Source organism: Nycticebus coucang, chromosome 3 (genome assembly GCF_027406575.1).
Source record: "Nycticebus coucang isolate mNycCou1 chromosome 3, mNycCou1.pri, whole genome shotgun sequence".
NCBI lineage: Eukaryota > Metazoa > Chordata > Mammalia > Primates > Lorisidae > Nycticebus > Nycticebus coucang.
The window spans coordinates 98,591,721-98,646,862 of NC_069782.1; the positions used below are offsets into that span (position 1 = coordinate 98,591,721).

A 55,142-nucleotide genomic window follows, 5' to 3' on the forward strand; every position below is an offset into this window, starting at 1 on the left:
AGCCAGAAGCATTTTTTTTTTTGTTGTTGTTGAGGATTCATTGAGGGTACAATAAGCCAGTTACACTGATTGCAATTGTTAGGTAAAGTCCCTCTTGCAATCATGTCTTGCCCCCATAAAGTGCGACACACACCAAGGCCCTACCCCCCTCCCTCCGTCCCTCTTTCTGCTTCCCCCCCATAACCATAATTGTCATTAATTGTCCTCATATCAAAATTGAGTACATAGGATTCATGCTTCTCCATTCTTGTGATGCTTTACTAAGAATAATGTCTTCCACTTCCATCCAGGTTAATACGAAGGATGTAAAGTCTCCATTTTTTTTATGGCTGAATAGTAGTCCATGGTATACATATACCACAGCTTGTTAATCCATTCCTGGGTTGGGGGGCATTTAGGCTGTTTCCACATTTTGGCGATTGTAAATTGAGCTGCAATAAACAGTCTAGTACAAGTGTCCTTATGATAAAAGGATTTTTTTCCTTCTGGGTAGATGCCCAGTAATGAGATTGCAGGATCGAATGGGAGGTCTAGGTTGAGTGCTTTGAGGTTTCTCCATACTTCCTTCCCATTTTTTTTTTTTTTTTATTAGCTCAGTATGCAGTCTCTGCCCGAGGAATTGGTTTTCAGGATGAAGAAAAGAGGATCAAAAGGTTTTCTGAAATAAAGCTGTGGTTTTGATAGGCTATCAACTCTGGCCTAAATTTTATCATGCTGCCAACACTTTCTAAGGATTTGGAACACATGTATTTCATGTAAGATTTTGCAAAATTAGCACAGAATAATGAACCAACTGTGTAGGTGACAACCCCCAATTACCTCTCAGCAACTCTAAAGTAACAGAGATGAAAGCAACAACAGTGAAACATATAGCTCTGGCAGAATGCAGGTAACATAGTATTAAAGACTCTAGTACTTGGGTGGTGCCTGTGGCTCAAGGAGTAGGGCGCCAGTCTCACATGCTGGAGGTGGTGGGTTTAAACCCAGCCCCGGCCAAAAACCAAAAAAAAAGACTCTAGTACTGGCAAGAAATCCAATATATTCTGTGGCAAAATAACAAATACATGACATTGCCATGACTCCAACCTCAACCAAAACCAATGTGTACTAAATAGTGGAGGAATCCAATTACTTTTTTGGATGTGAGACTTAGACCAGCCACTGTGGCCACATTAGTTTCCCAAACCAACCTTAAACATCATCTATTCTGCAATATACTCAACACAGAGTAGCTTAAGGTAACAATTCTCACTGCATGGCCCGGGGAACCTTGCGGCAGTGGTGGGGGAAGGGAAATCCCATGAAACTATTTTCATTGTAACAAGACATTACCTTTATCACTGTCATTCTCGTAAGTGGAGTTTCCCAATGGCTACATGACATGTTACATAACAAGAGCTGTGAGAATCAAGCTATTTCCTATGAAACCAGACATTCAAGGTATTTACAAAAATATAAAATACGTCGTTCTTCTATTTTTTTGTTCTGGAAAATAATTATGTTCATAAAAGGTAATAGGGGAGGCTCAGTGCCTGTGGCTGAAGCGGCTAAGGCGCCAGCCACATACAACTGAGCTGGTGGGTTTGAATCCAGCCCGGGCCTGCCAAACAACAATGACAACTACAACCAAAAAAGGTAATGGGGGACGATGCCCATAGCTCATTTAGCAGGGCGCTGGCCACGTACACCCAGGCTGAAGGGTTCAAACCCGACCAGGCCAGCTGAAATAATAATGACATCTGCAACAAAAAAATAGCCAGGCATTGTGGCAGGTGCCTGTAATACCAGTTACTTGGGAGGCTGAGGCAAGAGAATCGCTTAAGCCCAAGAGTTTGAGATTGCTGTGAGCTGTGATTCCACAGCACTCTACCCAGTGCGACAGCTTGAGACTCTGTCTAAAAAAAAAAAAAAAAAAAAAAATTATGGGTTTATTATTGCCATTTAACACAAACTGGTAGAAATGTCTCAATTTTAATGTCAAATTGGGTAAAGATATTAAGATATAACCCACATAAACAAAAACTCTTTGGTGTCCTCAAAAAAGTTTTTTTCGCAGTTTTTGGCCAGGGCTGGGTTTGAACCCACCACCTCCGGTCTATAGGGCCAGTGCCCTACTCCTTTGAGCCACAGGCGCTGCCCTGACCTCAAAAATTTTAAGTACAAAGGGTCCTTTAGGCCAAAAAGTTGAAGTGCACTGGACTAGAGAAGCAGTAGAGTTTTGGAAGGCAGCTGTCTTTGGGAAGCCATGCTCAGGAAAAGCAATGTTTGTGGACCGGGCTATGTGAACACAGTGCAGGACTGCGAAGCAGCCAGCAAGATTTTCTGTTGATAACTAAAGACAAAGTCTTAAAATGTAAGTCACAACAGACAGCAAAAACTAACAGCAGAGTATGTTGATAGCTATTGGGATAAAGACTGGTTTTAAGACTATGCCTGTTATACTTGAATTTTATCTTTGAACTCATGTTGAATAACACCATCATAAAGAAGAAAAGCTAAGATGTAAGAGACTGGTCTTAGAGATCATATTCTCAAAGTTTAGCATAGTGCCTAGCACAGAAAGAGCTTAGTAAAAATATCATGTAATGAAAGCTCAGGAAAGAAATTTGAAGGAATTTTCAAATGTTTGTTGCTAAGACAAAATTCACAATAGTAAGGAAAGATAACAAAATGGTTATAATGCATTACAAAATGACGATTTCCATTTTTTTCATATTTCCAAGTATATGAGGTCTGACAAGATCATGAACTCATTCTAGAGAAAGTGCTCTGAAGTGTGGCCTAGGTGCTGGCATTGGTGCATGGCTTCCCAAGGGGACTACTTTGAAGGTGATCGCAGTGATGTTCAGCAATGAGACATGAAGCACTTTTTCTAGGGTGAGTTCATGAACTTAACTGTCAGACCTATACTTTTTTTTTTTTTTTTTAAGACAGAGTCTCATTTTATCACCCTCGGTAGAGTGCCGTGGCATCATAGCTCATAGCAACCTCCAACTCTGGGGCTTAGGTAATTCTCTTGCCTCAGCTTCCCGAGCAGCTGGGACTAAGGCACCCACCATGATGCCTGGCTGGGATTTTTTTTTTTTTTTTTACAGTTTTTGGCCAGGGCTGGGTTTGAACCTGCCACCTCTGGCATATGGGGCTGTCGCCCTACTCCTTTGAGCCACAGGCGCTGCCCCCGGCTGTTTTTTTGTTGCAGTTTGGCTGGGGCCAGGTTCGAACCTGCCACCCTTGGTATATGGGGCCAGTGCCCTACTCACTGAGCCACAGGCATCGCCTGATCCCATACATTTTTAATTATTGAAATTATAGTGGATGTTAAATGTCTATAAATTAGTATGTTGCTATCCTTTTTTGATATTCATCCATATACTTCCAAGCTTTTACAGAAATGTTCCAATTATTTATGTTTGTATAATATATACAAATATATAATATTCCATTGTATTGATACAGCTATCTCCCATGTCTCAAATGTTACCATCCCCTCAGTGGTTTCTTATATTGTTACAAATAAAGATACACTGGATATCTTCATGAAAAACAAAGAGCTCAGTAAGTATTTGCTAAATGAATAAATATTTACTTATTTATTTATTTTTTATTAAAGCATAGCTGTGTACATTAATGCAATCATGGGGTACAATGTGCTTGTTTTATATACAATTTCAAATATTTTCATCAAACTGGTTAACATAGCCTTCATGGCATTTTCTTAGTTATTGTGTTAAGACATTTATATTCTACACTTAGTAAATTTAACATGTATCCTTGTAAGATGCACCGTAGGTGTGGTCCTACCATTTACCCTCCCTCCACCCATCCTCCCCCCTCCTCTCCTCTCCCCTCCCTCTCTCCTTCTTCTTGGGCTATAATTGGGTCATAGCTTTCATATGAAAGCTATAAATTGGTTTCATAGTAGAGCTGAGTACACTGGATACTTTTTCTTCCATTCTTGAGCTACTTTGCTAAGAATATGTTCCAGCTCCATCCATGTAAACATGAAAGTGGTAAAGTCTCCATCTTTCTTTAAGGCTTCATAATATTCCATGGTGTACATGTACCACAATTTTTTTTTTTTTTTTTTTTGAGACTGAGCCTCAAGCTGTTGCCCTGGGTAGAGTGCTGTAGCATCACATCTCACAGCAACCTCCAACTCCTGGGCTTAAGCGATTCTCTTGCCTCAGCCTCCCAAGTAGCTGGGACTATAGGCGCCCGCCACAACGCCCGGCTACTTTTTGGTTGTAGTTGTCATTGTTGTTTGGCAGGCCTGGGCTGGATTCAAACCTGCCAACTCTGGTGTATGTGGCTGGTGCCTTAGCCGCTTGAGCTATAGGCACTGAGCCCATATACCACAATTTATTAATCCATTCATGGGTCGATGGGCACTTGGGCTTCTTCCATGACTTAGCAATTATGAATTGGGCTACAATAAACATTCTGGTACAAATATCTTTGTTATAATGTGATTTTTGGTCTTCTGGATATATACCTAGTAGAAGATCAAATGACAGCTCTATTTTTAGATCTCTAAGTGTTCTCCAAACACCTTTCCAAAAGGAAAGTATTAGTTTGCATTCCCACCAGCAGTGTAGAAGTGTTCCCTTTTCTCCACATCCACACCAACATCTCTGGTTTTGGGATTTTGTGGTGTGGGCTAATCTTACTGGAGTTTGATGATATCTCAAAGTGGTTTTGATTTGCATTTCTCTGATGATTAAGGATGATGAGCATTTTTTCATAAGTCTGTAGGCCATGCACCTGTCTTCTTCAGAGAAGTTTCTCTTCAAGTCCCCTGCCCAGCCTGAGATGGGATCACTTGTTCATTTCTTGCTAATACATTTGAATTCTCTGTGGATTCTGGTTATTAAGCCTTTGTTGGAGACATAACCTGCAAATATCTTCTCCCACTCTGAGGGCTGTCTGCTTGCTTTATTTACTGTGTTCTTGGCTGTGCAGAAGCTTTTTGGTTTGATCAGGTCCAAGTAATGTACTTTTGGTGTTGCTTCAATTGCCTGGGTGGGGAGTCCTCCTCATAAAATATTCGCCCAGGCTGATTTTTCAAGTGTTTTCCCTGCACTTTCTTCTAGTATTTTTTTTTTTTTTTTTTTTTTTTGAGACAGAACCTCAAGCTGTCACCCTGGGTAGAGTGCTGTGGCATTACAGCTTACAGCAACCTCCAACTCCTGGGCCTAAGCGATTCTCTTGCCTCCACCTCCCAAGTAGCTGGGATTACAGGTGCCTGCAACAATGCCCGGCTATTTTTTAGTTGCAGCCATCGTTGTTTGGTGGGCCCAGGCTGCACTCGAACCCGCCAGCTAGGTGTATGTGGCTGGCACCTTAGCCGCTTGAGCCACAGGCACCGAACCTCTTATAGTATTTTTTATAGTTTCATGTCTTAAGTTTAAATCTTTAATCCAGTGTGAGTTTATCTTAGTTAAAGGTGAAAGGTGTGGTCCAGTTTCAGTCTTCTATAGGTCGCCAGCCAGTTCACCCAGCACCATTTGTTAAATAGGGAATCTTTTCTCCACTGAATGTTTTTAATTGGCTTGTCAAAGATCAAATAACGGTAAATAGTTGGGTTCATCTCTTGGTTCTCTATTCTGTTCCATACATCTACCTCTCTGTTTTTGTGCCAGTACCATGCTGTTTTTATCACTATTGATTTATAGTATAGTCTGAGATCTGGTAGCATGATTCCTCCTGCTTTGTCTTTATTTCTGAATTTCTGAGTAATGTCTTGGCTATTCGAGGTTTTTTCTGATTCCACATAAAACAAAGTATTATTTTTTCGAGATCTTTAAAGTATGACAGTGGAGCTTTAATAGGGATTGCATTAAAATTGTACATTGCTTTGGATAATATGGACATTTTAACAATGTTGATTCTTCTCAGCCATGAGCATAGTGTTTTTCCATTTGTTAACATTTTCGGCTATTTCTTTTCTTAGAGTTTCATAGTTCTCTTTTTTTTTTTTTTTTGTAGAGACAGAGTCTCACTTTACCGCCCTTGGTAGAGTGCCATGATGTCACAGGACTCCCAGCAACCTCTAACTCTTGGGCTTAGGCGATTCTCTTGCCTCAGCCTCCCGAGCAGCTGAGATTACAGGCGCCTGCCACAGTGCCCGGCTATTTTTTGGTTGCAGTTTGGCCGGGGCTGGGTTTGAACCCGTCACCCTCGGTATATGGGGCCGGCACCCTTCTCACTGAGCCACAGGCGCCGCCCCATAGTTCTCTTTTTAATTTGGATTTTGGCCAGGGCTAGGTTTGAACCCGCCACTTCTGGCATATGGGACTGGCGCCCTATTCCTTGAGCCACAGGTGCCGCCTCATAGTTCTCTTTATAGAGATCTTTCACGTCCTTTGTTAGGTAAACTCCCAAATATTTCATCTTCTTTGGCACTACTGTGGATGGAATGGAGTCCTTCACTGTTTCTTCAGCTTGACTATTGTTGGTATATATAAAGGCTACCGATTTATGAGAGTTGATTTTGTAACCTGAGATGCTGCTGTATTCCTTGATCACTTCTAAGAGTTTTGTAATAGAATCCCTGGTGTTTTCCAGATATACAATCATATCATCTGCGAAGAGTGAAAGTTTTATCTCTTCTGATCCTATACAGATACCCTTGATCGCCTTTTCTTGCCTAATTGTGATGGCTAAGACTTCCATTACAATGTTAAAAAGCAGTGGAGACAATAGGCAACCTTGCCTGGTTCCTGATCTGAGTGGAAATGATTTCAATTTAACTCCATTGGCTGTGGGTTTACTGTAGATGGCCTCTATCAGTTTAAGAAATGACCCTTCTGGCTCGGCGCCTATAGGTCAATTGGCTAAAGCACCAGCCACATACACCAGAGCTGGTGGGTTTGAATCCAGCTCAGGCCTGCCAAACAACAACTACAACCAAAAAACAGCTGGGCCTTGTGGTGGGCGCCTATAGTCCCAGCTACTTGGGAGGCTGAGGCAAGAGAATCACTTAAGCCCAGGAGTTGGAGGTTGCTGTGAGCTGAAATGCCATGGCATCATGGCATTCTACCCAGGGTGACAGCTTGAAGCTCTGTCTCAAAAAAAAAAAAGACCCTTGTATACCAATTTTCTTAAGTGTTCTGATCATGAAAGGATGCTGGATATTATCAAAAGAATTTTCTGTATCAATTGAGAGAATCATATAGTCTTTGTTTTTTGTTTATGTGATGAATTATATTTATAGATTTACATATATTGAACTAGCCTTGAGACCTTGGATAAAACCCACTTGGTCATGGTGTATAATTTGTTTGCTGTGTTGCTGGATTCTGTTTGTTAGGATCTTGTTGAATATTTTTGCATCAATATTAATTAGTAATATTGGTGTATAATTTTCTTTTCTTGTTGGGTCTTTTCCTGGTTTGGGGATCAAGGTGGTGTTTGCTTTATAGAATGTGTTGGGTAGTATTCCTTCTTTTTCTATATTTTGGAGAAGGTTGAGTAATATAGGTACTAGTTTCTCTTTTTTTTTTTTGTAGAGACAGTCTCACTTTATGGCCCTCAGTGGAGTGCCATGGCATCACACAGCTCACAGCAACCTCCAACTCCTGGGCTTAAGCGATTCTCTTGCCTCAGCCTCCCAAGTAGCTGAGACTACAGGTGCCTGCCACAACGCCCAGCTATTTTTTGGTTGCAGTTCAACCGGGGCAGGGTTTGAACCCGCCACCCTTGGTATATGGGGCCGGCGCCTTACCAACTGAGCCACAGGTGCCACCCGGTACTAGTTCCTCTTTAAAGGTTTGGCAGAGTTCTGATGTGAAGCCATCTGGTCCCGGGCTTTTCTTTTTAGGGAAATTTTGTATAATTGATGCTATTTCAGAACTTGATATAGGCCTGTTCAACATTTCCACTTCATTCTGGCTAAGTCTAGGAAGGTGGCATGCTTCCAAGTATTGGTCTATTTCCTTCAAATTTTTCATATTTCTGCAAATAGAGTTTCTTGCAATATTCATTAAGGATTTTTTGAATTTCTGAGGAGTCTGTTGTTATTTCATCTTTACCATTTCTGATTGATGAAATTAGAGATTTTACTCTTTTTTTTCCTGGTTAGGTTAGCCAAAGGTTTATCCATTTTATTGACCTTTTAAAAAACCAAATTTGAATTATTGCTCTGTTGTATATTCCTGTCGTTTTCAATTTCATTTAATTCTGCTCTAATTTTTATTATTTCTTTTTGTCTGCTGGGTTTGGGACTGGAATGTTCTTCTTTTTCCAGTTGCTTGAGATGTCCCATTAAGTTGTTAACTTCCTCTTTCCATTTTCTTTAGGAAGGTTTGCAGAACTATACATTTCCCTCTTACGACTCCCTTTGCAGTATCCCAGAGGTTCTGATAATTTGTGTCTTATCGTTTTGTTCCAAAAATTTGGTAATTTCCTTCCTAATCTCATCTATGACCCAGATTTCATTCAGCATAAGGTTATTTAGTTCCCATGTTTTTGTATGAGTATGCAGATTCCTGTTGTTATTGAGTTCAACTTTTATTCCATGATGGTCTGAGAAGATGCAAGGAATAATTTCTATTCTTTTAAAATTGCTGAGGTTAGACTTGTGACCTAAGATGTGATCGATTTTGGAGTATGTTCCATGGGCTGATGAGAAGAATGTGTATTCATAGCCGGGCGTTGTGGCGGGCGCCTGTAGTCCCAGCTACTCGGGAGGCTGAGGCAAGAGAATTGCTTAAGCCCAGGAGTTGGAGGTTGCTGTGAGCTGTGTGAGGCCATGGCACTCTACCGAGGGCCATAAAGTGAGATTCTGTCTCTACAAAAAAAAAAAAAAAAGAATGTGTATTCAGTTTTGTTAGTATGAATTGTTCTGTAGATGTCTATTAAATCTAATTGTTGAATGGTTAAGTTTAAGTCTAAAATTCCCTTATTAGCTTCTTATTGGAGGATCTATCCAACACTGCCAAAGGAATGTTGAAATCTCCAACTGTTATGGTACTGGAGAAAATTAACTTGTCTGTTAGTCTTTCTTATAAATTGAGGCACATTCTGGTTGGGTGCATAAATGTTAATAATTGAAATCTCACAATGTTGGGTGTTACCCTTACCAAATATGAAGTGACCATCCTTATCTTTCCTTATTCATGTTGGTTTAAAGCGTATTGTATCTGCAAATAAAATTGCAACACCTGCTTTTTTCTGATTTCCATTTGCTTGAAATATAGATGACCATCCCTTCACCCCGAGTCTATATTTATCTTTTAAGGTAAGATAAGATTCTTGTATACAACAGATATCTGGCCTGAGTTTTTGTATCCAGTCAGCCAACCTGTGCCTTTTTAGAGGACAATTTAAGCCATTCACATTAACTATGAATGAATATTTAAATGATGTTACAAAGTTGAATAAGGTTGGTAGGAAAACGGCTATATCAAGAGAGGCTTGTAAGGGGGATTCGCCCTAGAATCAGTTCTCAAGAGAGTTAAGAGTGACACACACACACACAAAAAAAGGGCGGCGCCTGTGGCTCAGTGAGCAGGGCGCCAGCCCTATATACTAAGGGTGGCAGGTTCAAACCCAGCCCTGGCCAAACTGCAACAAAAAAAAAGCCGGGCGTTGTGGTGGGCGCCTGTAGTCCCAGCTACTCCGGAGGCTGAGGCAGGAGAATCGCCTAAGCCCAGGAGTTGGAGGTTGCTGTGAGCTGTGTGACGCCATAGCACTCTACAGAGGACAATAAAGTGAAACTCTGTCTCTACAAACAAACAAACAAACAAAAAAAGTTAAGAGTGCCATATGGCTATCCTCAAAAAAATCTCCCTTCCCTTTACCTCCTCTTCCTCATTTTCCTTCTAAAAGTCTGATGAACAGATACTTTTAAAAAGCAGTCATTTCATCTCAAGCTTAATATCCAAAACTCAACATGACCTAAATATAACTAATTCTATCACCCCATCTCCCCAATGAAAACATGCTTTGCATACTTCTTTTCCCCTCATGCCTATGTTTAACTTTTTAGCCTGACCCATGCAAAGTTCAACCTCCAAAACATATTCAGAATTTATCCACTTCTCTCCATCCCTACTCCATTGCCCTTGCCCAAACCACTTTTGTCTCTCACATGAATTACTCTTAACACAACCTACCTAGTTCCCCCTATCATCTCTGCCTTCAATCTATCCTTATCCTAGAAACCAAAGTAGTTTTCTTAAAACTTCTAATCAGTTTATGCCAGTCTTCTTAACATTCCACAAAGTTTCCCACTGTGCCTAGAGTAAAAACCAAACTCCTTACCCTGATCTATAAAACCCTATTCATCTGGACTCACCCCTGCCCTATCTCGTCCCACTCCTTACCCTCACTTGCTCCAGCACGTTGGCCTTTCTTTTTTTTTCTTTTTGCAGTTTTTGGCCAGGACTGGGTTTGAACCCGCCACCTCCAGCATATGGGGGAGCCAGCGCCCTACTCCTTTGAGCCACAGGCACTGCCCGGCCATTCTTATCTTCTAAGATGCTGAACTCCTTCCTAAGTTTGTTCCAGCCTGGCGTTCCCTTGAATATTCTTCCAAAGATGACTTGGTTGCTTTTTTTCTCCCATTTAATTCTCAAAGTCACCTCCCAACTGCTCAAAGACTTTTCCAAATCTCCATAGTTAAGACAGCACCCCTTCCCACTAAAAGTTTACCATATCACTTTGTTTTCCTTTCTCAATAGTACTCATGACCTAAAATTACCTGTTTCATTACTCCATGAGAATGGGATCTTATTTATCTTGTTTATCACTGTATCTTCTATACTTAGAAAAATGAAGGCAGGGCCTGATACATAGTAAACTTTAATAAATATTAAATATTGAGAAAATTACACATTGCTGTTATACTGAAAGATCTTCTTTTCCTGGCAATTTGATTTCAAAGGAAAAGTAAGATAATTTTATATATAGAGAGAGGGTGCCAAAAAATGTACACACATTCTAAGAAAGGAACACACTATTAAAATTATAATACTCAAGGCTTGGTACCTGTGGCTCAAGCAGCTAAGGTGCCAGCCACATACACCTGAGCTAGTGGGTTCGAATCCAGCCCAGGGGCCCACCAAACAATGATGGCTGCAACCAAAAAATAGCTGGGTGTTGTGGCAGGTGCCTGTAGTCCCAGCTACTTGGGAGGCAGAGGCAGGAGAATCGCTTGAGCCCAGGAGTTGGAGGCTGCTGTGAGCTATATGCCACGGCACTCTACTCAAGGCGACAGCTTGAGGCTCTGTCTCAAAAAAAAAAAAATTATAATACTCAAGTCACATTTGACTTCTACAATTACAAGAGGTGCTCAAATGTGACTTGTATTTATCTTTCATTATTGGTATATACTGAGTATTACAATTTTTTTGAGACAGTCTCACTGTCACCCTTGGTAGAGTGCTGTGGCATCATACCTCACAGCAATCTCAAACTCCTGAGCTCAAGCGATTCTCTTGCCTCAGCCTCTCAAGTAGCTGGGACTGTAGCTGTGCCCACCACAACACCCGGCTATTTTTAGAGACGAGGTCTCACTCTGGCTCAGGCTGTTCTTGAACCTATAAGCTCACACAATCCACCTGCCTTGGCCTCCCAAGTGTTAGGATTACAGGTGTGAGCCACCGTGCCCTGTCCTTGAGTATTACAATTTTAATACAGTTTCTTCCTTTCTTAAAATGTGTATATATGTATATGTTTTTGGCACTGTGTGTGTATAAAACAGAATCTTAGAGTTGTGTTCCTAAGCTTTCAGAAGCAAATTAATAGGCAAGCCAACACACAATTTATTCTCGATATTAAGTTTTAGAACTGATCTTGATTATATTGATTACACACTGGATAAGGATTCTATTTTAATTCTGCATTTCTTTTTTTGACTAACACATTTAACAATATTTAATCCTGATGTACATATCCTTTTTCAGCAGGGCTTAAATGTTTATAAATATACCAGGATTCTCTGATGAGAAAATGCAGACAATAAGATTTTCTGGCATTTAATCATAGCTCAATAAATACTTTTATTAAGTGAATTATTTTAACGTTTTCTAACTGTGCAATATTATTGAAGAAATATTCTTCTCTGACTTTAAGTACCTAATACTTTTGGAACATCAAAAATAAAACCAATTCTTGGCTCAGCGCCTGTGGCTCAAGCAGCTAAGGCACCAGACACATACACCTGAGCTGGCGGGTTCAAATCCAGCCCGGGCCCACCAAACAATGATGGCTGCAACAACAACAACAACAACAACAATAAATAGCCTGGCGTTGTGGTGGGTGCCTGTAATCCCAACTACTTGGGAGGCAAAGGCAGGAGAATCTCTTGAGCCCAGGAGTTGGAAGTTGCTGTGAGCTGTGATGCCACAGCACTCCACCCAGGGCGACAGCTTGAGGTTGTCTCAAAAAAAAAAAAAAAAACAAAAAACAAACCAATTCTTGTAAGACAAAAAGGGGAAATGGAAGTTTTTATTAGTGAGACGAGTCAATTTATTGTACTTCCAGCAAGGCCTTTTCCCCCCATTTATAACACAATACAACAAAATAACTTAGTTTTTACTATTCTCAAAAGGGAAAGATTTCTTTAGGAATTTAGGAAAGCAAATATTTAGAAAGAATAACTATATGAAGTTATTTTTTCAATTTTAATATAGTAACAGTCTTGTCTACAAGGTACATTACCCAGCATTTTTCTTTGTTAGGAATCTATCAAGTACTAGCCAACAAAGAATCTACATTTAGAAACTGAGGCAAGAAAAGCTGAAATAGGAAACAAGCAATCCAAACTACAAATCATGTTTCACATTTACAAGGCAATTTACATAATTAGGTATCAATTATTAACATTATGTTGATTAAAATCCTAGGAAAGACTCAGTTTATCTGACTGTGTCTCAAGCTCAAACTGCAATCCTCTAGCTATACAGGTAAATATTACAGTGGAACAGGACCTGTTTGACTAAGAAAAAAAAATCATTTCCATATTGTACATTTTCATTCTTTCAAAACAAAGATTAAGTCAGGGCCATCTTGGTTCTGAATCTCTCCATTTTTGTTGGGAGAAGACTAACCATCTCTTTACTAAGTTCTAGTTCAACTTCTATTTCCTGGGCAGCTTCAGGGTGCTTTTCACAGTAATCGACAATAAATTTGTAATGTTCCAATGAGGTTGCCAAATTTTCTAATTCTTTCTTGGGATCTGCAGTAATTATTTTGCCATAGAGACGGGCAACTCGAAACTTAGCTAACATGGCAGGACGGAGAACATCCTCCCCTATATGCTCAGGAAACACTTTATTTGGATCTCTCAGGGAGTCTAAGAAAAGCTGGTAGTATTTCAATGCTGACTTATTAAGATTATTTATTTTTTTAATGATGTGTGAATCGGGATCCCTTAGCTTGTCAGCAATGGCAACCTTCAAATCCATCATATCATAGTATGCGTGTGCAATTTCAAACTGAATCTGTCTATTGACCAACAGGTAATACTGCGGATTCAGGTCTACAATTAGGGGCTCTAGCATGGCTATTCTGCGTTTATGCATCTTGCACCGTCTCTCCATGTCAGTTTCAAAGAATGCAAGCACCTTAAATAGAGCACTGTGGTCTTGGACAACTTCAATATGGTCAGTGACATAACCATCAATCTGAAAGAACTCTTTTGCCTCAAAGACATAATGCTGACCCAACAAGAAAAGTTCTCTGGCTTCTTCAAAATCTAAAGGTCTCAAATAGCTCACTTTCTCTTCTATTGCAGAGATGGCATCACACAGTTCACCAGTTCCAAACTGCACAGCTTTTTTCCTAATGTTTTCTTCCTCATCTAGTTCTTTTTTCCTTAAAGCTCTAAGTTCAGACTGTTTATCAAGATCAAGCTCTCCTATGTTGTCCTGAAAGAAAAAAAGTAAGTTATGGTTAAGCAGACATTCATCTCTTCCTGTCAAATACTATTAAAACAAACTTAACAGTAAATAAAACTCTTATTTCCCAGCCTGCTTTAGGGAGGTATTATAATCTTAAACATCTCTTGAAATTTCTTTCTTCTAATTATGTTCCACTTATATTAAAAACTCAAGAAACAGGAAAACAGTATTTTAAAAAATAAAGATATATTGCTTATTCTCTCTGAGGAATTCAAACTCATCTATAGTTAACTCTTTCAAATGAGATAAATGCTACCTATGAAAGTACCTTGAGAACTATAAAACATACACATGTACATAGTGTATTATCAGTAGTATTTAATTTTTAACTAGTACTTAAATTTTAGTAGTTTTTATAATTTTATAGTAAGACTGTAATCTACATCCTAAAACTATTTCACTAGGATATCATTGAGATTAGTAATATGGGTGGTGCCTGTGGCTCAAAGGAGTAGGGCGCCAGCCCCATATGCCAGAGGTGGCGAGTTCAAATCCAGCCCCAGCCAAAAACGCAAAAAAAAAAAAGAAAAGATTAGTGATATGATATTTATGCTCTAAGTTATTTAGTGAAATATATGTATAGAAATGCTCTACATCTCTTAAAGACATTGAACAATGACAGTTAAGCCTGAGCAAGATTCAGATCCATTTCTACTAAAACTAGAAAAATTAGCCAGGCATTGTGGTGGGCACCTGTAGTCCTTAGCTACTGGGGGGGCTGAGGCAACAGATTACTTGAGCCCAAGAGCTTGAGGTTGCTGTGAACTAAGCTGACACCACAACACTCTACCCAGGGTGACAGAGTGAGACTCAGTCTCAAAATAATTAATTAATTAAAAAAATTAAGGGAAGACAGAATTAAATCTACCTCCACAGTTAAAGTTATCTTCCTTATCTCCAATGGGTAAAAGAAATTAAAAAATCTAAGATGGTTAAGAAAAATAGATTAAGCTCTTTCTGACCAATAAAATTAAACATCAGCTTCTTTAATGCTTAGCCCCAAGGCCTTTTATTCTTTTCACTTGACATCATCTCTCCAGTAATCTTTCTAAAAACAGTTCAAGGCTCCAACCACTCAGTAGCTCCCACCTGTAAAGCAGGGCCAGGGTTTATAAAGAACAGTATGTTTCCAGAGTCCATGCTCTTCACTGCCATCAGTTCTGCTTCCATACTCTTTCTTTCTTTTTTTTTTTTTTTTTTTTTTTAAGAAGCAGGATTTCACTTTGTCACCCAGGCTGAAGTGCAGTGCAGTACAGCTCATTGTAGCCTTGAACTACTGGGCTCAAGCAATCCTCCTTCTTCAGCCTCCTGAATAGCTGGGTCTACAGGCATGTACAACACCTGGCAGATTTTTTTTTTTTTTTTGAGAAAGAGGATCTTACTATGTTACTCAGGATGGTTTTAAACTCTTGGCCTCAAGTGCTCCCCTCATTTTGGTCTCCCAAAGTGCTAGGATTACAGGTGTAAGCCACTGCACCTGGCCACCGTGAGCTATTTCTTAAAAGTCTACCCTTTTAGATTTTATCAAGTCCGTGCTATGCATAAGATAACACAAAAGTATATTAAGATTAGTAAAAACTATTTTCTACCCTCAAGTTTCTTACAATTTAAAAGGATATAAAGAATGGGCGGCACATGTGGCTCAGTGAGTAGGATGCCAGCCCCATATGCCGAGGGTGGCGGGTTCAAACCCAGCCCCGGCCAAACTACAACAAAAAAATAGCCAGGCGCTGTGGCGGGCGCCTGTAGTCCCAGATGCTCGGGAGGCTGAGGCAGGAGAATCGCATAAGCCCAAGAGTTAGAGGTTGCTGTGAGCCGTGTGACGCCACGGCACTCTGCCCCAGGGCGGTACAGTGAGACTCTGTCTCTACAAAAAAAATAAATAAATAAAAGGATATAAAGAAATAAATTACAAGTAAGAATAATAAGAAGAAATAAAAATAGGGATAATACAAAACAGAATTTAAGTGCCTTAGGAAGGGGCAAGAAAAGTTATTGAGTTTAAAGGAGGGAGATGGTTATCACAAAAAATTTAGAAGCAACAGAGGAAACGACTAACATGTTTGGCTATGTAAAATTTCTGTATAGGGCAGTGCCTGTGGCTCAGTGAGTAGGGCGCCGGCCCCATATGCCTAGGGTGGCGGGTTCAAACCCAGCCCCGGCCAAACTGCAACAAAAAAATAGCCGGGTGCCCAGCTACTCGGGAGGCTAAGGCAGGAGAATCGCCTAAGCCAAGGAGTTGGAGGTTGCTGTGAGCTGTGTGAGGCCACGGCACTCTACCGAGGGCCATAAAGTGAGACTCTGTCTCTACAAAAAAAAAAAAAAAAAAATAGCCGGGTGTTGTGGCGGGCACCTGTAGTCCCAGGTGCTTGGGAGGCTGAGGCAAGAGAATCGAGTAAGCCCAAGAGTTAGAGGTTGCTGTGAACCGTGTGACGCCACGGCACTCTAACAGAGGGCGGTACAGTGAGACTCTGCCTCTACAAAAAAAAAAAAAAAAAAATTTCTGTATAGAGAAAAAAATCTTTTATTGTTTATTTTCTGTTTTTGGACGGGACTGGGTTTGAACCCACCACCTTCAGCATATGGGGCCAGTGCCCTATCCCTTTGAGCCACAGGCGCCGCCGAGAAAAAAAACCTTTAGATAATTTTTTTTTAAAACTCATAAGATTAGACATGGTGGCTCACACCTGTAATCCTAGCACTTTGAGAAGCCAAAGCAGAAAGATTACTTGAGCATAGGAGTTGGAGACCAGCCTGGGAAACATAACAAGACCCGAACTCTACAAAAAATTTAAAAAATTATCTGGGTGGGGAGGCGCCTGTGGCTCAGTCCATAGGGCGCCAGCCCCATATACCGAGGGTGGCGGGTTCAAACCCGGCCCCGGCCAAACTGCAACCAAAAAAAAAAAATAGCCGGGCGTTGTGGCGGGCGCCTGTAGTCCCAGCTACTCGGGAGGCTGAGGCAAGAGAATCGCTTAAGCCCAGGAGTTGGAGGTTGCTGTGAGCTGTGTGAGGCCACGGCACTCTACCGAGGGCCATAAAGTGAGACTCTGTCTCTACAAAAAAAAAAAAAAAAAATTATCTGGGTGTAGGGCACACCAATAGTCCCAGCTATTCAGGGGGCTGAGACAGGAGAATTACTTGAACCCAGGGGTTTGAAGTTGCAGTGGGCTATGATGACATCACTGTACTTCTGCCAAGAGTGAGACCCTGTCTCAAAAAAGAAAATAAAAAAGAAAGAAAAAGATAGGGCGCTGGCCCCATAAAAGGCTGGTAGGTTTGAACCCGGTCCCAAACTACAGCCAAACTACAACGAAAAAATAGTCGGGCGTTGTGGCGGGTTTGAACCCGGTCCCAAACTACAGCCAAACTACAACGAAAAAATAGTCGGGCGTTGTGGCGGGTGCCTGTAGTCCCAGCTACTCAGCAGGCTGAGGCAAGAGAATTGCCTAAGCCCAGGAGTTGGAGGTTGCTATGAGCTGTGACACTACAGCACTCTACCAAGGGCAATAAAGTGAGACTCTGTCTCTAAAGGAAAAAAAAAAAAAGATGAAAGAGTAAGATGCACATCCTACCTCTCAAGGAGCTTATATTCTAGCTAAAGGAAAATCTTCAAGGAAGAGGTAGAATTTAAGATAAGCTTTGAATAACAAGATTTTAAAAGGTTGAGAGGAGGAAGGCAAAAAATGCATACTTGAGAGTATTTTACATGCCTTTCATAACAAACATACAGTGAGCTCAAATCCCCATTGTAAGCTTCAACTTACATCTTGTTTATTTAAGGAAGAAAAAGGCAACTATTGCCTGGATTACCTGCATAGCGAGTTGGGCATTCTGCATAAGAGTCAAACAGTATTTGATCCAACATCTTGCTATTTCCCCTTTCCTTTGATGATAAAGTTCTGGTATATCTCCTTCAGCTTCAGGAGCTAAAAGGACACATGTGATTTGTCTAAGTTAATGTTCACAACTGTAATTTTCATTGTGCACTATATTTTTTTATATTGCTTTTTCCTGATTATAAAAGTAACAGGTCCTCACTAATGCATGCGGTGGGGCAGGGGAGTGGGGAGCACACACTCCAAATCCTACTATCTGGAGGTATTCATTATTATTTTTGCATTGTTTTTTCTTATCTGTAAGTAAAAATTAAATTCAAATGTATATACAATATTGAATGTAGCTTTTTTCTTCATGTATTATACCACTAACATTTTACCCATATCATTATCAACTCTTTAGCTTCATTTTTAAGTACAGCAGTATACACAGATAGATATTCCATACTTTAACAATTTTTCTGATATTGGGAATTTGTTTTCAATTCTTTACTATTAAAATCACTAGGGGTCGTGCAATCCATGTTCATGGGGAGTCTAGTGCTAAACCATTCATAGATGACCTGCTCCTGGGCAGGGTTTCATACTAGCAAAGCAGCTCCCTAGCTGCAATCTGGTGAAAGTCAGCCCCTCAATGTAATGGTTTATAAAAAAAAAAAAAAAAAGGGGGCGACGCCTGTGGCTCAAAGGAGTAGGGCGCCAGCCCCATATGCCGGAGGTGGCGGGTTCAAACCCAGCCCCAGCCAAAAACTGCAAAAATAAATAAAATTAAAAAAATTAAAAAAGAAAACAGCCAAGTGCCGTGGCACATGCCTGTAGTCCTAGCCATTTGGGAAGCTGAGGTGGGAGGATAACTTGAACCCAGGAGTTCAAGGCTTACAGCAAGCTATAATCACACCTTTGAACAGACACTGCACTCCAGCCTAGGCAGCAAAGCAAGCACGACACTCACTCTAAAAAATAAAAAAATAAAAAAAAAGTTTAAAAGAAAACAAACTCAGCTTTGCGTCTATAGCTCAAGCGGCTAAGGCACCAGCCACATACACCAGAGCTGGTGGGTTCAAATCCAGCCTGGGCCCAACAAACGACGACAACTACAACCAAAAAATACCCATTGTGGCAGACACTTGTAGTCCCAGCTACTCGGGAGGCTGAGGCAAGAGAATCCCTTAAGCCCAACAGTTTGAGGTTGCTGTGACCTGTGACACCACGGCACTCTATTGAGTGCGACACAGTGAGACTGCCTCCAAAAGAAATAAACTCTAAACATGAAGATATCTGTGCATAAATCTGTTTGGATTTTGGATCACTTCCTTGGAACAGATTCCTAGTAGTGGAATTTACTGGGTAAAATAGTTTACATAATTTTAAATGTTCTTACAACATACTGCCAAACCAACATACTCCAACAATACATGGAGAGGCTCAATGAAAGCACTTTGAAAATATTGAACATTGTCATTTTTTTCAGCTTTCTATATCACTGCAATTTAATTTTCATTATTATTTTTTTTTTTAGACAGAGTTTCACTCTGTTGGCCTGGATACAGTGCTGTGATGTCATAGCTCACAGCAAACTCAAACTCTTGGGCTCAAGTGATCCTCTTCCACCCGAGACAAGTACTTTTTAGACATCAAGGAATCTATAATTAATTCAACACAGAAAATAAAGTGAAAATCCAACTATTTAATGTGATAATGTACACTCTTTTAACTCTTCAGAGTGTTTGCATTCTTATGATCCACAATTAGAATGTTCATTTGTAGAGAACATGACGTTCCAAAATCTAAAATGTCTTAGGTTAGACTACTCAGCAGTGAGTTAGAGAATCAGAGAATAAAGGAAATGAACCTCAGTCCCTGAGTAGCCACTGAATGAATGTGATTCTTTTCTTCTCAGCAATTGCTTTATGATCGGCTTCCCTTCTTGTTTCACTCTCTTCCCTCTATCTCAGAAGAAAGTTGGGAAACTTGTGGATACCTAGAAAAACCTTTAGTCTTACACCTCAACCACCTTTTCAGAACCGTCTGAGTTTTGTTTTTTTGAGAGTCTTACTTTGTCACTCTTGGTAGAGTGCTGTGGTGTCACAGCTCATAGCAACCTCCAACTCTTCGGCTTAAGTAATTCTCTTGCCTCAGCCTCCCGAGTAGCTGAGACTACAGGCACCTGCCACAAGGCCTATTTTTTGTTGCAGTTGCCACTGCTGTTTTAGCTGGCCAGGGCTGGGTTCGAACCCACCACCCTACCCACTGAGCCACAGGTGCTGCCCACCGTCTGAGTTTTAATAAGTGAAGTGAAAGTAACTACTCTTTGAGATACAAGTATAAATAGTTTTATGCAACAAGCTCTGCTTATTTTAAGTCCTTCTTGGTTGACGTCATCTAAGGCTGTATTGGTAGGATGAAAAAAGATAAGCAGAGGTGGTTTTGAAAGCAGCATTAGTATTCCTCAAAAGTTAGAACAATGACTTGTTGATAATAAGACACTCAAGTCAAAGTTTTAAGTTGGGCCGGGCACAGTGGCTCACACCTGTAATCCAGCAGTCTGGGAGGCCAAGGAAGGTGGACTGCCTGAGCTTACAGGTCAGAGACCAGCCTGAGCAAGAGCAAGACCTCGTCTCTAAAAATAGACGGGTGTTGTGGTGGGTACTTGTAGTCCCAGCTACTCAGGAGGCTGAGGCAAGAGAATTGCATGAGCCCAAGAGTTTGAGGTTGCTGTGAGCTATGATGCTATGGCACTCTACCAAGGGTAACTAAGTGAGACTATGTCTCAAAAAAAAAAAATTTTTTTTTTAAAGTTGATCTCAGGTGATTGGCTATTACTCTGCCAAGTATTTCTAATTTTCTTGAGTAGAACCTTTAATTATTCCTATAGTTTTAAAGAATTACCAGCTATAGCATTTACTTGGAATATACTAGGCAATAGGAAAAATACTTAAAACTAAATTGGTATTAAACTTAAGGTTTCAAGTGGATGTCCATTAAAAATAGAAAAGTATTGGGCGGCGCCTGTGGCTCAGTCGGTAAGGCACCGGCCCCATATACCGAGGGTGGCGGGTTCAAACCCGGCCCCGGCCAAACTGCAACCAAAAAATAGCTGGGCATTGTGGCGGGCGCCTGTAGTCCCAGCTACTCGGGAGGCTGAGGCAGGAGAATTGCTTAAGCCCAGGAGTTGGAGGTTGCTGTGAGCTGTGTGAGGCCCCGGCACTCTACCGAGGGCCATAAAGTGAGACTCTGTCTCTACAATAAAAAAAAAAAAAAATAGAAAAGTATTTGGGTAAGTGTGTGTTTTCTTTTATGGTTTCTAATAAAATACAAGTAGTAGATTACTACATCTCCCTTTTTGTCATGGAGGCTCCATGTTCAGGGAAATTGCTTTTTAATGCTATCTAAAAGCTTTTCCTTTGTTTCAAATATTTGTAAATTTTTAAAAAGTTAGTGTCAGCAAGTTAATGAAATTATGCTTCCATACTGGGACATATTTAAATTAATGATTATAGTACTGTTGCTACTGCTTTTTTAGTTTAAAATGTATGAAGTGGTGTTTTAAAGTAAAAAATTAAGAGCTATATATGGAGAAACTAAAAAAAGTTGCACAACTGAGCGGCGCCAGTGAGTAGGGTGCCGGCCCCATATACCAAGGGTGGCGGGTTCGAACCCAGCCCTGGCCAAACTCCAACCAAAAATAGCCATGCGTTGTGGCGGGCGCCTGTAGTCCCAGCTACTTGGGAGGCTGAGGCAAGAGAATCGCCTGAGCCCAAAAGCTGGAGGTTGCTGTGAGCTGTGATGCCACAGCACCATGTGGGTGACAAAGTAAGACTCTGTCTCTAAAAAAAAAAAAAAAAAAACTGGGCGGCGCCTGTGGCTCAGTCGGTAAGGCGCCGGCCCCATATACCGAGGGTGGCGGGTTCAAACCCGGCCCCGGCCAAACTGCAACAAAGAAATAGCCAGGCGTTGTGGCGGGCGCCTGTAGTCCCAGCTACTCGGGAGGCTGAGGCAAGAGAATCGCTTAAGCCCAGGAGTTGGAGGTTGCTGTGAGCTGTGTGAGGCCACGGCACTCTACCGAGGGCCATAAAGTGAGACCCTGTCTCTACAAAAAAAAAAAAAAAAAAACAAAACAAAACTGCACAACCAACTGAAATAACACACTTAGAGCAGCACCTGTGGCTCAAAGGAGTAGGGCGCCGGCCCCATATGCCAGAGGTGGTGGGTTCAAACCCAGCCCCGGCCAAAAACTGCAAAAAAAAACCAAACAAAAAACACACACACACATACACAAACTCAAGTTTAGTAGCAGGGGGTTTGGAATCTCCAAAAGACTAATACTTTTCTTCTGATTTCAAAAATTGAAATGGCCTGTTCTAGTCCCTAAGAATTCTCATTGCTTACATACAATGCCAGATTATAAAATATTTTCCTTAATAGTCAAGTTTTTTGTTTTAATTAAGGTCTTGGATATCTTTTATTGGCTCTGCAACTTACATATTTAAAGAAACGTTATTAGAAAACCATGACAATTTATAAACGTAAGGTGCCATTACTGAGTAAATAGATTCCTCAGTGAGTGGAGGCATCCCTTCTCTCACCAGCTAATGAAGTAGCAATATGCATTAGTTTACTTTTTATTTTATTTATAGGAAGAAAGGAGGGAGAGAGGGAGAATGGGAAAGGGAGGTAGGGAGAGAGAGGTAGGGAGGAAGGATCATTAGTTTACTTTTATTAGTAGATGATACACTGCTGCAAATGCTAATCCTCTCTGTTCCCTGGTGTTTATTTTGTGTATATATGTGAGTCAGATGAAATGTATGAACAATCTCTTATAATCAACAAGATGAGCTGGGCTTGGGCTTTCAGTAAAGATTGATGGTGTCTGTTTGAATCAAGTCATCTGACCTATCTCCCTAAGCAAGAACTCTCCCAACTGCTTCCTTAAAGGATGTTGCAACATTTGTAGCATCTTTTGCACTTGTTTCAAAGTAAAGATAGTGACCATCATCCCTGCTGCAGGTCTGGGCTGTTCACTTATGTTAATCCTGTTACCCACAATCACAAAAGGAAAGTTTTCAGGCTCTTTCACATCCCCATAATGTATGAATTCTTTCTTCCTGGTTACAAGTTTTGTGAATCATCAACACTAAAAGTAAGTAGGCCAACAGGCAGAACCTCTGTAATATGATATGCTCAGGCTTCAAAATTGCTCTTCACCGGCTGTGTCCCAAATTTGCTTGGTAACCAAATGTCCATCTACCTCCAAATTTTTTTTTTTTTTTTTGTAGAGACAGTCTCACTTTATCACCCTTGGTAGAATGCCATGGCGTCACAGCTCACAGCAACCTCCAACTCCTGGGCTTAGACGATTCTCTTGCCTCAGCCTCCCGAGTAGCTGGGACCAGAGGCACCCGCCACAATGTCCGGCTATTTTTTGTTGCAGTTTGGCCAGGGCCGGGTTCGAACCGCCACCCTCAGTATATGGGGCCAGCGCCCTACCTCCTTTAAAAATTTCACACCTATCATAAGGAAGAGCTGGGTGTCAAACTTCTTAGCTGCATATCTGTCCATAAGAGAACTTTTCCCAATTCCACCATCTCCAAGGAGAATTACTTTAAAAGCTGATGATTTTCCTGCCATTATTAATCTTAAGAGCTTTGAGATTAATCGTTCAATTCAAGCATCACTATCTCCTGCGGTTGTTGAGAAGATTCACTTAGATGCTGAAGGAAAGTGTTTCATGACAATGCCAGGCTCCTTATAGGACAGTGGTTCTCAACCTTTCTAATGCTGCAACCCTTTAATATATAGTTCCTCATGTTGTGGTGACCCCCAACCATAAAATTATTTTCATTGCTACTTTATAACTGTAATTTTGCTACTGTTATGAATCATAATGTAAATATCTGATATGCAGGATGGTCTTAGGCAACCCCTGTGAAAGGGTTGTTCAACCCCCAAAGGGGCTGTGACCCACAGGTTGAGAACCACTGTTATAGGAGAACAGGAAGTTTCTTCAGGCCCCCAGAGTGCTGTAGTCTTCTGGCCACATGTGGAGGATGCCCTTGGACCTCTAGGATGACTTGTTTAGGTGCAATGATGACAGAAAGAGGGCCATGGACCTGGCAGGCAGGAGGCAGCAGGGTGGCAGTGCCCAGTTCCAGCTGCACTGCTCCTGTCCAGTGCAAAGGGAACAACACGGGGGCAGGCCAGGTTGCTGTCTTTAATACTGAAATATAGGTGAGAAGGCACTCCAATGGAACACAGAACATGTAGCCAATGATGAAAGGGGCTTTTTTTTTTCTTCTTACAGAAAAAGACATATCCCTTGATTCTGATCTGTTTAGACTGAGTCAATTCATTCGAGGTGTTTGGAAATATCTCTCGGTTGGTCAGGATTTGGATCACAGGTCTTAGGAGCTGTAGATATGGTTAAGAGTTAAACTCAAGAACAGTGATAGCTGTAGCCCCTCAATCATGGCACAATGGAAAAGACATTGATCTAGCATGCTAGGATCTTCTTCACCAGGGACATCATACAACTTTACAAATTCATCTATTTCATGGGGACTGGGAGCCCAAGGAATTAGAATCCCCCAGAGCTATCTGTTGGATAGCAAAAGGCTGAGAGTCCCCTGATGAATCCCACACAGAAGCACCAGCCACTACAGGCTTCTCAATACCAGAAAGCTCATGTGGATCATGGTTAGATGCATCATTCAGGAATCACTGAATGAGTGTTTTTAGCATTTAAGGGTAAGGGGGTCTCCTCCTTCACCATAGTAGTCTGGTCTGATGCTCCTGGTATCATACTTGGCTGAGGCTGTTCCTGCTCCCACTGCTCCTTCCTCCATCTGACAGGCTGGTTCTTGAACCAAGACATTATTTATTTTATTTTTTTTTTTATTTTACTTTGTCACGCTCAGTAGAGTACCATAGCATCACAGTTCACAGCAACCTCAAACTCTTGGGCTCAAGCAATTGTCTTGCCTCAGCCTTCTGAGTACCTGGGACTACAGGTGCCTGCCATAATGCCTGGCTCTCCTGAAACCTTTTTTTTTTGGTAGAGACAGAGTCTCACTTTACTGCCCTTGGTAGAGTGCCGTGGCGTCACACAGCTCATAGCAACTTCCAGCTCTTGGGCTTATGTGATTCTCTTGCCTCAGCCTCCCGAGCAGCTGGGACTACAGGCGCCCACCACAACACCCGGCTATTTTTTTGTTGCAGTTTGGCCGGGGCTGGGTTTGAACCCACCACCCTCGGTATATGGGGCTGGCGCCCTACTCACTGAGCCACAGGCGCCGCCCTCTCCTGATACCTTTTAAGACTTATTTAGCTTTGTGGGTAATATTTTCATTCAAATAAGGGTAGGTTTTATACTCGCTAAAACCTTTGTTCCTACTTTAATGTTCTTTGTATGACAGTATGTATACAATATGTTAATAAGTTCCTTAAGAATCTCTCTTTAGGCTCGGTGCCTTTAGCTCAAGCAACTAAGAAGCCAGCCACATACACCAGAGCTGGTGGGTTCGAATCCAGCCTGAGCCTGCCAAACAATGATAGCTGCAACCAAAAAATAGCCAGGCATTGTGGTGGGCACCTATAGTCCCAGCTACTTGGGAGACTGGACCAATAGAATAGCTTAAGCCTAGGTGTTGGAGGTTGCTGTGAGCTGTGTGAGGCTACGGCACTCTAAGATTCTCTCTTTAGCTGGGTACAGTGGCTCAAGCCTATAATCCTAACACTGTAGGAGGCCAAGAAGGGTGGATTGCTTGAGCTAAAGAGTTCAAGATCAGCCTAAGCAAGAGGGAGGCCCTGTCTCTACTAAAAATAGAAAAATTAGCCAGGCAGGGGTGGTGCCTATGGCTCAAAGGAATAGGGCGCTGGGCCCCATATGCTGAGGTAGCAGGTTCAAACCCAGCCCCAGCCAAAAACTGCAACAACAACAACAAAAAAAATTAGCCAGGCATAATGGTGATTGCCTATAGTGCCAGCTACTCAGGCAGCTGAGGCCAAAAGATCTCTTGCGTCCAGGAGTTTGAGGTTGCTATGAGCTATGACTCCAGGCCACTCTAGCCTATGACAACAGAGAAAGACTCTGTCTCAAAAAAAAAAAAAAAAAAAAAAAAAGAGCCAGGTGCAGCGGTTCCCGCCTATAATCCCAGCACTCTGGGAAGCTGAGGAGTAAGAATTGCTTGAGTTCAGGAGTTGGAGACTTGCCTGAACAAGAGTGAGACCCCGACTCATACAATTAAAAAAAAAAAAAAAAAAAAAAAAACCAGCCAGATGCTACAGCGAGTGCCTGTAATCCCAGAGGCTTCCAGAGCCTGAGATAGTGGGATACCCACAGCCCAAAACTGAGGTTGCAGTGAGCTATGACACCACTGTACTCTGCTCAGGGTGTAGGGTAGGATTCTGTCTCAACAAAAAAAGAAAAAAGAATCTCTCCTTAAAAACTTTAAAGTTGGGTGATGCCTGTGGCTCAGTAGGTAAGGCACCGGCCCCATATACCGAGGGTGGCAGCTTCAAACCCGGCCCCGGCTGAACTGCAAACCAAAAAATAGCTGGGTGTTGTGGCGGGCGCCTGTAGTCCCAGCTACTCGGGAGGCTGAGGCAAGAGAATCGCTTCAGCCCAGGAGTTGGAGGTTGCGGTGAGCTGTGTGATGCCATGGCACTCTACTGAGGGCGATAAAGTGAGACTCTGTCTCTACAAAAAAAAAAAAAACAAAAACAAAACTTTAAAGTTAAAACTTTCATTCAACTGCACTTTGAATAAAGCCATGATAATGTTAAAAAAAATTATAACATAGCCAGGTGTTGTGGCAGGCGCCTATAGTCCCAGCTGCTCGGGAGGCTGAGGCAAGAAAATCACATAAGCCCAAGAGCTGGAGGTTGCTGTGAGCCGTGTGACACCACGGCACTCTACCGAGGGCAGTAAAGTAAGACTCTGTCTCTACCAAAAAAAAAAAAATTATGAACTTACTACAAAATCTGTTAAATGACTCAAATATACATGTTAACTGTGATTTTTTTTAAAAGGTTAAATAAACATTATAATTAAAAAATAAATATTTTGATGCGTCACTTATGCATATTGTATTCCAATCAAAAATATTTGATATAGGCAATACCTGTAACACAGTGGTCATGGCACCAGCCACATACACCGAGGGTGGCGGGTTCAAACCCAGCCCGGGCCTACTAAAACAACAATGGCAACTGCCACAAAAAAATAGCCGGGTGTTGAGTGCCTATAGTCCCAGCTACTTGGGAGGCTGAGGCAAGAGAATTTCTTAAGCCCAAGAGTTTGAGGTTGCTGTGAGCTATGACACCATGGCACTCTACTCAGGGCAACAGCTAGAGACCGTCTCAAAAAAAAAAAAAAAAAAAAAAAAAAAAAAAAGCTGGGCATTGCAGCAGGTGCCTATAGTCCCAACTACTTGGGAGGCTAAGGTAAGAGAATTGCTTGAGCCCAGGAGTCTGAGGTTGCTGGGAGCTATGATACTACGGAACTCTACCCAGGGCGACAAAGTAAGACTCTGTCTCAAAAAAATAAATAAAAGGTAAAGGAACCTAATATATATAACCTTCTGTCAAATGGTTTGAAGAAAAAGTAAAATTTGATTGGAAATGAGGAAAATATTAAAAGCTGGTGAATTTAGGAAAAGGGCATATAGTACTTCTTTGTTTTGTTCGTACAACTTTTCTAAAGTTTAAAATAATTTCTTTGTTTTTAGAGACAGAGTCTCACTTTGTCACCCTTGGTAGAGTGCCGTGGCGTCACAGCTCACAGCAACCTCCAGATCTTGGGCTTAGGTGATTCTCCTGCCTCAGCTTCCCAAGTAGCTGGGACCACAGGCACCCGCCACAATGCCCAGCTATTTTTCTGTTGCAGTTTGGCCGAGACCAGGTTCAAACCCGCCACCCTCAGTATATGAGGCTGGTTCCCTATTCACTGAGCCACAGGCGCCGCCCATGTTTAAAATAATTTTAAAAAATTTTTTTGAAAATCTATTTAATAAAACATGCTCAGATAAACTTACTGTCTTCTGTAGCTGACACCTTTCCTGTTTGACCAAAAATGACATTAGCAGCTGATAAACAGTGCCTGGCCTCCATAAAGCATAGCTGTCGGGAAAATAAACAAAAAGAACATAAATTTATTTGCAACTAATACTTTATGAAGTTTTTCAATATCAGAAAAGCTATAAAATCAGGTAAAATACTCTAAGGAGGCCCTTATACAATGGTAGGACATTAACAAGGTATGAAAGACTTATTATCATATTATCCGATTAAAAAGCTACCACAAAGATTAAAATATCAATGCCTCCAAACTCTTAATCTAAACCACCTGACATACAACTACTAATTCAAAATGAGTTTCATGTAACCAATAAATACAAAGGTCAAATATGTTTCATAACCAATAAATTCTAGACTCAAGCTGCCTCTAAGAGTCCCTTAGGTTTAGTAAATTGCCAAAATTGTATGCACAACAAATTTTTATTTTATTCTTTTTTTTTTTTTTTTTTTTGTAGAGACAGAGTTTCACTGTACCGCCCTCGGTAGAGTGCCGTGGCGTCACACAGCTCACAGCAACCTCCAGCTCTTGGGCTTACGCGATTCTCCTGCCTCAGCCTCCCTAGCAGCTGGGACTACAGGCGCCCGCCACAACGCCCGGCTATTTTTTTGTTGCAGTTTGGCTGGGGCTGGGCTTGAACCCACCACCCTCGGTATATGGGGCCGGCGCCCTACTCACTGAGCCACAGGCGCCACCCATTTTATTCTTTTTTTATGCAGTTTTTGGCCCAGGCCAGGTTTGAACGCGCCACCTCCGGTATATGGGGCCAGCGCCCTACTCCTTTGAGCCACAGGTGCTGTAAATTTTTAGACCCATTACATTTTGTCAGAGGATTGAAGATTTAATTTTTATTAGGTTTAGTGATCCTGTTTACATACTACTGTTCAAAGCATACATTCTGGCAAGAACAGAGTCTTTTGTTATAAAATCTTTGAAATTTACATACAATAAGGTTTCCCACCAAGTTTTAAGTTAACAGATTTCTACAGACGAACTTAAAAATGTTTTACCAACATATTTGAAGACTTCATATTTCAAATCTGGGCATAATGAACATTTCAAATGCTTAGAGATGATCTCATTAATATAATCATTTTGTATTTGTCATGTTAAGTCACATGACTACCCAGCAGAAGTACAAAGTTAAAGTCCAACTTTAAGGTGGAAGCCACCCTCATTTAAATAGAGTATTTCATGAGTAATATCTGAAAGGCTTTTAATGGTTAGCTATGACTTTAAAACCTCAGAATTAAATGTCTCTCTCCATTATGGCAAATTCAGAAGCCATCTTGAGAATATCTGGGCACCATTTGCAACATTAGCCCAGCAACATTTATAGACCAAAATGTTGTTGTTAAATCTTGTAAGTCAAAAGAAGTTACAGTTTACATAAAGAAAATTCAATTATGCCTTTACAATCCTTCAACCATTATTATCACTTCAGCTTTGTCCAGATTGTCTCCCTGTGAGCAACCACTGCCAGAACAGTGAGTACCTTTTGCCCTGTAGGTGGCTGGTAAATGTGAGACTTTAGCACCTGCCAGGTAGGATCTTACCAAGAAACAAAACCTCATCACTGGAAATCAGATGAAGATGATAATGATATAAATGACAGTTGCATTTTTAAAAACACGATTCAAATTCTTCTTTATAAAATATAACTTAGCTGGTTGTAATAAAAACTCAGATTTTGGTAAAAAACAGAAGTACAGGGTGGGAAAGGTACTTATAAAAATTGCTGCATGCTCCACATATGTAATGCTTAACAACTTTAAATTTTTAATCACATTTTAAATTAATATCTAGATATCTTAGTACTACCAATGTCCATGGAGTTTTAAGTATCAATTAAAATTTTAGTGAATGTGTAATTTTAAAGTTGCTAAGCAGAATGAACAAGGGGCCTTCAATAGCTATAAAAAAGGTGCCACAAGCAGAGGCACTGGATAACACTTTTTGATGATGACCACAATGAAATGAACTCATGAGAATTAGAGTGAACTGAATGCTCTGTTATATGCAATAGCGTTACTTACGCGCTTGATCTTAGAGAAAAGTCTTAGAAGCGATGCTGCAGTCACCACAGCACTTTCTTGCCTGCTAATAGCTTTTCTGAATGAAATTCTGTGGGACAATACTTTAATCATAGGGCACATTGACAGAACCAACACTAACAAAAAGCTTAGAGAAGATAAAGGCCTAAGGATAAGGCAGCAAATAACCAAAGAGATGGAAGAACGAACTCTGGTAAGCAGAGAATTACCAAAATTTCAAAGAGACTTGTGAAATACAAATACAAAATACAAATAAAAGTAATTTCTATTGCCAAGATGTTTTATTAAGGATTAATAGAAAGTGTGGTTGGGAAAGGTGGCTTAAAATTGTTTCTGTACTTAGAAACTCTTAAGGACTAAACAAATAAATGGGTCAATTAAGAAGTACATCAACATGATCTGAGCAATCCTGATAAACAACTAAGATCAAAAACACTGTCTTTGTATAATAGTTCAAAAGAAGTATGTCATAAAGATTTGGAACTCTGGAACTCAGCAGAGATATTTCCAACACTGAAAAATTATTATAGAGAAGTTAATTCTGAAAAGTAACTGAAATGCATCACGTGCTTTTATCAAAGCCCACATTTAACAGTCAACTTCCTCAGACAAATTCTCAGAGTTACCAGATTACCGTTACATAAAGATAAAGTTATATCTAACAAGATAAAATCTGCAACTTAAGGTAATATCTCACTGAAATGAATTGAATTAGCATGCCTATGTCAAAAAAGTTACAAAAAAAAAAAAAAAAATCTAATTTTAGGGGCTAGCAACATGTATTTTAAGACTTTATAGCCGGGTGTTGTGGCGGGCGCCTGTAGTCCCAGCTGCTCGGGAGGCTGAGGCAAGAGAATCGCGTAAGCCCAAGAGTTAGAGGTTGCTGTGAGCCGTGTGACGCCACGGCACTCTACCCGAGGTGGTACAGTGAGACTCTGTCTCTACAAAAAAAATTTACGTAATGGGGCGGCACCTGTGGCTCAAGGAGTAGGGCGCCAGTCCCATATGCTGGAGGTGGCGGGTTCAAACCCAGCCCCGGCCAAAAAAAAACACACACACACACAAAAAGAATTTACGTAATGAAAAGCTACAAGATTTTAGTACAGTGGCAAACTGGGCTGTGTTTTCCTGTCCAGTTGTACATTATAAAATACAAATTCCTTGTTTTTTTGTTTTTTTTTAATTTTTTTTGTAGAGACAGAGTCTCACTGTACCGCCCTTGGGTAGAGTGCCATGGTGTCACACGGCTCACAGCAACCTCTAACTCTTGGGCTTACGCGATTCTCTTGCCTCAGCCTCCAGAGCAGCTGGGACTACAGGCGCCCGCCACAACACCCAGCTATTTTTTGGTTGCAGTTTGGCCGGGGCCGGGTTTGAACCCACCACCCTCGGCATATGGGGCCAGCACCCTACTCACTGAGCCACAGGCGCCACCCAAACTCCCTGTTTTTAAAAGATGATATTTTGAAAGTATTATTGGTTTTATTTTTATACTCACATAGATACTGTTAGATAACTACTTCAAGAAGCTTACCTTATTGATGTAAAATTGTGATAAGGTGGCAGCATTAATAGCCCACTCTAAAGGATGGTAGGCACTGTGCTCAAGCTGGCGTTTTAGTGTACTGTGGCAATAATGGGCAGCCTTTTCAAACATTTCCATATGCTGGTAGACTTGAGCCAGATAATATAGGTTATGAGTGTAAACCTTCTCAAATCTGCCAAGAAAAAAAACAAATCAATATTTGTATAATTGTTTATAACATAAAAGTGTATTTCATACATATTTATCTTGATCCTCTCACTAACCCTGAGTTGGATTTGGTTATTTTATCTATTTGACAGATAAAAGAACTGAGTCTCAGATTTTAACAAGGTCACGTAATCAGTAAGTGGCAAACTGAAGTTTTATTCATGTCAAAAATCCACATTCTGTAACCTTTATGTAAGTGTTTCAAGGCAGAAAACACTGCTTTTTTGAATAATCCCCTTATCTACACTATGTGGAAATACCTTCGAGGACTGATTTCTATGCCTACTCACCTTTTTGATCTCTCTTGCTCAGTAAGTTTTTCTTCTTCAGGAAGAAAATGCTCTGTAGGATCAAGAGGAGGACTTCCAATCTACAATTAAGAAAAAAGAAAAATGCCATAGAAATTTATTTATTTATTTATTTTTTGTAGAGGCAGAGTCTCACTGTACCGCCCTCAGGTAGAGTGCCGTGGCATCACACGGCTCACAGCAACCTCTAACTCTTGGGCTTACGCGATTCTCTTGCCTCAGCCTCCCGAGCAGCAGAGACTACAGGCGCCCGCCACAACGCCCGGCTATTTTTTTGTTGCAGTTTGGCCGAGGCTGGGTTTGAACCTGCCACCCTCGGCATATGGGGCCGGCGCCCTACTAACTGAGCCACAGGCGCTGCCCAATGCCATAGAAATTTAAATTTTTTTTTTTTTTGTAGAGACAGAGTCTCACTTTATGGCCCTCGGTAGAGTGCCATGACTTCACATAGCTCACAGCAACCTCCAGCTCCTGGGCTTAAGCGATTCTCTTGCCTCAGCCTCCCCAGTAGCTGGGACTACAGGCGCCCGCCACAACGCCCAGCTATTTTTTTTTTTGGTTGCAGTTTGGCCGGGGCCGGGTTTGAACCCACCACCCTCGGTATATGGGGCCGGCGCCCTACCGACTGAGCCACAGGTGCCGCCCAATGCCATAGAAATTTAAACCATAAACACCAAGCACCCTCTACTGAAGGAAGTGCAAAAATCACTTCTACAAGCCAAACACTATTTTTTCTAGTTCACTTCATGTGACGCCCTGAAGTGAGAGTTTTCAATCTAGTCTCCCCTAGAAGGCTTATAGCACCTCTTTGGTACTACCATAGAGGAAAGGAACAAAGAATCCGTAGTGAACTGGGTCTTCTGACTTACTTGACCAGAGAAGCCCCATCAATTTCCATATGTTGCATTTCAGAAGGGTTTCAAAGACCAGGCACCTGGCTCACACCCGTAATCCTAGCACTCTGGGAGGCTGAGGCGGGTGCATCACTTGAGCTAATGAGTTCAAGACCTACCCAAGCAGGAGTGAGACCTTGTCTCCACTAAAAGTGAAAAAAACTGAGGCAACAGAATTTGAGGTTGCTGTGAGCTATGACACTATAGCACTCTACCAAGAACAAAGCGAGACTCTGTCTCAAAAAAAAAAAAAAAAAGGGTTTCAAAGCTAAAAAAAAAATCATTGAAAAACCATTGCCCTGAAACAGTGGTTAACCAAGTACAGTATAGCATTTAGACCAGCAGCATGAGCATTACCCAGGACCTTGTTAAAAATGTAAATTCCTAGGCCCCACCCTAAAGACTACTAAATCAGAGTCTAGAAGTCTAGCCTGCTATGCTTTAATAAGCTCTCTAGGTGATTCTGATGCATACTAAAGTTTGAGAACCATTGCCCCCAAAGATTTCAGATATTTTGCTCAACTAGTTCATTTGCTTTCCTTTAAGCCAACAGTTCTCAACCTATGGGTCGCATTGCAGCATTAGGAAGGTTGAGAACCACTGCTTTAAGCAATGTTTCTTCATTGGAAACCAAAACAGACTTTTAGATTATAAACACAAAAAATACATTAATAATATTTAAGGGTAATATTACAATAATAATTCCCATATTTTTCTTTTATTTCTCTTGTTTTTAATCTGTCACCCAGCCTGGAAGTACAGTGGTCCTATCATAGAAGTCACTGCAACCTCAAACACCTAGGCACAAGGGATCCTCATGCCTCAATCTCCCAAGTAGGTGTGATTATAAGCACATGGGAGCCATCATGCCCAGCTAATATTTCTTTTATAATTGTATTTAGACTAATGTTGCCATTATACCTTTAAAAATAATTTTAAAATTTTAAAATCCATGAAATTTTGTAATTTTAAAATTATTTTTAAAACCCCAAAGTCTTTAATATACAATAATTTCAGCTATTAGGCCACTTCTCAGATAGCTCTATAGAGAAGTTCCTGGGAACACTGAAGAGTCACACCAAAATTATGACTGAGAAATTCTTGAGCAGTTTCAATCAAAACTTAAAATTTAATCCTAGCACTCTGGGAGGCTGAGGTGGGTAGATTGCTGGAACTCAGAAGCTCAAGACCAGCCTGAGCCAAAACAAGACCCTGTCTCTACTCAAAACAGAAAAACTAGGGCAGCGCCCTAGTGGCATCTCTAATGGATGGAGTTTAAACTAGGGTAGCTCAGTGAGTAGGGCACCAGCCCCATATACCAAGGGTGGCAGGTTCAAACCTGGCCCCAGCCAAACTGCAATTAACAACAAAAAAAAATAGCCAGGCATTGTGGCGGCCGCCTGTGGTCCCAGCTACTTGGGAGGTTGAGGCAAGAGAATCGTCTAAGCCCAAGAGCTGGAAGTTGCTGTGAGATGTGACGCCACAGCACTCTACCGAGGATGACAAAGTGAGCCTCTGTCTCTAAAAAAGACAGAAAAACCAGCTGGGTGTCATAGCGAACACCTGTAGTTGCCACCTACTGGGAAGGCTGAAACAAGAGAACTGCTTGAGCCCAGGAATTTGAGGTTGCTGTGAGCTATGACACCACAGCACTCTAGGTGGCAACAGAGTAAGACATCTGAAAAACAAAACAAAACTTAAAATGTATCTGACATGTAACATACCTCTTTCATATACCTATTATATAGTGCTTCTGATGATTCTAAGTAAGCTTGTGCAGTTTCAATTTCTTCTCTTTCAGACCACAAGATACCTAGATTATTCTGGAAAATAAAGAAAAAAGAAATTATGATTATATAAGACTTCCAATTAAATTGCATAGTCTTAAAGTCAATTTTTTTGTATTTTTTTTTAAGTCAATATTTATTGATTGAATAGTACTGGAGGATTTTTTTTCTGATGTGGATGGGATTCGATGGAGTTTAATTACCAATGAATTAGTAATTCATAATATCATGACCTTATGTAGTATGATAAGTAGCTGCTAAGATGGACCCCCAAAGATCCTTACTTTCTAGTATTTACACCCTTATGTAATCTCCTCCTCTTCAGCAGGCACTGGATTTAATGACTCGCTTCTAATAACTAGAATATGGCAGAAGTGATGTAAAATCACTTCCAAGATTAGGTTACAAAACACTGTGGTTTCATTGTGAATATTCTTTTGCTTTCTCTCTTGTGAGCCACTCTATGAAGAATAAAGGAAATGAGAGAGGTCAACAGTCTCAGGCCCTCAGATATAGTCTATGAGGAACTGAATCCTGCCAAAAACCATGTGAATGAGTCCTGTCCCAATCCAGAGAGCTACAATCTCTCTCTTTCAAGTGAGATTGAAGCTCTAGCAGGTCAATAATATCGATCAGGGACTTTGTGCCAGTGGCAATCATCTAAACCATGCTGAGATTCCTGAGATAACAGACAAAGATAGACCAGAAACACATAATGCTTTCAAAATACTACAATCTCCCCCAGAGAGAGACCTTTTTTTAAAAATAAGAAATATTGTTAATAGTCTGATTCAAGCCTGAAAAACAAAGGATAAACTCAGATTCCAAAAAAAATAGGCCAATAAATTTGGGAGGCTAAGCCAAGAGAATCACTTAAGCCCAAGAGTTTGAGGTTGCTGTGAACTGTGATGCCATCGCACTCTACCTAGGGCAATATAGTGAGACTGTCTCAAAAAAAAAAAAAAAAATAGTCCAATTCAAATTATATGGTATGGAAATTCTGAAAATGCCTTATGCCTTTTCTCATTAGTTAAGTTGTATCCCTAATACTTACCATTTCAAACAGTAAAATATTTGTAATTTTCTTTTTTCTTTTTTATAGAGACAGAGTCTCACTTTATGGCCCTCGGTAGAGTGCCGTGGCATCACACAGCTCACAGCAACCTCCAACTCCTGGGCTTAAGCGATTCTTTTGCCTCAGCCTCCCGAGTAGCTGGGACTACAATATTTGTAATTTTCAAAGAGTTCTTAAAATTACAGTTTTATATAAAATTACAAATCAATAAAATTACTCTATGGGGAGTAAAGGAAGTGGGAGAGGTCAATATTCTCAGGCCCTCAGATAGCCAATCTAAAAGTCTTTTTGGGGTTCGGCACCTGTAGCTCAGCGGCTAGGGTGCCAGCCACATACACCAGAGCTGGCAGGTTCAAATCCAGTTCGGGCCTGCCAAACGACGACAACTATAACTAAAAAATAGCCAGGTGTTGTGGCGGGTGCCTGTAGTCCCAGCTACTTGGGAGGCTGAGGCAAGAGCATCACTTAAGTCCAAGAGTTTGAGGTTGCTGTAAGGTGTGACGCCACGGCACTCTACCCAGGGCGACATAGTGAGACTCTGCCTCAAAATAAATAAATAAATAAAAGTCTTATTGGGCTTGGCACCTGTAGCACAGTGGTTATGGCGTCAGCCACATACACTGAGGCTGGCGAGTTCAAACCTGGCTCAGACCAGCTAAACAACGACAACTGCAACAAAAAATAGCTGGGCATTGTGATGGGCGCCTATAGTCCCAGCTACTTGGGAGGCTGAGGCAAGAGAATCGCTTAAGCCCAAGAATTGGAGGTTGCTGTGAGCTGTGACACCATGAAACTCTACCAAGGGAGAAATAGTGAGACGCTGTCTCAAAAATAAATAGTCTTCTTGATTTTTCTTTCTCAGCGTCTTTTGTATTGATCTCTTCCTTTTGATTGCTATTGCACCAACTTCCTTCTGCTACCATGAAAGCTAAAGTGAAATTGACTGGATTATAAACAGGATTATATAACAAATAACTTTAAAACCAGGTCAGTTTGTCCCTTGCTACATGTTTCTGCTATCAGGCACTGCAGGGCAAATTAGGCCTGTTGAGATGGTCAGAATTGAAAGACTGGAGTCTAGCTTCCCTTTAGACATAGGGTTAGTCTGCCTTCCATTTGTTGGGATAGTATTTCAGGCACAAGGATACTTCTGAAGCTGGGGTTCTACCATATTTTCTTCACTTCTTTAGGGAAAGTAACAGGCTAAGGAAACAAGAGTCTTCAACACCGATTCTTAACCTTGAGTCTATGGATCCCCACAGAATCCATGAAGAGAATTCAGAGTCCATGAATTTGGATAGGAAAAAAAAAACACACACACACAAATTTTCAGTGATCTCCTACTACAATTTAGCATTTCTTTTGATTATAAATATAGTAAACAAACTGCAGCAATGTTACAGTGCCTGGGACTTTGTGACCAAGAGAAATGAACAAAATTTCTTACGCTAGTTTGCAGATATCTCAGTATCATTTATACTCATTACTTCAGAATTATCAAAGCTAATAGTTACCTTTTGATACTGTTATTAAAGCATAACTATATCACAAATTTTGTTTTAAAAATAATTGTACTTCTATATTGTTATATACCCTTCACACATTTAAAATTATTATTCTGGGGCAGCGTCTGTGGCTCAGTGAGTAGGGTGCCGGCCCCCTATGCCGAGGGTGGCGGGTTCAAACCCAGCCCCGGCCAAACCGCAACAAAAAAATAGCCGGGCGTTGTGGCGGGTGCCTGTAGTCCCAGCTGCTCGGGAGGCTGAGGCAAGAGAATCGCGTAAGCCCAAGGGTTAGAGGTTGCTGTGAGCCGTGTGACGCCACAGCACTCTACCCGAGGGCGATACAGTGAAACTCTGTCTCTACAAAAAAAAAATAAAATAAAATAAAATCATTATTCTGGGCTTGGTGCCCCGTAGCACAGTGGTTACGGCACCAGCCACAGCTGTAGTAGAACCCAGCCTGGGCCAGCTAAACAATAACAACTGCAACAAAAAATAGCCAGGCATTGTGGTGGGCACCTGTATAGTCCCAGCTACTTGGGAGGCTGAGGCAAGAGAATTGCTTAAGCCCTAGAGTTTGAGGTTGCTGTGAGCTGTGACACCATGGCTACTCTCCTGGGGGTGACATAGTAAGACTGTCTCAAAAATAAGATAAAATAGGGCAGCACCTGTGGTCAAGTCGGTAGGGCGCCAGCCCCATATTCCAGAGGTGGCAGGTTCAAACCCAGCCCTGGCCAAAAAAAAAATAATAAGATAAAATAAAATAAAATCATTGTTTCATGAAATGTCAGCTTCACTATGGGCATGTGAAACAAAAAAGGTTTAGAAACCCTACAGTTTAAAGGTGACTTGACCATTCCACTGGCACAGAGCTCTTTGGTCTTCTGGTCTCACATAATATACCCATTCTGTAATTTTTTTTTTTTTTTTTGGAGACAGAGTCTCATTCAGTCACACTGGGATTGAGTGCCACGGTATCACAGCTCACAGCAACCTCAATCTCTTGTGCTCAAGCGATTCTCTTACCTCAGCCTCCCAAGTAGCTGGAACTACAGGTACCTGCCACAATGCCTGGCTAGTTTTTCAATTTTTAGAGATGGGGTCTTGCTTTTGCTCAGGCTGGTCTCCAACATCCCAGAGTGCTAGGATTACAGGCGTGAGCCACTGCGACCAGCCTTGTAATTTTTTTTTAAGTGACTTGACCAGTCCTCAGTATCCAGGACTGTAAGTCATAATATACTGAGATCGGTAGTCCTCTCCTCTAGGTCACATATGAGGTGTTTTCCAGGACCCTCATAAGTATTTCAGGCTTGAAGGGCTCTGCTTTCCTACTAACTTACTGATTGTCATTTTCTGATCTTAGAAATAGACACACAAGTCACCTTTTCCTTATTCTTTAGTTCAACTTATTTTTCTTTTGATATGTCCTTGATACTCCATTTGGCCATGACACCAGTAAGCCCTACCACAGCGCACTATACCTACCCTAGACAGTCTAGAGCAGGCGTCCTCAAACTTTTTAAACAGGGGGCCAATTCACTGTCCCTCAGACCATTGGAGGGCCGGACTATAGTTTAAAAAAATAAACTATGAACAAATTTCTATGCACACTGCACATATCTTATTTTGAAGTAAAAAACAAAACGGGAACAAATACAATTCACACCGCTTTATGTGGCCCGCGGACTGCAGTCTGAGGACACCTGGTCTAAGGATTCGTCTAGCACCAGGAACTAGTTACATTATTTTGGGACTGGAATGTGTTTAATGTTTGCCCTGCTATATATCCAAGTTAGGCTATGCCATAGAAGACAACAACCTTGGTGTGTGATAAATATTAAACTGAATAGAGAACCTAAAGTATGTCCAGAAACAAGTAAGAATCTACTTCTGGACCATAACCTATTAAGGTCCTGAAGGTTAGGACCATGTAAGGAATCTAGAGTGGCTTTTTTTTTCTTGAGACTATAACCTCAAACTCAGGGCTCAAGCAATCCTTCTGGCTCAGCCTCCTGAGTAGCTGGAATACAGATGCGCACTACCACACTCAGATAATTTTATTTTGCAGAGATGAGGGCCCACTATTTTTTCTTTTGCAGCCTTTGGCCAGGGCTGGGTTTGAACCCACTACCTCTGGCACATGGGGCCGGTGCCCTACTCCTTTGAGCCACAGGCACCACCCGAGGGCCCACTATTCTTCAAGCTGGTCTCCAATTCCTGACCTAAAACAATCCTTCTGTCTTAGCCTCCCAAAGTGCCAGGATGATAAGGTGTAAGCTACCACATCTGGCCTTAGAATAGCTTTATTGGTTTTAAAATTACATTTAGTGTTTGGGATTTAAATTTTTTATTTTTTAGTGTTAATTCCATAGAGATAACCACTATTGACCGTTTATATAAATTATTATTTTTTTTAATTTTTTTTTTTTTTTATTGTTGCAGTTTGGCTGGGGTTAGGCTTGAACTCACCACCCTCAGCATATGGGGCCAGCACCCTACTCACTGAGCCACAGGCACCACCCTATATAAAATTATTATTATTTTTTTTATTTTGTAGAGACAGAGTCTCACTTTATGGCCCTCAGTACAGTGCCATGGCATCACACAGCTCACAGCAACCTCCAACTCCTGGGCTTAAGCGATTCTCTTGCCTCAGCCGCCCGAGTAGCTGGGACTACAGGCGCCCGCCACAACGCCCAGCTATTTTTTGGTTGCAGTTCAGCCGGGGCCAGGTTTGAACCCGCCACCCTCGGTATAGGGGGCCAGTGTCTTACCGACTGAGCCACAGGCGCCGCCCATAAATTATTTTTTAAATACAGTATAAATCCCAACTAAGGGTAAAAAAACTACACCAAAAGGTCCTGCATCTTTCACATGTGTCCTTGCTCTCTACCAAACTAGGTAAGGAAAAAAGTAAACATAAAAGAAAAACAACTAAAAACATGTTACTGGTGAATTCTACTAAACACATAAGGAAGAAATAATACCAACTGCAGACAAACTATTTCAGAAAAGAGAAAAGGACAAAACATTTCCCATCTCACATTAAATCAAAGATACAACACTATAGACTGATATTCTTCATAACATAAATGCAGAAGTTTTAAACAATTTCATCGAAATTAGTTCAACAATATACAAAAAAGATAATACCTTATGATCAAATGGAGTTTATGTCAGGAACACAGGTTGGCTTAACAATGGAAAATCTGGTCAGGCGAGGTGACTCACTAGCACTCTGAGAGGCCAAGGCAAGTGGATTGCCTGAGCCCACAGGTTCCAGACCAGTCTGAGCCAGAGTGAGACCTCATCTCTAAAAGTAGACTGGCATTGTGGTGGGCGCCTGCAGTCCCAGCTACTTGGGAGGCTGAGGCAAGGGAATTGCTTGAGCCCAGGATTTTGAGGTGCTGTGAGCTATGAGGTCAGCACTCTACAGAGGGTGACAAAGTGAGACTGTCTCCAAAAAAAAAAGAACAAAAACAATGGAAAAACTATCAATGTAATTCACCATATTAACAGACTGAAAATAAATATGAACATTTCAGTAGATAGAGCAATGTAATAATGATGCTAAGGAAGTCAGTCCAAAAAGAGTATATGTAGTTAAGATCTCATTAATATAAAATTCTACAAAATGCAGAGTAGAGGGCAAGAGGGAGAGAGGAAAAGAATATATAGAAGGGAAGGAAAGAACACACGTTACCTCTGAGTGCAGCATTTGTTTCACAGGTTTACTTTTTTTTTTGAGATAGAGTCTCACTTTGTTGCTCTCGCCACAACACCCAGCTATTTTTAGAGACAAGGTCTGGCTCTGGCTCTGGCTCAGGCTGGTCTTGAACTGAAAGTGAGCTCAGGCGATCCGCCCATCTTGGCCTTCCAGAGCGCTGGGATTACAGGTATGAGTAACCGAGCCTGGCCTTCACAGGTTTACTCTTAAGTCAAAACTTAAACTGTACACTTAAAAATATGTGCAGTTTACTCCATCTTTTTTTTTTTTTTTTTTTGTAGAGACAGAGTCTCACTTTATGGCCCTCGGTAGAGTGCCATGGCATCACACAGCTCACAGCAACTTCCAATTCCTGGGCTTAAGCGATTCTCTTGCCTCAGCCTCCCGAGCAGCTGGGACTACAGGTGCCCGCCACAACGCCCGGCTATTTTTTTTTTGGTTGCAGTTTCGCCGGGGCTGGGTTTGAACCCGCCACCCTCGGTATATGGGGCCGGCGCCTTACCGACTGAGCCACAGGTGCCGCCCAGTTTACTACATCTTAATTACACTTCAAGGAAGTTGTAATTCAGTGGGTAAAGCCCCAGCCCCATATACTGAGGGTGGCAGGTTCGAACCCGGCCCCAGCCAAACTTCAAGAAAAAAATAGCTGGGCATTGTGGCGTGTGCCTGTAGTCCCAGCTACTTGGGAGGCTGAGGCAACAGAATTGCCTAAGGCCAGGAGTTGGAAGTTGCTGTGAGCTGTGACAGCACAGCACTCTACCGAGGATAACAAAATGAGACTCTGTCTCTAACAAAAAAAAAAAAAAAAGATTATAGTGTCAGTATATATTGCTAACAAGGATCGGAAGGAGGGGCAGCACTGTGGCTCAAGGAGTAGGGCGCCAGTCCCATATGCCAGAGGTGGCAGGTTCAAACCCAGCCCCGGCCAAAAACCACAAAAAAAAAAAAAAAAAAAAAAAAAAAAGGATCGGAAGGAATACCAGAGAAAAATCATTCTGAAGGCCCTCAGAATCCAGTGAAGGTAGAAAGGGACAGTCTCTTGATAATATAAAGTGGGTCCAGTTCTGTAGTTCTCTAAAACTAAGAAAAAGCAGTTATAATCCCATGAACTGATACTTTTAAAAAATTTATGTATGGGCGGCACCTGTGGCTCAGTCGGTAAGGTGCCAGCCCCATATACCAAGGGTGGCGGGTTCAAACCCGGCCCCGGCCAAACTGCAACAAAAAAAATAGCCGGGTGTTGTGGCAGGCACCTGTAGTCCCAGCTACTTGGGAGGCTGAGGCAAGAGAATTGCTTAAGCCCAGGAGTTGGAGGTTGCTATGTGATGCCATGGCACTCTACCTAGGGCCATAAAGTGAAACTCTGTCACTACAAAAAAAAAAAAAAAAATTATGTATGATTTATTGCATGACCTTAAATTTTTTTTTTTTTGAGACAGTATTGGTATGTTACCCTCGGTAGAGCGCTGTGGCATCACAGCTCACAGCAACTTCCAACTCTTGGGCTTAAGAGATTCTCTTGCCTCAGCCTCCCAAGTAGCTGAGCCTACAGGTGCCTGCCACAACACCCGGCTATTTTTTTGCAGCAGTTGTTTACTTGGCCAGGGCTGGGTTCAAACCCACCACCCTCAGTGTATGTAGCTGGCACCATAACTACACTGTGCTATGGGAGCTGAGCCTAAATCATTATTTTTAATGATTGCATACTGTTCTTCTGTATGGATATAATACAATTCAGTTAATCTATATCTAAACAGAGTTAACCTATGTCTCTACTGATGTTTATATTTTCCTCCTTTAGTAACCAACAATGCTGTGATGAATAGCCATATTTACTTGTTCCAATATTACATGAGAATATTGATGTGGAATTTTTTTAGAGTGAAATGGTGACATTGTAGCTCCCAGCAACCTCAAACTCCTGGGCTCAAGTAATTCTCCTGCCTCAGCTTCCCAAGTAGCAGGGAGTTAATTTTTTTATAGACATGGGGTCTGGCTTGTGCCTCAAGTGATTCTCCCACCTCAGCCTCCCAAGGATTATAAACATGAGCCATTATGCACAGCCTTGAACTTTTTGAATGTTTATTCTTAGGTTGTATGATTAAGGAAAATTTCAAATAACTGGGGTTTTGTCTGAATTCAGCATCTTCTGAATTTCATTGAATCATTCAGCCATTCAACAAATTTTTAGAATATACTTACTATGTGCTAGGGCTATAAATAATATGCAAAAAGGAAATGTAGTCCCTGTCATATGGCTTTTAAATTTATTGGGCCAGATAAAAGAATATGACCTATATAATTCCCTCCTTAACTCTGAAGATCTTTAAGGCTTATTTATCATACGATCAATTTTGGCAAATGTTCTCTAGATCTCATATATTAGGCACCGGACTTGGCCCTAATCAAAGTACCAAAGGCACCTACAAAGACTTCATACATATATTTTATTTCCTTATACATACATATTTTTGAGACAGAGCCTCAAGCTATCGCCCTGGGTAGAGTGCTGCGGCATCACACCTCACAGAAACCTCCAACTCCTGAACTTAAGTGATTCTCTTGCCACAGCCTCCCAAGTAGCTGGGACTACAGGCACCTGCCACAACGCCCAGCTATTTTCTGGTTGTAGTTGTCATTGTTTGGCAGGCCCGGACTGGATTCGAACCCGTCAGCTCTGGTGTATGTGGCTGGAGCCTTAGCCACTTGAGCCATAGGTGCCAAGCCCATATTTGTATTTTAGTGTTAAATTCCCAATGCAGAATGTAAAAATTATTTAATAAACCATGCACCAGGCTTGGCACCTGTAGCTCAGCAGCTGGTGGGTTCGAGTCCAGCCTGGGCCTGCCAAACAATGACAACTACAACCAAAAAAAAGTAGGGTGTTGTGGGCGCCTGTAGTCCCAGCTACTTGGGAGGCTGAGGCAAGAGAATCACTTAAGCCCAAGAGTTTGAAGTTGCTGTGAGCTGTGATGCCACCAGTGAGACTGTCTCAGAAAAAAAATGACAAGATTTTGGACACCATGTTTTGCTCTTTTAATTTTTATTTATTTGAGACAGTCTTACTCTGTTGCCTGTGTAGAGTGCTGTGGCATCATCATAGCTCACAGCAACCTCAAGCGATACTCATACCTCAGCCTCCCAAGTAGCTGGGAGTACATAACATCACTGCTCAGCTAATTTTCCTATTTTTAGTAGAGGCAGGATCCTCTTGTTCAGGATGTCTAGAACTTGTAAGCTCAAGAAATACACACCTTGGACTAACAGACCTCTAGGATTATAGGTGTGAGCCACCACATCCGACCCAGACACTTTGCATTGTTAATTCGAAACACTCTGCAAAGGCTCAGTGTAATCACAGCATTTTGGAAGAAGTCGAGAGGATCACCTGAGCCCTGGAGTTTGAGGCTGTAGTTAGCTATGATGGGGTCACACTGCACTACAGCCTGAGCAACAGTGTGAGACTGCCTCTTTTTAAAAAAAAAAAAAAGTATTCTTTGTCATTTCCTTGAGACCTTAAGATTTAAATTACTTTGGATATTTTTCTTTCTTTTTTTTCGGGGGGGGGGGGGAGGTTTTAGTAGAGACCACGTTTAAAAACGTGGGAACAAACTGCGCTTAAAACGTGTGCCTTTGCCCTGGGGAGGGCCTGGGGCTCCTCTCCTTAGTTGGAGGACCCTGTCTTACCTTCAACTCCTGGGCTTAGGCGATTCTCTTGCCGCCGCCACCCGAGTAGCTGGGGTGCCCTGCACAACGGCCAGCTATTTTTTTGTTGCAGTTTGGCTGGGGCCGGGTTTGAGGGGAACAGAGTGAGACCCTGTCTTACCAGACTGGAGTGCAGTAGCACGATCACAACTCACTGCAACCTGCAGCTCCCCGCACAAACGATCCTTCTGCCTAAGTACACAGAGGACTATAGGGCGGACCTCAAGGCCTGGCTACTTTTAAAAATTTTTGTAGAAACAGGGTCTCGCTATGTTGCATCGATTTTTTTTTTTTTCTAGCTACTAGAATGAACAGGATTTAGACTGATGGAAACAGACTGGAAGAGCATTACGCACCCACCACTAAATGAAGCAGCAAGTGATGTCGTTGGAGTGGGCGATGAGGAGGAGAGGGAGTTGGAAGCCGACAGTGGGAGATCTAGTTACAAGACCTTTCTGAAGGCCCTAAGACTCTCTCTGGGACTCATCCCAAGCTTTAAAAACGTGGGGACAAATTGCGCTTAAAACGTGTGCCTTTGCCCTGGGGAGGGCCTGGAGCTCCTCTCCGTCCCCTCGCCTCTAGCCGGCAGGGGCCGGCCTCGCTCGGCGCTGGAGCCCCGCGGTGGCGCCGCACAGCAGAGGCCGGGATCGCTCTCACCTGCGCCTGGATGTAGAGGGAGACGCAGTCGTGCGAGAGCCGGTACCTGCGCAGCAGCTTCAGGCATTTCACCAGATGCTCCTCCCCCGCTGACAGCTCCTCAGTGTCGATGTGGTTCACCCCGAGGTTGAACTCAATAACCGCCAGCCTCACCGCCCGCCGGGCGATGGGCCCCTCGGCCTCCACCACTTCCGCTGGCAGAGCCAGGGTGTGGTCTTCTGCACCCAAGCCGTCGTCGGCCTCAGGCCGCTCATCCTCATCCTCAGGCGCGGGGCCGAGCAGCGCCTTTACCTCTTCCAGCAGCGCTCGGGCGCTGTATTTGGACTTGTACGGTTCCTTCTCTGGGTTTTTATGCAACTCTACCCGTGAGAGCGCCAGCGCCGCCTCGAATTTCTCACAGACTTCTGCCCACAGAGCGTTAGCCATAGCTGCCTCTACTACCTAGGTTTTCCCAATGCGCGCAGTCTGGACTCCCGCCTTCCTTCTGCTTTGCGACACTTCACTTACGGCTCTCGACAGCCGCTGCAGAACGGTAACCAATGAAGTCCTCCAGGGGAACCGCAATATGCTCGGAAGCGGCCAATGGGAAGACGTAATGGTCACCATAGCAACCGTTGATACGAAAACACCACCCCCTGCAATGGTTCATTCATTTCTTGCTTGACACCTGTGAAGAAGTATTTATAACAAACCATTTCAGAATATCGTTTACAAACATAATAACTTTACTCGTGTTAATTGATATAAGCTGAACGGCCACAACCTTTTGACTTTAGTGTATACCCCAGCCCATCACTAGATAAAAATGTAGTTTTAAAAAAGCGCTCTGAAATGTAGCAAGTATCCGTTTATTATTATTAATACGTAATCTCTTGACAAATATCTTCACCTCAACCCTGAAATAGATTGCAGGAATGTGTACAACTGCCCAAGGTAACAAGAGTTAAATATCACAGGTGACAACCACCTCATGCATGTTTTATTTTAATTACATCCCTTTTTTTTTTTGAGACATAGTGTCACTTTGTCGCCCTCGGTAGACTGGCGTGGCGTCATAGTTCACAGCAACCTCAAACACTTAGGCACAAGCAATTCTCTTGTCTCAGCTTCCCAAGTAGCTGTGACTACAAATGCCGGCCACAATGCCTGGCTATTTTTAGATACAGGGTCTGACTGTTGCTCAGGCTGGTCTGAAACTCGTGAGCTAAAGCAATCCACCTGCCCTGGCCTCCCAGAGTATTAGAATTACAGGCGTTAGCCACCACCTCCAGTCTACATACCTAACTTTCCTTGGTAAGTTATCAAGTCAAATGGGAAGGGGAGAGATAAGATTTTAATTAAGTGCTACCTGTGTAAAGTACTTTGACATATAAAAGGGAGTACTGATGTTGAAAGCTCTCACAGACTTAAAGTTTGAATTTCAGACTGGCTTTCTTATTGATAACTTTTTCTTTTTTTTTTTTTTTGTAGAGACAGAGTCTCACTTTATCACCCTCAGTAGAGTGCTGTGGCCTCACACAGCTCACAGCAACCTCCAACTCCTGGGCTTAGGTGATTCTCTTGCCTCAGCCTCCCGAGTAGCTGGGGCGCCCACCACAACGGCCGGATATTTTTTTGTTGCAGTTTGGCTGGGGCTGGGTTTGAACCTGCTCCCTGAGTATATGGGGCCCGTGCCCTACCCACTGAGCCACAGGTGCCACCTGACAAGTTAACTTTTCTAAGCTTCAGTTTTCTCATAGTAAAATGGAAATAACAATAATACTTATCTCCACAGAATTATTCTGAGGAGTAAATAAAGTTAAATGTCTGTCCTTTAAGTGTTAGTGTTCCTGAAAATTCCTTTCTAAGCCTTACCCAAGGTAGGTCTTATCCACTTCCAGGGCTTTCATTACATATGCTACTTGCTCCCAAAACTTTGTCTTCAGTCCAGATGGCTCTCTAGAACTGCAGATTGGAATATCCGATATCGCTGGAACAATCACTTCTGAATGTTTCACTCACTCCTATACATCAGTATGTCTAAATCAGAATTCATTATCTTACCAATCAATATGTTATGCCCCAACTCCATCTTGCTAAGGCAGCAGTTCTCAACCTGTGGGTCACAACCCACAGGAATTGTATTAAAGAGCCGCAGCATTAGGAAGGTTGAGAACCACTGTGCTAAGGGCTTTCAACACTCCCCCTTTAAAACAGGAAGCTCAGCTGAGAGAGTTTAGTAATGACTGCATAATCCTGTAAAATCCCAGCTTCCGCTTGTAAGCATTCCCCTTACCAGGTGTTGGCTCTTGTCAAATTCAGCTTACATTAAGGACTCCTCCTCCCCTACCAAAAGCCCCTTATAGAAGGTTTCCACCCCTGCTTCTAGTTGAGAGACTTTGCAGCGTGAGCTTGCTCTTGGCCAGGCTGATCAATAAAGGCCCCTTGCTTAATTTTGGACTCAGTGTGCTGGCGTTTCTCTATTCCACTCACTTCGGGTATAACATTTGGAGGACCCAGTGAGATTCGCCAGCCAGAGGGTGGGCCTCCTTGTGTAGCCCCCCAGAAATGACAGGAATTATAGGGGTTTGTGCCCCCTGGGAATTTCCAGAGCCCCATAATTCCCATAATTTAAATAAATTTAAATTAATTAAATTTAATTCCCATAATTCCTGAGGGCTTCAGAGGGACTCCTTGCATCTCCTCACCCAAATTCAGGTCCTCCAACTTACTCTTGAGAGGTAATTGTCTGTGGTGTTGTTTGAGTCTGTGGTGTTTGTTTGATTTTTTTTTTTTTTTGTTCAGAAGGGCCCTTAGGGACCTCCAAGGGGAGACCACTGGATAGGAGCCTCAGGAAACCTGGCCTAAGACAGGAGCTCAGGGGAGCCTGGCCTGTCAGCTTTGATCTTTTGGCCTTGGGGAAGCTTGGATGCAGAGGCACAGGTGAAAAGGGGTAGTTCATAAATCTGTAAGGCAGGGGCCTTAGGGAACCTAGCCTGTCTGGGATTCTCAGAGACACCTGTGTCGATAGTGCAACATGTCCCTAGAAAACACCAGGATGCTGGTGGGGAGCCTCAGCCTCAGATATGCCCTTTAGATTTGTGTATGTTTGTTTATAGTAACCGTTACTTTTTTTTGTAGAGACAGAGTCTCACTTTACTGCCTTAGGTAGAGTGCCATGATGTCACAGGACTCACAGCAACCTCTAGCTCTTGGGCTTCAGCGATTCTCCTGCCTCAGCCTCCCGAGTAGCTGGGACTACAGGCGCCCGCCACAACGCCCGGCTATTTTTTGGTTGCAGTTCAGCCGGGGCCAGGTTTGAACCTGCCACCCTCGGTATATGGGGCCGTTACTTTTTATCTCAAGTCATTTTGTTTGTCCTGTTGATGTATCTATTTTTGTTTGTCAAATCATGAGATCTCATTCTGCAATCCTTCTTGCCTGTCCCTGACCCTGAAAGAGTCAGCAGACCCCACTAACCCTTGCCCTATCAGGGGAAGAGGATTTGTTGCCTCCTTACATCACAGGAGGGCTATACTCTCTCATAATCTCCTCCATGGGAGAAATTCCCTCAGCACCTCCCCTCTGAAGCCTTCCCCCTCAGCAGGTCTCAAACCACCCCCCATCTCGGCATCTTGCCTCCAGTCTTACAGAGCCTGAGTCTAAAGGAGAGGCCTAGATCCTCCCCCTTTGGGAGGCACCTCCCAAGGAGGGAGCAGGAAGAGGCGCCTGCCCCTTTCTTGTCTATGTCCCTTTTTCTATTTAATTTTTTAATTATTTTTTTTGCAGTTTTTGGCTGGGGCGATGTTTGAACCCGCCACCTCCGGTATATGGGGCCGGCACCCTACTCCTTGAGCCACAGGTGCCACCCTATGTCCCTTTTTCAACAGGGTTCAAACCAAAGCTAGAAAAGCCACCTTGGCCAGTTTTGGTGATGCTGGGGAGGAGGAGCAAAGAGTTTAACAGAGTTTTTCCAGTGGAATGGCCAGATTGGGACCCCACTACCTTAGCAAGATCCCAGGCTCTAGTTACAGGGGTCCTCAACCTTTTTAAACAGGGGGCCAATTCACTGTCCCTCAGACCGTTGGAGGGCCAGACTATAGTTAAAAAAAAAAAAAACTATGAACAAATTCCTGTGCACACTGCACATATCTTATTTTGAAGTAAAAAAAAAAAACAAAATGGGAACAAATACAATCAACACTGCCTCATGTAGCCTGTGGGCTGCAGTTTGAGGACTCCTGCTAGAACAACAGTTCTCAACATGGGGTCGCGACCCCTTTGGGGGTCAAACGACCTTTTCACAGGGGTCTCCTAAGACCATCCTGTATATCAGATATTTACATTATGATTCATAACAGTACCAAAATTACAGTTATAAAGTAGCAAAGAAAATAATTTCATGGTTGGGGGTCACCACAATATGAGGAATTGTATTAAAGGGTCGAGGCATTAGGAAGGTTGAGAACCACTGCTCTAGAAGCTTTTTACCGGTCTATTTTAATTGGCCTACCGGCAGCAGCCCAAAAACCTGTAAATTTATCAAAAACAACTGAGGTAGTCCAGGGCCCAGAACAGTCACCCAGGGCCTGTTTGGAGCAACTTAGAGTCCTTCTGAATCTATACCCCATTTGACCTCTTGGCCACAGAAAATGCCAGGGCAGTAAACGTAGCCTTTGTCTCTCAGTCAGCCCCAGACATCAGGAAGAAATTACAGAAGCTGGAGGGATTTGTTGGGATGAATATTTCCCAGCTGCTAGAAATTGCCCTAAAAGTTTATGTAACAGATGTTGAAAAGCAAAAGCACAAAACTGAGGTAGAGAAAACCCCACGCAGACAAGCTAAGATTACTGTGGCAACATTGTAAGCAGTACAAGGAACTAAGTTGGAGTCAGGGATAGGAGAAAACCAGTGACTCGCTTGCCCAAGCCAATCAAAGCTAGAAAGAGACCAATGTGCCTATTGCAAAAAGAGAGGCCACTGGAGAAGTGAATGCCCAGAGCTTGGTGCCGACAGTAAGCCCATACAGAAGAGCTTGGCAGTGACTCCGGTCGAAGGGGCCAGGGCTCTCTTCCTTCAGGACCCCAAGAGCCCTTGGTGCAAGCCGAAGTGGGGGGCAGCTAAATTAAATTCCTGGTGGGGGTGGGGGGGTGGAGTGGTCTGTTTTACAGGAGCTGATGGAAGCTTTATCTGATGAGAAGATCCCCATCCAAGGAGCCACTGGGACCACCCAAATGCGTCCAGTCACTTGACATCGAACACAGGTGATCCATATGTTCCTGGTAATCCCAGATTGCCCTAACCCCCTCATGGGCAGAGACCTACTCTAGAAACTCCAGGCCACTATTTCATTCTCCCCAGAGGGAAATGACATAGTATCAGACGCAGACCCCACTCCAACGCCTGAGTCCCCTGTCTACCAGTTACATTTGTCTTGTCCACTTCTTTATTGGAAGAGTATCTCCTACTAAATACTGATGAAAACGAGGCCCAAGCAGAAACCACAGCCCCCACACTATTAGCCCAGCTACAAGAAGATTTTCCTCGAGTCTGGGCAGAATCCAAACCCCCTGAACTGGCTGCCCATCATCCTACAACAAAACGGCAAGTTGGGGGATTCCTGGGGGCAGTGGGCTACTGCTGCTTATGGGTCCGGGGTTTTGCTGAAATCGCAAAGCCCTTGTATGCTGCCACTGCTGGTGATGGACCCCTCCTGTGGACAGACCAAGAGGATTAGGCATTTAAAATTCTAAAGCAGGCCCTTGTAACAGCCCCAGCCTGGCTTTACTGGACATCACTAAGCCATTCACCTGTTTGTCCATGAAATCAGAGGCACTGCCAAAGGGGTATTAACGCAGACTCTCAGACGGTGGAAATGGCCTGTGGCTTATCTGTCTAAGTGCCTTGACCCAGTAGCCACTGGGTGGCCAGGCTGCTTATCAATACTATCACAGCCACAGCCCTGCTTGTGTGGGAGGTGGATGTCAAATGATGAACTCGCCCAATGCCAGAGCCTACTGCTTGATCAGCCATGGCTGAAGTTCACCCAGACATAAAATCTGAATAAGATTATTTCTTTTTTTTTTTTTTTTGAAACAGAGCCTCAAGCTGTCACCCTGGGTAGAGTGCTATGGCATCACAACTCACAGCAACCTCCAACTCTTGGGCTCAAGTGATTCTCCTGCCTCCGCCTCCCAAGTAGCTGGGACTACAGGCACCAGCCACAATGCCCAGCTGCTTTTTTTTTTTTTTTTTTTTTGGTGGTAGCTGTCATTGTTTGGCAGCCCCAGCTCAGGTGTATATGGCTGGTGCCTTAGCTGCTTGAGCTACAGGCGCTGAGCCTGAATGAGATTATTTGTAGATATGGGCTCCCTCTTCCAATTGGCTCAGGTAATGGGCTGGCTTTTGTTTCTACTTTGACCCAAGCAATTAGTAAAGCCCTAGGTATACAGTGGAACCTCCATTGTGCCTACTGGCCCCATGGCTTGGGAAAAGTAGAAAGAATGAACTGGACCCTAAAAGAAACTTTAACCAAACTCATTAATGAGACTGGTGGAAAGTAGAGCTCCTGCCCTTAGTAAATCTCAGAGCAAGGTGTACTCCATATACAACAGGTTTTAGTCCTTATGAAATCACATATAGGAGACTACCCTTCTGCTCCCCCATGTACCCTCTGCAGATATAACTAACCATACTTTTTTTTTTTGAGACAGAGTCTCACCATGTTGCCCTTGGTAGAATGCTGTACCGTCACAGCTCACAGCATTCTCAAACTTTGGGGCTTAAGCGATTCTCTTGCCTTAGCCTCCTGAGTAGCTGGGACTACAGGCACCTGCCAAAACACCCAGCTGTTTTTTGGTTGTAATGGTCATTGTTGTTTGGCAGGTCTGGGCTGGGTTCAAACCCACCACCCTCAGTGTATATGGCTTGCTCCCTAGCCGCTGAGTTACAGGCGCCAAGCCTAACCATACTCTTTATTTTATTTTATTTTTTTGAAATTGTAAAGTATCTTTATTTACAAAATACTTATGACACAATTTTACAAAGTGGCTAACATGTAGAGAATATTTTGTAAATATATAAGTTTGTAATTATATTTGCAAATAAAGGTACATTTAGCTAGTTTCTCATTTTCCCCATGTATGGGGCAACTCCTGGGACACCCTGTATGTTACATCTGTTAACAATAGCCCAATAATGGGCGGCGCCTGTGGCTCAGTGAGTAGGGTACCGGCCCCATATGCCGAGGGTGGCGGGTTCAAACCCAGCCCCGGCCAAACTGCAACAAAAAAAAAATAGCCGGGCGTTGTGGCGGGCGCCTGTAGTCCCAGCTACTCAGGAGGCTGAGACAAGAGAATCGCGTAAGCCCAAGAGTTAGAGGTTGCTGTGAGCCGTGTAACGCCACGGCACTCTACTGAGGGCCGTACAGTGAGACTCTGTCTCTACAAAAAAAAAAAAAAAAAACAAAAAACAATAGCCCAATAAACCATACTCTTTTAAAGTATCTCCAGTCCCTCTCCCAGAACCAGAGGGATATCCAGCCGCAGATTTGAGATACTTACTGGGGCCCCAGAAGGACTGAGAAGGACTCCAAAAGTGCCTTTCAGTCTGAAGATCAAGTGTATGTTAAGTTGTTCCAGAAAGAAGGCCTCGCTCCGAAGTGGAAGGATCCGTTCACTGTTATCCTCACCACCCCCACGGCTGTAAGAGTCAACAGCTTGTCAGCATAGATATACCACACTCAGATGAAGAAGACCAAAGACAGCGGAGCCCACTGGATGGCAGTCCCAGAAGAAAACTCTCTCAAGCTAAGACTGTTAAAACCTTGATTTCTTTCTGGTACATGCTCGCCCAATATAGTTAATTGTGCCACCCAGGAACCCCCTAAGACCAGTGGGGTCACTTGCACAACTGAAGGTCCCATTATAACACTTTTGCTTTCTGTTCTGTTAAGTATGTTAAATGGTATGCATCATTTTTTTTTTTTTTTTTTAGAGTCTCACTTTGTCACCCTCCATAGAGTGCTATGGTGTCACAGCTCACAGCAACCTCAAACTCTTGGGCTTAAGCGATTCTCTTGCCTCCCAAGTAGCTGGGACTACAGGCGCCCACCATGGCACCTGTCACAACGTCTGGCTATTTTTGTTGTAGTTGTCATTGTTGTTTGGCAGGCCCGGGTTGGCGAACCCACCAGCTCTGTGTATGTGGCTGGCGCCCTAGCCTCTGAGCTACAGATGCTCAGTGGGTATGCATCGTATTTCTCAACTAGATTTAGCTTTTGATTGTTTGTTATGTCTACAACCCTGACCCCATATTATGTAGGGGTAGGCAAGCAAGACTCAAAGAGTCAAGGGTTTGACTCGGACATAAGACCTGGGGGTGGCGGTGCCTGTAGCTCAAGGAGTAGGGTGCCGGTCCCATATGCCAGAGGTGGCGGGTTCAAACCCAGCCCCGGCCAATAACAAAAAAGAAAAAAAAGACCTGGGGGAACCCCAGCGAGCTTTTTTCTTTTTCTTTTTCTTTTTTGAGACAGAGCCTCAAGCTGTTGCCCTGGGTAGAGCACTGTGGCATCACAGCTCATGGCAACCTCCAACTCCTGGGCTCAAGTGGTTCTCCTGCCTCCACCGCCCAAGTAGCTGGGACTACAGGTGCCTGCCACAGTGCCCGGCTATTTTTTTGTTTGTTTGTTTGCTGTTGTTGGTTTTTTTGTTGCAGCCGTCATTGTTATTTGGCAGGCCCGGGCTGGATTTGAACCCGCCAGCTCAGGTGTATGTGGCTGGCCCCTTAGCCTCTTGAGCCACATGTGCCAAGCCAAGCTTTATGTTTTTTTGTTTTTTAGAGACAGAGTCTCACTTTATCGCCCTCAGTAGAGTGCCGTGGTGTCACAGGTCACAGCAACCTCCAGCTCTTGGGCTTAGGTGATCCTCTTGCCTCAGCCTCCCGAGTAGCTGGGACTACAGGCGCCTGCCACCACAACTGGCTATTTTTTGTTGCAGTTTGACCGGGGCCAGGTTTGAACCCGCCACCCTTGGTATATGGGGCGGGCACCCTACTCACTGAACCACAGGCGCCGCCCAGATTTCTGTTTTAAAAGGGGAGTGTTGAAAGCCCTTAGCAAGATGGAGTTGGGGTATTAACAAATTACCCATCCCTCCAACACCATATTTGTCACATTTGCTCTTACCATGGTTTTCTCTTGTCTCTATCCCCCAATATACTGCAAGCCCTGAAGGGCTTTATCCCATCTCACTCCCCATCCCATCTCCAGCACCTAGTATAGTACTATACACACAGCAGGTACCCAATATGTACCTGCTGAGGAACAGGAAAGTGATTGCACATGGTTAACAATGGTAGCTAATTACTATGGGTCAGATAACATTCTATGTATTAAAATCATCTAATTCTCAGAACTCTAAGATACTAATCCACAAAATAGAAATAGTAACTGAGATCTAGAGAGATTAATAATTTACCAAAGGGCACATCCAATAAGTAGGCAGTTTTTACTCCAGAGCCTACATTTTTTGATCATACAATACTGTCTCATTATAGGAGCTCAACAAATAGGACGTCATGACACACAGTACTAACCTCTAAGGATCTAGCTGTAAGATATAAAGATTGAAGAGGATTTAATTGAAGGATTAATCCTTAATTTAATCCTTAATGAAGGATTAAAACAATCCTTCAAAGTCATACCTAAGAAACACAAAGACAGACTAGAAAGACTAGAAGAGTTCTGGGTCAACCATTTTGGGGAGCAGATTCCTTTTAGTCTTCATGGCAAACTCGAACAGCTGAGCTTAAGCAATCTTCCTCCCTCAGCCTTCTTAGCAGCTGAGACTACAGGAGGACACCACTCCACTCAGCTAATTTTTTTCTTC

At 42.5% G+C, this 55,142-nt stretch overlaps 1 protein-coding gene and 1 pseudogene across 2 annotated transcripts; both read right to left on the reverse strand.

Annotated features, from left to right (window-relative positions):
• Positions 1-11,357: 11,357 nt before the first annotated feature.
• Positions 11,358-45,806, reverse strand: KIFBP (kinesin family binding protein). 2 transcript variants are annotated; one of them, XM_053582274.1, is made up of 7 exons: positions 45,277-45,806; positions 34,548-34,646; positions 31,913-31,992; positions 31,404-31,587; positions 27,775-27,859; positions 17,718-17,833; positions 11,358-13,871 (listed from the first exon to the last, which is right to left on the reverse strand). In XM_053582274.1, exons 1-7 carry the CDS (start codon positions 45,700-45,702, stop codon positions 12,996-12,998), a joined length of 1,866 nt encoding a protein of 621 aa, XP_053438249.1. In that variant the 5' UTR covers positions 45,703-45,806; the 3' UTR covers positions 11,358-12,995. The 2 variants fall into 2 exon arrangements, with proteins under 2 accessions (XP_053438249.1, XP_053438248.1); XM_053582273.1 differs by lacking the exon at positions 34,548-34,646 and having other exon boundaries at positions 45,277-45,794.
• LOC128580442 (ras-related protein Rab-9A-like) lies at positions 22,567-23,791 on the reverse strand (annotated as a pseudogene).
• Positions 45,807-55,142: the final 9,336 nt, after the last annotated feature.

Bases quoted from the DNA above. Each gene is read 5' to 3' on its own strand.
- KIFBP (XM_053582274.1), bottom strand. From the start codon at position 45,702: ATGGCTAACGCTCTGTGGGCAGAAGTCTGTGAGAAATTCGAGGCGGCG. The intron at 31,993-34,547 runs GTATGTTACATG...TCTTAATTGTAG, and splicing joins ATAATAGGTATATGAAAGAG to ATTGGAAGTCCTCCTCTTGA. The intron at 17,834-27,774 runs GTAAGTTTATCT...GTGTCCTTTTAG, and splicing joins GGTGTCAGCTACAGAAGACA to CTCCTGAAGCTGAAGGAGAT.